At 36.0% G+C, this 72,089-nt stretch overlaps 2 protein-coding genes across 3 annotated transcripts; both read left to right on the forward strand.

Moving 5' to 3' along the window:
• The first annotated feature begins 1,205 nt into the window (after positions 1-1,205).
• rab10 (RAB10, member RAS oncogene family) lies at positions 1,206-17,598 on the forward strand. The gene is made up of 6 exons (XM_067384410.1): positions 1,206-1,823; positions 12,326-12,386; positions 13,109-13,247; positions 14,349-14,438; positions 14,726-14,827; positions 16,939-17,598. Exons 1-6 carry the CDS (start codon positions 1,697-1,699, stop codon positions 17,023-17,025), a joined length of 606 nt encoding a protein of 201 aa, XP_067240511.1. The 5' UTR covers positions 1,206-1,696; the 3' UTR covers positions 17,026-17,598.
• An 11,386-nt stretch (positions 17,599-28,984) lies between these two features.
• On the forward strand, positions 28,985-49,108 carry lin28b (lin-28 homolog B (C. elegans)). 2 transcript variants are annotated; one of them, XM_067383286.1, is made up of 4 exons: positions 28,985-29,718; positions 29,808-29,977; positions 41,276-41,463; positions 47,334-49,108. In XM_067383286.1, the coding sequence occupies exons 2-4, from the start codon at positions 29,900-29,902 to the stop codon at positions 47,623-47,625; spliced, it is 558 nt and encodes a 185-aa protein (XP_067239387.1). In that variant the 5' UTR covers positions 28,985-29,718; positions 29,808-29,899; the 3' UTR covers positions 47,626-49,108. The 2 variants fall into 2 exon arrangements, with proteins under 2 accessions (XP_067239387.1, XP_067239386.1); XM_067383285.1 differs by having other exon boundaries at positions 28,985-29,186.
• The last annotated feature ends 22,981 nt before the right edge of the window (positions 49,109-72,089 follow it).

A 72,089-nucleotide genomic window follows, 5' to 3' on the forward strand; every position in this document is an offset into this window, starting at 1 on the left:
CAATGTATTATAGAGTCGCGAGCTTGGGGGCGGGGAGCACAAGCATTTAAAGGGAAAGCATGCTGAATCGGCGCATATTTAATGATGCCCCAAAATAGGCAGTTAAAAAATTGAACAATAAAAAATCTATGGGATATTTTGAGCTGAAACTTCATCGACACATTCAGGGGACACCTTAGACTTATATTACATCTTGTGAAAAAGCGTTCTAGGGCACCTTTAAATGAAATTGTCACAACTATTTATAAGTGGGGTTTCTTTGTGCCATGTGAGCACATGATGACAAAAATGTTTAGATGTTTTATCACACTGGCAGTCAACCCTGGAAATGTTTGTTATATACAAATTTTATTAATTAATTTATTTAATAATTTATTTAACAGGGACAAAATTTTATCTGCAGTCCCTGGCATAAGACATTAAACGATAAAAGACCTTAAACATACTTTACATTTAATAACAATCACACAAACTTACAATTTGCTTAAATATGCTATATAAGAAATTAAAACATGAAACTTTTGTTCAGAGAGATAAACTTAATTGTTTTGAGAAAAGAAAAAAAAAATCAGTTCAAGAATTGAGGCAAAGCGAACTGTAGAACTGTTCAAGGTTCTTATCCCGAAATGGTTCTTCTATTGCATCACTAAGCTACATACACTAAATAAATAAATAAATAAATAAATAATGGAACCTTTATTTTAAGAGTGTATACCATAGTACTGAAATGTGTACCATAGTATTTACAAGAAAACCGTGTTAAATGTACCCAGAACATATAACATCGTTCTGTTTTTATAAGTGCATGATAATTCCATGGTTTTTACATGCACCATCATGGTCTTGCTATGTTTCGACATTGTCAGCGGATAACTTTCGCCCTGTCATATGGAAATGTTCTAAAAGGGACACGCCCGGACTGACGTCACCGGGTTTGACTAAACATCTGGATTCGTGAGGGTGACCCAATCACACCCCTTTGCGATGGTCCGGGCTGACGGAAACTAACTGTCGGGCCACGAAGTGTCGTTTACGGGCCAGGTTCTGGGCTGCGCCAGCTGCATTCGCCCTCCCCGAAAAGCTACGTCAATGTCTCCGGACGGTTGGTGCTCCGTCCAATCAGCGTCCGAGATTGATTTGAAAAACGGCGCGTTCGGCCAATCACAAACCCAGGCCCTGGCGTAGGGGCGGGAAGAGAGGCGTGGCTCTGAAATCTAGGGTGTCGCCGTGGTGGCTCCATTCGAAGGCGACGGCGGTTGGTCGGTCGTCGGTGTGTTTGTCCTCTTCTAAACTCCACAAACGGACCCGGTAAGGACTGTCTTTTCGGAACCAGCTGTCAAACAAGATCTACGCGGTTCTGCATCGCTGGGATGAAGCGGAATAGCTTTCATTTGAATCAGATCGCTGGTGTAGTTTGAAGAAAGAGAGTCGGGCGGAGGAGCCATTTTGTCCCGACAGTGTGTGAGAGAAAGAAAGACAGCGACATTAAAAACACCAAACGAACACTTTGAGAGGAAACACGCATCTTAAATATCTCCTTAGGAATTTAAAAAGACTCTACAGTGGAAATCAACGCAATTCAGCTGCGAAGAGACTGTCCGGTGTGTGTTTTCTGACAACACACACACACACTTTCCCTTTAACACACAGTTAGTCTCTATCCGCTTCTCATCAGTGTGTGTTTATAAGAGCTCAGATGGCGAAGAAGACATATGATCTGCTCTTTAAACTGCTTTTGATTGGTGATTCAGGGGTGGGAAAGACCTGCGTGCTGTTCCGATTCTCTGATGACGCCTTCAACACCACCTTTATCTCCACCATAGGTGAGTATCACACCCGAATCTACCCGGTCTGAGGGGTTTATTCATTGTTTTAGGTGAGAAATGCTGTTAAATGTGTGTGTATATGGTGACTAGGCCTTGATTCTGGGCTTTAGCATGCTAACCGGCTAACTGATTCATATCAGCTGAGTGAATCACCCTCAGTTGATTCAGAATCATCTTGTAGAGTTGTGAAGCTTGTCTATTAGACGCCTTTCTGTCTATTTGGATTATTGTTATTGTTGAGATTATTTAGCTAAAGTTCGTGCCAACATGCGAGTTGTCTGACAAGTTGTTGCCAGAGGAGTCAAATTAATGGTTTGCAGATGTTTAATATGTAGCTATTGTTTTGTCCAGATGAGATCGATACATCGTGAATGGTTCAGGTTAAAGGTTTAATCGTCCAGTAACCACAAAAATCCACCACTCGAAGGGTTAAACCTGTTAACAGTCTAGCAAAAACATATTTACTGTCACTAGTGCGTTCAACTTGCGAGTTTGTTGAAATAATCGATAATAAGTTGTGTTTTAAAAGCATAAACAATTCATGGTTGTGGCGTCATCTGCTGCGCTACTGCGCATGCGCAAATCTGCTCACGCCAATGCTTGCCTAACTGTGTTCTCTGTGCTAAACCTGTCATTTCAGTTCCTCGCGGTGTTTTCTGTATGATATCATGGGAAAGGCACATCTGAGGTGGGGTTTTGCTGGTCTGTGTGTATGTTTTTGGGTGATGGCCAGGTGTGAGAGTTGCAATCTCTCAACCCTCTCATAAAAAGTACTTCGGAAGTTGTACCACAATATAATTGTGCCAGGGGTTTTCCAAGGTACCTTTTGAGTGGACAGTGTCTAGAATCCCTTGTCATAACATAGTACATTTTGTAAGCATCCTAAAAGGGCCACATTAAATTTGATTTGTTGATTTTGAGTTTAAAGTCCATTGTTTTTGTTTTTTTGGTTACCTGTTTATTTGACTTTTTTTAGCCGTCAAATCCATCATGTCACCTGACAGTCATCTTTTAACATGTAAATGCAAAATAGACAGCTTGTCTTAATTGATGCAGATATTTATCTATCCTCACTCTTCATCTGTGTTCAGATGTCAGGAAGGTGAATGCAGGCCATACCTGTTAGATCACAGGAACTACATGAGAACTTCATTCAGCAGATGCTCTTGAACTCAGTTTTCGAACGGCAGGGTCATTTCTCTGGGGGTAACAGGAGATCTCACTGCCACACCAGTTCACGGGGCAAATTTAGACACAGCCGGCCCTGTCCGTTTCTCTGAACTGATCCTAGATGCTCTCTCGCTGACATTTTGTTTGATTTTTAAGAAAAAAAAACCCACATTAGTTTTGGCTGAAGGAAAGCTTAGATCCTGTAACTGTTAGATGTTACTTTTGTCAACATGAAATCAAAATTGAATTCAAGTATTATTATCATAATATTATTAAATATTTTATGTTGTTATTATTACTTTTATTTAGTATTATAATGAAATTACACTTGGGTCACTTTATTTTCTTTATATATTATTTTTGGAGATTATTTGTTATATATGTTTGCTTGGTTGTTGATCATGTCTGTTAACTTTAGTTAATGTGTAATGTTGCTGTTTGAGCATAAACAACATCTGCAAAGTTACGATGCTCAAAGTTCAGTGCAAAGGGAGATATTTTCTTTTACAAAAATGTCCAGTTTCATTCTAAAAGTTGTAACTTCTTCCTGAGTCTCTCCATCAGTGTCAACTCCGGTTTGAACAGTGTAAGGCTGAACACCGTTACTGACAATCCTCATTTTGGCTGGGTGAGATTCTCCAGCTTTGTTGTTGTTGAGCAACCAAAGTGCGAGCTGTTAAAGCTCCGCCCTCTTCTGGAAAGTGGCAGGAAGCAGCAGCTCATTTGCATTTAGAGGGACACACACACAAAAAAGTGTGTTTTTGCTCACACCCAAATAAGGGTGAATTTCACAAGCTATAATAAGTCATCTGTGGGGTATTTTGAGCTGCAACTTCAGACACATTCTGGGAAAACCAGAAACTTACAGATTACATCTTGTGAAAAGAGCATAATAGGTCCCCTTTAAGAGTTCTTGTATGTTGGCCTGTAACGAATTAGAACCAATTTTTGTGATGAATGTTCAAGCTTGTTCATATAAAAAAATGAATCAAAAATTAAGTTGAAAAAGAAATCTAAATTGACTCATGATACACGTTTGGTTTTTGATTAATCAGCACTTGTTTTACTACTTATTCCAAAGAAAAAGTTTTTCGCTTGAAATGTAGCTCAGCTTGTGCCACCTCTTTACGTTTTGGTTGTGATCACATGGGTCATTCACTATTGGTTAATGTAAAATATTTTAATCTGCTTGTTTTTAGTGACGCATGCTTTTTATATAGAAGTTGAATGCAGTCATTGATTGTTTTGGACTGATAAAATCCCCTCTAAAACATGTACATGATCATGATTAAGAATGAAAACAAATATTGACCTGGTTTCAGGATGGGCAAGGGTGTGTTTATGACCTTTACAATGGTGTTTTTTTTAATCTCTGTGCTGTGAGTCACATGACTGCTCACGGTTCGTCAGGTGACCACATCCCACCTGTGGCTTCCTGTTGCCATCAGCAAGAGTGTGATCAGGTGGCAGTTGTAAACTATGTCAGCACAAGGTTGATGTTCTGAACTCTCAGGAAACTGTGGCTTAAGTGATCAGATCAGTGAGAATTCGGTTTCACACTCATATTTCTCTTCTAATCCAGTTTGTTCTTTTCTCAGTCTTCATGTTTCTTTTTGGTTGCTTTTTTTAAATCCCTATTTACATTTTCTTAAATGCATATTTCTTGTATTATTCTCCATGTTATTTCAAATAAATAGGCCTGTATCGTTCTTGCAATTTATTTTAACAAAGTAACAACTTGCTCCGCCTTTATTTTATAGCTAATGTCACCAAGGCCGCTTATGTTTTGACCAATGACAGATCTGTTTCAAAAAGTTAGTCCTTCACATTTGACTACAAACTTAAATTCCTGATGGATAAACTAAAGTCCGGCCTTGCATTTTTTTCTGTCTCTTAATAATAATATGGGTTATGAATGTCATTTCATGTTGACATTAAGTCCATCTCTCTCTCTCCTTCTTTCTGTAGTTCAGGGCCTTAAAATACTCACCGGAAACTCCCTGCAGTCCCACTGAAAGATCACCTTACATGCTCACACACAAACGCACATCTTAACTGTGTTTGCTCTATTAAACTCATGATTTATTGTCTTTATAAACTTCGAAATGCATAAAAAGGGACTAATGGAGCTTTTTCTCGCTTTCTCCCTGGCAGTAGTGCATTCTCTTTCTTTGATTGACAGGATCTTGGCTCAGTTGGGCGGAGCTTCAGTCTTCACCCTTGAGGGGCCCCACAGCTGCAGAGGCTCATTGGAAGGGGTCTGATTGGCTGCCTGTCAGGAACCCTTCCACGTCCTTTGTGTTCAGAACTCGTATAACCCAAGTTTTAAAACAGCCTTACATTTGGTGCTATGACAGCCAGTATAAACCAGACTTCTCAAACAGATTACTCACCCTGATGTCACGTTAAACCTGTGTATTATTTTCATTTGTTGATGTAGGGCAGAATATCCTGGATACTTTTTTTTTTTCTCAAATACTTTTACAGTACATTGTATGCAATAGAATACAATCTCTGAAATTCCACAGAAGAAAAACATGCAGATTTTTAAAGACATGAATTTGAAGTAAATGATGGTAGAATTGTCACATTTTGTGAATGCTTCCTTAAGGCCATGTGTCCACCAAAGCATTTTTAGCCAGCGCTCTGCTGAAAACACCTAGCTGTGAGCCTCAAGGCCGTTTGTAGCATTAGCGTGGCTCAAAATTTCTGCTCTTAAAGGGTTGGTTCACACAAAAAATAAATTCTGTGATCATTTACTCACCCTTATGTCGTTCCAAACCAGTAACGGTGCGTTCACACCAGACGCGAATGTTAAGCGCGAGTGATTTACATGTTAAGTCAATGCAACAACGCGAATAGACATCCTGTGGCGCGAATGACGTGGCGCAGATTGAGCGTTTCGGCCGCATCTCGCGCAAGTTGAAAAATCTGAACTTTGGCGAAAATTCACACCGCGTTAACCAATCAGGAGCTTGCTCTAGTAGTGATGGAGGCAGAAATCCGAAACAACAATGGAGGACAGAATCATCGTCGCTGTAAGATACATCTTCATACTTTTATATAAACAGGAATAAAAATGATCTTCCTTGGAAGAAAGTGAGTGAGGAGGTCGGACAGTCTGTTAAGTTGTAAAAACGGTATTTACTTATATATTGAGACTAGCTAGCTAGGACTGGGCGATATATCGCATGCAGTTCTCACATGCATTTCGTCAGTAAAGCCGGTTCCCTGATTACCGCTAAATCGCCATCACCTGCTTTCAAATGGAACAGCATTTAATAGACAGAACCGTAGATCACTGACAAGCTACGCAATATCGTGTTCAGATGAATCGCCTTAGATAATGAATGCGATATTGCGTAGCTTGTCGTGAACTACGGCTCTGTCTATTAAATGCCGCTCCATTTGAAAGCAGGTGATGGCCATTTAGCGGTAATCAGGGAACCGGCTTTACTGACGAAATGCGCGTGACAATCGCATGCAATATATCGCCCAGCCCTATAGCTAGCTAAAGCCAGCAAATTGAGTTTATTTGCCGTATTTTACAACTACTTTCCCGCTGACGAGTTGTGTATTTATTCAGAGGAAATGTGTGGAAGAGTCTGGGACACATATTTAAAGAAGGGGGAGAGCCCCTCTCATGACGCGAATTTGCATCTGTTGTGAAGTAAATTTCACGCGCGAATGAAGCGAGTAAACTCAAAATGTGTAAGCATCCAACTACGCGCGAATAGCGCGATTTATTCACGCAAGTCGCGTCGGGTGTGAACACCCCATAAGACTTTTGTTCATCTTTAGAACACAAATAAAGATATTTGAATGAAATCTGAGAGATTTCTGTCCCTCCATTGACAGCTACGCAACTACCACTTTGACGCTTCAAAAAGTTCATAAAGAGATCGTTAAACGAACTCATATGAATTGAGCAGTTTAGTCTTTTTTTAGAGACACAATTGCTTAATATGGTGAAAAGATTTAATTTGGGCTTTTATCCACATAAACATTCATCAACTCACACATCAGTGCTTGCTTGACGTGCGAGAACCAGTGAGGTTAATTTTCATGTTATGCAGCACGTTTGAGCTTCCGCAAGAACCAATGAGGTTCATTCTCATGTTACGCAGCACATTTGAGCTTCCGCATTAACCAATGAGGTTTGTTCTCACGCATCAAGCAAGTACGGTTTAGCTTCTGTTCACTGACCAATGTTTATGTAAAAAAAAAAGCATAAATTCAATCTGTTCATCATGTAAAGCGATCATGTCTCTTTAGAAAATTTAAACTAATCCGCTTAACTGAGTGTGTCCTGTTTTTATATTCTCATGTTCATCTGCAGAGTTTTCACTTTTTATTTTCTTTCTGTCTCTTTCTAGCTCTGTCTGTGGTGGTTTGTGTGTATTGTTTGAGAGTGACTCAGTCTTTGGCTGCTCATTTGTGTATCATTTTATAAAGCAGCTCCCACCCATAGTGCAGCTGTGTGTGTGTGTGTGTGGCTGGAGTTCTGTTAAGCATTACTGTTAAGTATGTTGGTCAGTCTTGCATTTTAGAACTTGGGGTGTAACGGTCATATTCGTCCTGAACATTTTTGTTACGGGTCTTTCGGTTCGGTACTGAATGAATGCAGTTATTTTAACGAATATGCATGGAACTTCTGCATAGATACTTTGTTGCGAACATATTTGAAAATGAACAGGGGACACAAAGTGAGCAGCTGTGGGAAAAGTAGATGATCCAAGTTGTTCCAAACATGAGACATGCTTTATATTAAGCTGCACTTCAAAGTTACTCATAAGCATACAGTTTAAACCGGCTTGCCCTCCTATCAGATACGAATGCTGCTTGATGCATTTAAGACATGTTTTCCTCAATGCATAACTTGCATTTTACGGTTTCATGCTTGTGTAGCCTAAATGTTAGAAAGATTTTTTTATTTACAAATGGCGCCATAATTGGACCGAGTTGTCATTTTTACGTACTTTTACACTCCTAGTTAGAACATAGTAACCCAATCCAAATCCTCTTACAAAATGGTTTGTGCCTTTTACTATGCAGTTGCTGAGGTGTTTTGAGTATTTCAGGTTGAAATGATTTAGGTCGTTACTGTTTGGTTGCTATGGTGTTTAAGTGATTTAGGTTGTTGTTACTATGCCATTGCTCAGGTATTTTGTGTGATTTTGGTTAGAGCTATCCTAGTCAACTGGTCATAAATCGGAACCCGTAGGAGTGGGAATCTTAGGCACCTCACAATCCAATCAGATTCCATTTCTGGGAGTCACAATCAGATTTCAAAACGATTCTTGATCTAAATAATAAAGAGGAACAGAGAAACATATTACAAGCAGTAAACAAAGAACGCTTTCAGTATTTAAGAATATCTGAATGTTTTTTTCATTCAAGAACTGTGTGTTTTTTCTCTTTCTCAGCTTTACTGTTGTTTGATTATTGTTACTGATGACTAGGGGTGTAACGGTACACAAAAATGATGGTACGTACCTCGGTATTGAAGTCACAGTTTGGTACGAATTTGGTACAGCAGGTGGGAGAAAACTAAAAATAAAAATGCTTTTTTTCTTTTTTTAAACAGTCTCCGTCTTTAAATAAATTTCATTATAATTACATTTTTTCTTAAGGATCTCTGCTTGTGCTGTAAACTATATACAGGAAGCACGTTCTTGCACAATACTATATATTCAATGTTAAAATATATTAATTTACACAGTGGCCGTCATAACTTGTTTTCATGACAGATTTATTTAAACTTAAATTAAACATATACATGAAATAATCAAGAGAGTTAAGTAAAATATAATGAATATAGCTAGAAAGAGTGAATTTCACAAGCTGTGGACACTGAATGGCATTGCTGAGGTAAATGCTACTGTACGTGACATTGTTTACAAGCTGTTTCATTGATGCATTTCCGTTTCAGTAAGTTGTACTGTATCTTTCAACATACCTTCAGGTTATTCAGTTCATTTAAGTTTATTCTGTAAGCGGAAGAGATAATTGTGTTCACTTGATAAAGGTCTTTTGAAGTGAAGCAATGCCTTCATGTAAAGAAAATTAACCATATTTAACAAGTTATAAAGTAAAATATCTTGCTTCCGCCAGACCACCTTCCATATTCAAACTACGAAGATAGTGTAATGCCTCTCGCAGTTCAAAATGCTTACGCTATGTCCTACGCCTTCCGTATTTCTGAGTAAATCTTGGGTGAATTTTCATTTTAAAGTGAACTAATCCGTTAAGATATTTTTGATGAAATCTGTGATTTTTTTTTTTTTTTGGCCTCCAATAGACTGCAATTTTCAAGGCCCAGAAAATTATCTAATTTAAACCAAAAACAACTGTTCATGTTACAATTTGCATAGCATCTTTGTTTGGATCGTGATTAAAATGCAGCGATTGCCTCTCATTTCATATGGCTTTTTTAAGGCCAGTATTGCCTGTAATAGAGCAAATTAACAACAAATAAATTTGCTCAAAGAAGAAAAAAAAAACTGTATCGGAATCAGCCATGAAAAATCATGATCGATCGTGTATCCCTAATTTATGTTGTTACTATGTGGCTGTTATGGTGTTTTGATTAGATTAATTCATTAGTATGCCATTTAAGTATGACATTTAAGGTGTTTTGAGTGGATAAAGTTGTTACTATGTGGTCGCTAAGGTGTTTTGAGAGATTTAGGTTGTTTGTATGGCATTTCTTAGGTGTTTTGAGTGGATTAGGTTGTTGCTATGCCATTGCTAATGTGTTTTAGATGTTCACTCCTATGTGGTTGCTAAGGTTTATCCTTTGCACATCGCTTATGTTTACAGAGGTATTGTGGGAGTTGCTTACCAGTCCAAGTTTCTCTGCAAACATCAGTGTTTTTTGGTGTGTGGCATGGACAAAAACAGTAGCTACCAGCAATCTGTTCAAGACATTTTCCAGATTAAATTTTTGTCTGAATGCTTTTACTGTGTGATTGGGCCATTAAACTCTCTCAGCAGTTTCACAGATGAACCTTTCCATTCTGTCTGCCTGTCCGTGTTGGTCCGTGCTAGTCTCAACAACACACGCTGCTAGTGTTCCCTCTGGAACGGTAGAGATCTCTCTACCCTTCATCATCGACATGAACAAACACTGTGATGCTACTTTCAGCCGCTCAAGTCTCTGAAAAACCTCATGGTTTATATCTTTGCTTTTAAAATAAGGAACATGTTATAAATGCCCAGTCGATATTGCTATAGATTCCTGATGCTTTTCTGTCACATTTGTCTCATTTGGAAAAGCTTCTCCCACGCTAAATGCCTTAGAGAAAAAATTTCACAAGTCCTGATTTTTGGGGAGATTACAACAAATTAATGTATGCCATTGCCTACACATCCCACACTTTTACACTGAATGATGAAAATTCAGTAATGGAGCCATTTAGTGCAAAAAAATAGTTTTGTATGTTTTGTCGCATAACACTTTGAGTAAACAGTCAACATGAAATGAAAATGACCCTCTTGATACATGTTCTTGGTCTTATTGTGTATGATTTATCAGTGCATGATTTAACCTGTTCCACCTCTGAAACCACTATTCTTTTTAGATTGCTTATTAATGTAGTCATTGTTGTTTCTAAAATGTTACCAGGAGTTAACACCATCATTAGGGGCTTTTGCACAAAAGGGAACCTTTTCATAGTTCCTGTAAGTAATGGCGGAAGTACCCGCTTTTTGGTGTGTTCCCACCGCAGGAACTGGAATGATTTTTGTTCTAGGAATGGCTTTTTGGGGGAACTAAATTAGCTCCTACTTTAAAGTAGGGTCTAACCCAGCACAGTAGGAACTACCAGTGACATAAATGTACATCGATTGGCTGAACACATGGGAAACACTGGCATCCGTCATTTTTAAAAAGCTGTGTAAACACACCCAGGCCTTGACATTAACTTTTTTGCTCACCAAAACCTGTGGCAAGTGGTTTTTCCAGAGTTACTAGCCACAATTTTGCTGTAGGGAAATTACATTTTATATGATTAAAGTTGACTTTGGCATGCTAAAATTACTTGATTTTGAGTCATTTTACTTGATTAGCTAGATTTAAAACCCTTTCAAACTTTCAAATGCACACTGACCACCCAAATCAAGACTAGGCCTATATCAGCTGGTACGTACAGGTGGGCAAGGGGTGGGTAATATGACCATAATATGGTACATTTTTTAAGTTATTTTTGTTAGGCTATATAAAAAGAACAAAGAAGCAAATTAGCAAATTATAAATACAATAGTAAATTAAATAGCCTAAATACAGTAGGTTTATTTAACATGTATTTATTTAACATCTTTTGTTGTTTAATGACAGTCAGGTATTTAATTGGGCTGCTGAATGCATGGATGTAATATACTGACACATATCCAGTTTTTACCCACCTGTTTATGTCCACTTAAGCCATAACCGGCCGTATTCACACAAGATACTCCACATGATGGACATTTTGACATCTGTGTGTGTGTGTGAATTTGACTATTCAGGCGCAAGGAGATCTGAGAGAGAGAGAGAGAGAGAGTGCGCTTCTGTTGTGTGTCATTCAGCGCGATTCCGCCTATCCTGCCTTCACTAATTGCAAGTTAATCAATAACGAATTGCGATTGGATTGTAATTTTGTGCTACTATGAGCTTGGCTACCTTTGATTAGGCTGTAGGCTGAAATTATATTCAACCCACCAAAGTGGCTAGTGGGAGTGGCTGTCTTACCCGCCACAGCTGAAATCTACCTGCATTTGGCGGGTTGGCGGGTGTTAACGTCAAGCCCTGAACACATCGTTTATAGCCTATATATTTACTTAGAGTTGTCAAAAGTACCGACTTCGGTACCAGGTTAGTACTGAAATTTAAAAAATGTGACGCTTTGAGTGCTGTTGAGCGGATTCATAAACACCTCTGATTGGATGTCTGTGATTGGCTTCAATGATCAACTCTTCAAAAACATTGTAAATAGTCATCAATGACGCTCTTCACCGAGCGCTTACACAGATACACAGACTTATCTGATGAGCGCGTGAACACAACGGCCAATCAGAGGTGTATACCAATCCGCTCAATAGCGCTCAATGCATCATTTTTGAAACTTTCAGTACAGAAGTTAGTACTTTTAACAACACTGACTCCATTCTAATATGGAAAGCCTTGGTGGATCCTGTCAATTTCCAATGAATAAAATTCAGACCTGTCCTACTACTTTTTCTCCTTGAATATTCTGTTTTAATGAAGATTACAGAAATAAAATGGGTTGTGAATGCAGTGTCTTTTAACGGTCTTTCTTGAATTCATGTCTTTCTGTTCTTTCTTTTAGGCATCGATTTTAAGATCAAAACAGTTGAATTGCAAGGAAAGAAGATAAAGCTACAGATATGGTAAGTAATTAGTGTGTGTTTAGTGTGGTTACTTTATATGCCGGACACAAAATGAACACCTTATTCATGCTAGCATGCAATTCAGAAACTGATCTACTGGAAAAAATGTTGTTCTTCATAGATTTGTTTTTTTCATGGTGGCTTGCGGTCTGGAATGTGTTACCATTCTGCTATGACGACAGTAAAAGAAAAAAAAAGGCTCTAAAAGTAACAGGTAGAACAGCAATGTAGGTGTCACAGTGACATGATCGTTTTAAAGACCGTTTACTGTAGATATAAAAGGTAAAAGCACCTAAATAATTCCATTGTCATTGGGGCAAAAATGTGACGTTTGGCTCCCTTTTCTTTTTTTAAAATCTGAATGCATCCAAGTGAATGACGTTTTACAAGTTTGGTGAATTTTCATTGAATTATGATTCAAATTTCTGTCTGTTTCTTATGCTTATTGTCCAAGCACTGTGTTTTCCATTTTGAATAAATTCTGTGAAACTGCCTTGTAGCATATTGACTCACAAGGACATTAGACAATCGTTTGACAAACAGTATAGCGGACGGCAACAGTTGCCGAGGTAGAATTGGTTGGTAACAATTGGTTCTGCTTAACAACTGGTCAGCTATGGTCACCAGATATTGCCAACCAAAGTTAAATTTGGATCCTGTGTGTGTGTTCTATGATCCGTTCGGTGACGGCTGGACTGAAGTGTTTGATTGTGTTTGTGCAGGGATACAGCGGGGCAGGAACGGTTTCACACCATCACTACCTCTTACTACAGAGGAGCCATGGGAATCATGCTCGTATATGACATCACCAACGCCAAGAGCTTCGAAAACATCAGCAAATGGCTCAGAAACATCGACGAGGTCAGTCTCCACACAATCTTACTGACAACATATTAGACACAGTCATCCAGGAAGTGTGGTTTTATAGGATTGCGTGTGTTTTGAATGGAAAATGTTGCAATGTAGTGTTGAAGTTTTGCCTTGAGACCCAGATTTTACATTTGACACAACAGTCAACTTAATAAGTGTGCTTATTAGAAAAATAAGAAATGCAAAGGCTCAATGCTGTTATTTTAGTATCATTGAGATATATATATATATATATATATATATATATATATATATGTTTTGTTAATATTTTGAGATTTGAGTTTATTTTAATTTTAGTTAAAGTTTCAGTCATTTTGTTTACTTAAAACAATTTAAACTAAATGAAAACGAGAAATGTTCCCTTGAGATATATATATTAGTTGCATATCATTGTGCCAGGTTTAGTTTTGTTAAGTTATTAACATGACATGGGCTGAATAGGAAAGTTTTGGCCAATAATTGACTGCTCAAAACACATTCTGGTCAAGTGAAATCATACTGAATGCAGTTTTCTTTTACCTTGCATAATTTTGTTTTTGTTTTTTGAGACATGAATTTGTGCCCAAATTTGTTGGAAGCACATCTTTTGACTTCAAGTGCATTCTCTTTGCTTTTAAAAGTTAATTTGCCTATTTATTTTGCTAGTCTATGCATAATCATATGGTCATTTGCTCTTTATTATTTTATTTTTATAAATAGAACAGACCTGCGACCCAGTTTTGAGTTGAGAACAGCTGGTGTAGGACTTTTGAAGTTCCAGTTTTATAAAAAAAAAAAAAAAACATAAAGATGTGTAGCTGTGTGGAACTGCTGACTGTTTGAATTTCAGTGTGATGATTCATGCAGAATTTCCCAATAATCAGCAATTTCAAGAGAATTCATATAACGAGACTCCATGAGGGATGTGGTTGTGTGTTTGGTCGCGTGTTGTTCATACCGACAAGTCACTCGCACCACTGATCCAAACTAAGTACTTCAGTACTGTTTCTTCAAAGACTTCTGAAGTCACTTTAATTTGGACTGTGAGTCTGAACGGTACTATTTGTAAGGATAGTATAAGAATGCATAATCTCATATGTGTGTTTGTTGCAGCATGCTAATGAGGATGTGGAGAGGATGCTGCTAGGCAACAAGTGTGACATGGAGGACAAACGTATCGTACCAAAAGCCAAGGGGGAACAGGTGAGAGGCTATGGATTGGTCAGGATGGTCAATTTGTCCACTAGTTTTTGATGGACAGGGTTAAAGATAGTAAAAACACATGCATAAAAATTGCTGAAATTAAATTTATATTTATTTTACATATTTACTAAATTAGAAAATGGAAAAATGATTTGAACTTCTCCATGCTTTTTCAAAATAAAAGTCCAATACATTGGCCAAACAGAAGTTTATTAGCCGATACCAATAACTAATATCAGCTCGTATATCCATCGACCACTATTAACTGTTCTTGTGCTGATCCTTAGATCGCCAGAGAACACGGGATTCGCTTCTTTGAGACAAGTGCAAAAGCCAACATCAACATCGAGAAGGCGTTCCTCACGTTAGCAGAAGACATTCTCAGAAAGGTGAGTTCTGGAATCACTGACTGATATCACCATTGGTATGTTTTTGCTTAAATGCTCAATCATTGCAGTGCAAAAGAGCATTGATTTTGTTTCATTTGACTCATAAATACAGTTACAGCAGCTGATTTTTTGTGAATTCAGCTGGTGTTTACTCTACTAGATACTGCTGTTCTAGAGCAGAAATGAGTTTGTGGCCCTGTTTCCACCTGTTATTAAGATCCATTTTGGTTGATCGGATCACAGGTAGACGAGGCAGACACATACCTGTTTGCACCTGGTGTTTTAATCCGTCTCTTTTGTCCACTTTAAACCACTTCTATCCTGATTTCTTTGAGGGAAGGGTCTATGGGTGGGTAAATGTATGGGTTTTTCAGATCTTTCAATCTATTGGACAACATAAGCTCACGCAATTTCCATATGAACACGACTGGAGATGACGGAAAAACATTGATAGCCACAAGATCACGCTGAACGCTGTGAGTTTATGTTAGAAATCAGGAATGATGAGCGAACATTGTGTTTGGTACATTTTTCATCTTTAGCCGACAAAGTTTACATCCTGTCTGGCTAGTGCACTTCCCATAATGTTTACGTGTTTGGTCAGTAGATGGTCTTTTGTGGCTGTTAAACACATTCGACCACATGAGCATTTCCACTATGAAAGCAATCCGATCGAATGCGTTTTCAACTACCCACGAAAGTGGACAGGCTCAAAACATTTTAGCCCATTTACACCTGTATTTAGCGTCGTCCACTTGTGATCCGATCAACCAAAACGCATCTTAATACCAGGTGTAACAGAGCCTGTATGTTCAGAATCATGCAACAAGATGAGCCACCATCATCTCACTGAATAACTTTGAAATTGCATTGTGATGAATCCAAATTGAATCGCTGAAGATTCCCACCCCAGTTCTGTTTCTGTTTATATGAGATGCTGTTGAATTTTTTCAATATCTCTTTGACAGGTTAGTGGTTTGATTTGGATTGTGCATGTCGCTTACATCAACAATTAGGGGTTGAAATTGTTTGTAATGATTCGATTTGATTCTTAGGGTCATGATTTCAATTTGATGTAGTAAATCTTTTTCATATAAAATGCATCTCATTTTGTTAAATTTTCACATTTAATCAAATTCAATTAGAAAAATAAGATGCCATAATGCTTTTACCAATCATCTTAAATCAGTATCAACAAAATTCATCTTTGCATTGCAGGAGTGGCACAGAAGCTGCATCTGAAATGGCATTTAGCTCAATTACAATTGCATAAATATTGCTATGAGATCAAAGTTTTAAATATAACATTTTGAATATAAAAATATGAAATGATGGGAAAATATGTGGGAAATTTGTAGTTTAAGTCACTTAATATTAACTTAATTGACTCTTGCTTGTGTGATATTGCTTAACTATATTATATTACAAAAATATATATATAAAAAAGAGCTTTTTTGCCCCATATCTTTAATTTTGGAAGCATTTTTATTAATTTTAGTGCCTTTTTTATCCTAAGCCCATGCTAATTTCCAACCCTGACTGTCTTGCTTCCATTTATGTGGGCAGTCGTGGCCTAATGGTGACTGGTCTCAAGTATCGACAGGAAATGACTGAGATTTGCAGCGTGTGTGTGTTCACTACTCACTACTCCTAATGTGTGTGCACTAACTGGATGGGTTAACTGCAGAGGAAAAATTCCATATTTACCATACTTGGCCGTCACATGTCAATTTCACTTTCAATTTCAAGCTTAGTCGCCATGAAATCAAAACGGACAATTCTTGTTTAATGGAATATTGCAGTATTTATTATAAATAAATAGATTGAGATGAACCAATAGCAAACCACCACCATCCAATCAGTTGAATGTGTAGAGACAACTAGAAGTAAACTATTCCTAGTTTGTTTCCAGTGAAAAGTATAAACATTGTGGCGCCATCAAAACATCGCTCTGCTTGTTTGAACATCAGCAACAGTGACTCAACCAGTGCTGTGAGTTTGGTGCTGGAAACCAACCAAACGAAACAGAAGTGATCAAAACAAACTTGAGTTGGAGCCAAAGCTCAGAATCTCTTCTTAATATCTACTTTGTGTGTTTGTTTTTTTTGCAGACACCCGTAAAAGAGCCCAACAGTGAAAACGTGGACATCAGCACTGGAGGCGGAGTCACAGGATGGAAGACCAAGTGCTGCAGTTGAACAGACACACACAGTTGCTCACACACTTTACACAAACACACACATGATCTGTTCTTCTATATCCCTCTTTTTCTCTTTCATTCACTCATCCCTCGTTTCTGTCTAACACTCTTCCGTTCTGTCCTTCTCATGGGATTCTCTGTAAAACACATCTCTAACTTTTCTCACACTCACGACTGCTTGCTGACATTTTTATTTCTGAAAAAAAAAAAAAAAAGAAATGTAAAGAGAAAGTCATTTCATGTTTCTTCGTACTTATTTTAAAGTTGAAAGAAAGAAAGAATGAAATGAATTTAAATGAAAATCAAACATGCATTCACCACTACATAAAGAGCGTCGGTGGACCTGGAGACGCTGTCCGTCGGCACAGAGGAGCGGCGTAGCGTTCAGTATGACATCCTAGATGAAGACTTTTGTCCAGTGTTTTGGGGTTAGTGTTGTGTGTTAGTGTGAGAGATCTTCTCTAGCTGTTTTATTAAATTTTTTTTTTTTTTTTTTGTTTGATTTGATTTCTTTCGTCCGGTGCCTTAATGTAGAGCCTTAGAGCTCATTCCCCCCCCAAACACATTTAAACATCACTTTTCTGTAACAGTTACACACACACACACACACTGGTCCTCTCCTCTCTGCTTGACCTGCTAACTCAACCCCACACACGCCCAAGTGGAACCATCTGGATTCAACAGTTTTGCTCAGAAGAGAATGGCATTATATATATTTTGTTTTGTTTTTAAATTTAGTTTGTTCTTTATTTTTCAGAATGACTTGTTTTATGAATCTCCTCAGTGTATTTTTGTTTTGTTTTGTTTTCCCCCTCACTCAGTTACTCATTCTCTCCTGCATGCTGGTTTCTTTGGGTTTTTGGGGTCTTTTGTAAGTTTTGCCATGTTTGTAATTCACAGGAAGTATCTCTTCTAGTCCAGATACGTGTCAGGGAGGGGAGCGTTCTCTTTGGAAATTCAAACGATTTTGCAGATCCATTAAAAATAAGCTTGTTTAAGTTACATGTTTGTCCCGTTTATTTGAGTGTGTGTTTTACAGTTACTGTGAGAACCTGAAAGACCACTGATCAATACGTTAAAACGGATTTCAAAACTTTGGTTCTTGAAGCATTTATTCCTTCTAGACTGATTAAATTCTGAAGCAGTTAAAAACCTGAAAAAAAAGAGAACCTGGTGAAATGTCAATCATGACATCGCACTGCCAATTTTTAAAGCATGAAATAATTAAAAACCAAACGCTTGAACTTACATCAGCGTGATTAAAAACTACATAAAATGACAAACCATCTTTGGGGAAAAAAAATTTGAAGTGTAATTTAATTGTTTAATTTGTCTCATGTCCCATTACATTACATGGAGAGGGTGGGGTTTATGACCTATACTGGAACCAACCACCTGGGGGTGCTGGAGACGCTTTGGCTTCACTTTTCAGGACTTGTGCGGCACGCTTGGGTGAAACATTTACTGCTGTTCAACTTATAAACCGAAGATTTACACATTAACACGACATTACTTTAACTAAAAATGTTCATTTAAATGACCATGACATTTTGGGGGCCTGAAAAGGCGAGCTTCTGAAACCGCACTTCAAAGTGCATGTTTTTGAAAATACTGTTATCGTCTCCATGTAAACTACAAAAGAAAATCTGCGAAAACGTTCATGTCAAGCGCATGTGTATTACATGTTCAGTCTATAGGTGCATAGTGTTTCTTTATAAATTGACATTGCCAGCTATTGGCCTGGCATGCAAAATACAGCGTTTTTAATCGTTTTTGCGGATCTGTGTGAACGGGGATTGTTTTGACAACGTTGTTGTCTGTATATGAGTAAAGCAAAGGAAAAACTTCTCAGTTTTTAGTACATCGTTGTCATGTAAATGTAGACTACACTTTACCAGATTACTTTTTTTACGTTTACACGACAATGATGTACTAAAAACTTAAAAGCTTTTCCATTTTTTGCAGACAGACGACCACGTTGATCGTCAAAACGATCCACGTTCACACGGATCCACGAAAACTAATAAAACCACTGTATTATTCATTCCAGGCCAGTAGTTGGCGATGTCACTTTGTAAGGAAACATGCTCCTATAGACTGAACACATAATATGCATGCCGTCACCGTTTTCACAAATTCGCGTTTTCGTAGTTCTGCTTGAAAACAGGGTTTGGGGGGAGGATTAGGTTACAACGTTTTTTAGTCTGTAGTCTGAAGACTGTAAATATATTTCTTAAAGCTACTTCTATAATGACGTTTATAATTCATTTTGCACGTCACCAGATGTTTTAAAAGTGTTTTATAGTAAAAACAAGCTCTATGGTCCGTTCATAAAGTGCCAGACAAAGTCAGATCTTTCTAAATTAATAATTTGCTCGCGCATATAGGCTAGTTAATAGGCTGTTTAGGGCCTATCATAAAAGTAAGCAATGCAAGTTATTAATTAAGATGACTGACAGGTAGTCTAATAGAAGTTTTTCTTCAGTTATGCTCTGTTCTATAATATTTTTATTTTCTCTGAAATTATCTTCTCTCAGTAAGTTCTTAAGCCTAAAATAAATCGTTACAAACGAGAGGACAAGTTTTGAAAGCTAATCTATATATTCTATAATCATATATATATATAAATTACAAACAGAACGTTTAACATATAAACTTTTTTATATATTTTTTACTGTGTATAGCACATTCAGCGGTATCTGTCGTTCATTACTGTTGTTGCGTTGCAAATTTTAAATAGTTCTTTTAACTCGCATGAATGAATCTCATTGTGACATAAAATCATGTTTATACATTATATATTGTTGTTAGGTATGATAATGCATATAAAAGCATTTTCGGGATTTTGATCATTTTAGACCACACGATGGCAGCACAGAAATGAAAAATGTTTTTCCAGATTTTCACACGTGAAGAGGAGGAATATACTGCGGATCTGAACTGAAGCATAAAGTGAATACAGCTGACAGCATCCTTCAGCAAGCATCAACTATACATTAATTGAATAACAGCACTGGATCTATGACAGGTGAAATAGATGATGCTGAGTCGACCTCCATAAAATAATTTCATAAAAGAGGAAGAGGCAGGACGGAAGAATGAAACATTTAATGAAATCAATTCCCTTTATTGTTTGTAATAGAAATAACAGGGTGAATTAAGGGTGATTGGGACATAAGGTCAAATGGGACAGTATAACTAGAATTTATTTTCTCACCTGATGAGTGAAAATAAAAACTTTTTGCTTCTAGCTGTGAGACTACATAATTAAATTGTGATGCCTTCATTGGTCTAACATCATGTAGGTGGGCGGGGCATGCAGTAAATATGCTTACACTACCATAAATCAATGGAAAGATGTGCTGTCCCAGTCACCCAAACGTTACCAAAAAAATGTTTTTGCTTAGTTTACAGAAAAGTGTCACACATCCTTTCATCATAATATACAATTGTTTCCATCTCATATGGATAGTTAACGTCTTAAGTATTACAGAAATGTATCATGTGTTGAGCTGATGTTTTTCATTTATGACAAGAAATCTTGCACAAGGCGAAATTCAAAAACTGTCACCAATCACCCTTAATTCACCATATAAGGCATAAGAGATTTCTTGTGTTATCGTCCAAAGATAAACTACATTACAGAATGATGATACGGGGGGAAAGTGATTTCACAAAGTACAATATTCCTGGATCAACATCTTTGTTCATCCTGGAACAACATTCCAATCAACCAATCAGATTTGACGGACAAATGTACAGTTTATGTCAAGTTCCTTAAGTTTATGTCGGTTTTATTCACCCATTATTTCTCTGATTTTAGAGAAAAATTATGGGTAGGGGATATATAGTTCGCACTAAATTCTCGGACAGGAATGTTGTTCCAGGAACATGTCTTGTGCTTGGCAAACTCACGGTGACATATGATGCCAACAGGCTTTAAAAGAACAGGCTATTCGATGGGGCACAAATCAAAATTTCAGTACAAATGCAATAAAGCTTAAACAATCGCACTTTCTAATTCAATTTGTGACTTAATTAGAAAGTCTTCTAATTATTACAAAACAATTAAAGCATTAGAAAAAAAAGTCAGTCACAATTAAGTAATTAAATATTCGTTTAACACGTTCTGTTGTAGCAAATGCCTCAGTACGTCATAATTAGAACTTCTGCAGCAAATTTCAAACAGTAAAGCTTATTATGACGGACAAAGTCATTCAAACTACACAAAGGTAAAAGGTAACATACAAAAAAAAAAATGGTTTGGCCAGCGGATAATGTATATATATATATATATAAAATTAATCTAATTATGAAATTACAACCTGCCCGATATAGGCTAAACATTGACATTTATGAAAATAGGCTACTCTTGTCCTGAGATCACAGTTCAGCCTTTCAGTTAAAACCTAACTTCATTTAATAGTTATTGCATGTCAGTGTAGTTTTATTGCGTTCACCTGTTCACCCAACTGTCTATCGATACGATTGTATTGGAATTTTAGTCTGGAGGACAGAATTCACAATAATTAGCCAATATTCTATTGTAAGAGTGTCAGTATGCAGACCTACAAGACTTTATGGAAATGGACTTAAAACCTTGATGTTATACCCCTAAAATCTGTAAAAACACTTTATTTGGCATTTAGCTAAATATTTTAATCATTGTTTATATTGAAACCATGATGGTCTCTGAGAAATAATATTTAATAATATAGGCTATTGTATGCAATAACAATAATAATACATTTATTATATGTACTATATAATAAATACTTATACTTAATCAATAAAACTACTGAATTAATAAAATAACATTTCATTGTATAGCCTCAAGAATTAAGTGATATATAAAACATGCATGCCTGTTTCTAAACGTACAGACTATAATAACTTAATAAAAAAAATAATAATAATAATTATATATATATATATATATATATATATATATATATATATATATATATATATATATATATAAACGAAAATGCAAAAATATTAACCACTATAGGCTAAACTTTGATTTCCAAGAGAGCATTATTGATGATCAAGGGCTTTCTGTAGATCTCTGCCGTTCAAAGTTTTTTTTTTTTTTCCATATCTTCTTCTTCTTTTTTTTTTTTTTAAGTACACACAGACTTCATATTGGCCGGTTGGCTTTAAAAATGGTTTTATAAAAATCTTGTGTCGATTATGTGAACAAATAAGTTTTGACACAAACCAAGTAGCCTAGCTAACTGATTTTTTGTCTATTTGTGAACTTTAAACGACTCTAACATGGCTGTTCAAATTGCTGCACTACCTCATCATAACCAGGAGATGGAGCAATACATTTTCCTCCTCCCCCCCAATAATGACTGTTGAAAATATTCATATTGATTATCTTGAGCTTTAAAGAAACAGCATTCAGTTTTTATTTTCCTTGAAACACATCACATAAAAAAAGTAAAAATCACAATCATCTGTGCTAAATATCACAAGCCTATTACATAGCCTACATAAAATAAACTAGCATATGTCGCTCTAGAGAACACTAGTGAATCTAGCAATAAAACCCATTGGTTTTGTTTTTGAAACAACCGTAAAGTTTCATGTGGAATCTGCGCATGGCAACTAGCGACACTCGCGCGGTCTCTATGGAGGATGCGGCGAGCTGAGATGCTGAACGGAACCGGGAAAGCTCCGCCGTCACCCGCCGCCGCTGCACAATTCAGCCTGCAGACATCAACACAGCTGCGGAATAAACACTTACACACCCGTATTCCTGACGCCCCGGTAATGGCGGATGAAAGGTAAGATTGCGCATGTCGGCACATGATGAAACTGCATGCCTGTAAAATCAATAGGTGAATGATCATGATGTCTTTGCGTTCAAAACCCAAACATTTAGGCTTAAGAATCTCAATCTTATTATCTGAATCTTGGATTTACAGTAAGAGTTTGTTTGGGTGTAACTGAAACACTTAATCGGATCAGACCAGAAGAGAATATGGAAGGCCGTAATGGTCCGTTTCAACAGAAAAAAAATAAAATAAAACAAAATAATAAAAACCCAAGATATTGTGGCAAGATTTTAGTCATTTCCTTCAATGTCAGCTCCACATTTATACAAACTTTTATTTTGAAATGCCCACTTAACCATGTCTTTAACAAACTTTACAGTTTGCAAACTTATATAGGCCTATTTTTGATTTTGATCTCAATTCTGCGCCAGCATCACCTGTAGCTGAACCTCATCCATCCTATCCCAAAACTGCAGTACTGTCTCTCACACTGACGTCATTACGCTGATTGACCGGCAGGTGGCGCTGCTGGAAGTACATTCTTCCTACTGTAACCTCGAAGCAAATTTAATTGCCAGTTTGATGTTTTATTTGGCCCCATAAGAAGATGTGAGCTAGTAGCCTAATTTTTATTATTTTTTTTTCCGCTTAAAAGATAAGCTCAATTTTACTTAGTTTGTAATAGTTTCCTGATTTTGTCTTGAATTTAAAAGTATGTCCACACAAAATGGCTGCCAATCAGAGCGCGTCATTCAATCATGTGCGTTAGAATCATCTGTATATCCTCACTGTAAAGGCATAAGGGAAGAATCATTTGGGGTTTGTGGTTTCAGTTTTAATTCAATCAGAATACAGGTCGGTTAGTTGACTCCGTTTAAACAAATCTAATCATTCAATGCTGCTTAGCTATAAAACAACAAAAGAATTACAGTCTTAATGCCATAATTTCATTCAAGAATTTTTTTTAAAAACAACACTGAATGTTCTGTGATAATATAGTCTACGTTTACAGAAAAGTAGGATTTAAAAAAAAATCCTCAAGCCTATCAAAAGAGCAAGAATGACTTTGTTTTTTTCAACAGGTGTTTGTCGGATTTGACAGGACATTTTGACACTAATGAACTTTCCAAAGATTGTCGGGAGCTTTCTGGGAAGTTTCGTTTCATTATTCACACCATTCTGGATCTGAAATATCTCTGCACATCATATAGCCTACAGGTATGGCGGAATATAATTTAATCTCTTTATGTAAGCTGCTGACTTTAACTTAAAAGCATCACAGTAAAACACGCGCGTAATTAATAGCCTAATTATATTTAAAAAGGCATATTGTCGTTAAACGTGTTTGTGTCTGAAATTAAAGCGCGAGTTCCCGCACTCATTATTCGCGGTTTGGATTAAAGGAGCGATTTAAACTCCTCTTACATTTCACAGGTCCTATGAAATATTCATGCTGGAAAATTCCTCCATTCCGCATAAATGAACACGCCACCAGCAGCCTAAACAAAACTAAGAAACGAACCTCGGTCGGTGCATTAGCCTAAAACATGCAACAGAAGAATTATAGATATTAATCAAAAATAATCATTGCACTATTTTGACTCATCCACAGGGTCAGACACGGAGTATACATACAGCATGGCCGTGCACTCCATTTCAGGTGAGTAAGATAGCGCATTTATAGAGTGTGTAGACTAGAAATAAATACAGCTAACAATAATATCCTTTGTGAGCGCGTGAACATTGTAGAAGCAGATCAACAGTTTGGTCTGAGAGCTCATGGACCTTTATTACAATGATTGTTACAATCATATAGCCTAAATATGATCATAACATGGAATTAAACTAGTTAAACAAGAGAAATAAACACGTCGTTCGCGCAGTTTAGGTGGGTGGGTGACTCAAAGACTGACGGAGAAGAAAAGAATCCTCCCGAATGCTCTGTTCATACTTCCGTTCGACGTCATGATTTAATTGTGACGTAATGAAGGAGCGTTCAGACTGAATCAGCCGCCAACATAAATAACCCACGTTAGATGTTACTATTTTACAGCGAATGCTGATGCGAGTTGCTAAAATGCTTTGAATGCATAGAAAATATTTGAAATGTAAGCTACGTGTCATATGTTGAGTATTAGCTATTTTGAAGCAAAGATAACTCATGCAGCCAGTTCATTTGCATTTTTTTGCAAAGATTAACCATGATAAAATAATATTAAATTAACATAAATTAATAAACAAAAGATGTCAGATTTGTTTAACGAGTTATTTTCATGTATTTAAATCAATCAGGCACATTTTAAACACGTGATTTTTTTTTTTAGTTAAGAAATTTGTTTGTTTTTTTTTTAAAAAAAGCATATAAACAGTGTTTTTAACAGAAATTTGGCAGGTAACAAATCTGAAATCCAATAACGTTTTAAAAACGTTTTTGCAATTTAAGGGAAACGAAAAATAGGCCTATAAGACAACATCTGAAATGTAAAAAATTGGCTGTTTCATCTCCATGTTTCAAGTCTTTCTGTGTGACAAAATGCCCCAAAATCACGATAAAGACGAATATTTTTCAACTGAGATTCAACTGTGACAATTAGCCTACAGAAAACTGTATGTTGTAGAAAATCTTTAATTTAAGATCTCTTATTTGAACCCCCTTATCAGCATGAAACTCGTTTGTGTCTGGTTTTAAAATGTAGCCTATGTTTGTTTTAAGAAGTAATTATAATTATAATATGGTGTATGTTTGAAGAAGGCCTTACCTTATAATGAAAGTATTGTTCTTTGCAAGAACAAATGATGTAGCAGCAGCCTTCCTATGTGAAACTGAGAATGAAGCATTTCAAATGTCTTCCCCATATATACTCGATATTTACATCTGATTAGTCTTGAATCGGTTTCAAGACTTCGGTCGGTTTGTGTTGGCTTCGGTGGCTAATTTAGGAGAGATGGAGGAATTGAACGAATGCAGCACTGAACCAAAAGAAAAGAAAAGAGAAGAGCTGAATAAACTCTGAACTCTATTGACAACTATGCGTTTCCTCAGGGGTTCGGCTGGGTGGGGGTGGGTGAGGTGAAGGTATGGCGGATCCGAACTGCTCAATACATCCGAAGAAACGCTCCAACCACTTTGTTTTGTATATAAGCACGAAGCATCTCTGTAAAGCTTCTGTTGTAAACTCAGATTATTGATAGGCTAAACTGGGATTTTGTCTGCTGGCAATGTTAAGACATTTCTTTCAATTCAATTAGTTTAATTAAAGATTAAACTAATATTTTCATTCAGTTGGGAAGTCCAAGTAAACGACCAATTTCAAGACCCAAGGAGTGCTTATGTGTGTTTTATATATAACGTTATTTTAAATGTAATGCATTTGAATGAAAATGTCAAATGGTAAACCATTTTGCATTTCAGTAGCACATATTTGCATAGTCCTGGTTTAAAAGATATAATTCATTTCACTTGTCACTGATTTAATTTCTGTGGTGTTTGATTATGAGTTTGGATTTGAATAATCAGAAAAGTTGGTTTGTTCTAAAAAGAAATCAAGAGATTCTTCAAATGTTCAACTCTTGTTAATCATAGTGGTTTATGAACTATTCAGGATTGAAACAATCTACACTCTTAAAAATAAAGGTTCCAAAAGAAGGTTTTGATGCCATAGAAGAACCATTTTGGGTTCCACAAAGAACCTTTCAGTTGAACAGTTCTTAAAAGAACTATTTTTTCTTATAGTGTGAAGAACATTTAAATAATCTAAAGAAAGTTTTTCCACTATAAAGAACCTTTTGTGGAACGTAAAGGTTGTTAAAGGTTCTTCATGGAACCATCAATGCCAATAAAGAACCTTTATTTTAAAAAGTGATAACTTGAAAATTCAGCAATACTTTTCTTTACGTATTACTGTTTTATCTCACGTTTAAATATAATTTGAATGACACAAGTCTTGTGTTACTGATTTAATGAGAGCTTAAAATTAAACTAACGCATTCATAACTGTTATATAAAACCGATAAGTCCCCAGATTTTAGGGAAGAAAGATTTATGTTAGTTAAGCATTAAACTCAACAGGTCAATAATCTGCTAGCGTACATGAAATATTCATCGGAACTAAAATGTTGAATAACCTTCTGCTGCTGATTTACGCCTAGCTGGTGCTTCTGTTTTATTTAAACTCTGAAATCGAATGCGTATATTATGTATTTTTACCTCAGATCAATATCTGATCAGTGCTGCTGTTTTATATTATTCTTGCTTTCCGGTCGCGTTTCCAATAAACGATGAGCAGCTAACATCTTTATTTTTCTTTCTGTGCTGGAGAACTTTTTCGATGCTTTAACGGGATCAAACGGGGACATGTAGGGTGTGTCCGTGACCTCGTGGGACGTGTTTCCCGGCACTCACGGGGCTGTTTTATGAATGGTGGATGGGAGATCCTCATGCAGGAAATGAGAAACTCCATAACATCTGACACCGGTGACCAGTTCCGTGACCTGAGCCGTAATGGCACGACCACCACCATCCCCTCCACACACCAGCAAACACACACACAGCATCTCCTACACCAGAGCTGCTGCAGGGGGTGGGGGGATTGGGGGCAGGGGTGAATTCCGGAGGGTGGTCGGCATAGATGGGTGGGGGGTGGGTGAAAATGGGCGGGACACAGAAGCGGTGGGGGTAGATGTTGATTCACTCCTCCAACGTGTTTTTCCTCTGACTCAAAAGACAGAAAAACATCCTCAGCCAAGGTATTAGGTTCGATCATGAGCTTGTCAGAAACATTTAATAAACGAATATCTTGTAGAAACGAAAACGTTCAGTTTTTATAACAGGAGAAAATTACTTAAGTTGTCAGTTTGAGCTTATTTTCCATTAATTCTTGCATTTCAACTTCTTGGTTTAGTGCATTTTTTTTTAATGTGTGAACCGACCACTCAGATACAGTTCAAAAGAACACAATAATCACAGCAACAGAAAGAATCTGATTGCATTTTATCCGTTCCTTATTATCATTTTAAAACGGGTTTCATTTTGGGCTAATACCAATATGTTTGTTTTACCATGCAGAACACTTAATAAACTGCAATGAATACAGTGATGCTCGTTGTTTTGGATCAATGCTGCCTTTTCATGATTTACAGATAATGCAGCTTGTTGGCTAAATGCAATAGCTCTTCTACATTCTACATGTACATACGTTTTTTCATGTCTTTATGTTGTTTCTGTCTAGACGTTTATTGTTCTAATTTATCCTCGTGTACATATTTGTAAGTGCTCAAAGCTCATTTAAACCAGAAACAAATCCCTATGTGTGTGTGTGTGTGTGTGTGAGTGTGTGTTTGTGTGTGAGCACTTGGTCAATAAAGCTCTTCTTCTTGTGATTCAGTCTCTTCGACGTTTGTACTGCAGCAAACAACCAATGCAAACTGCAATATGCTTCCACAAACGATAATGAGCGATTAGCGATATCTAATTTCTCCCAAACTATAATACGGAATGTTTTGGAAACGTTTAAACAATTGCATTAAGACATCAGCAGCAAAAGAAAAAAAAGAGCTACATTTTCTTTTAGCCGAATTTTAAAAGGACACTAATTACCTGCATAAAGTTTTGAATTTAATTACAACAGCTTTATATAGGTTAATACGACAATCATTAGTCTACTGTTTAATGTAATAGTACACCTCTTGAAAAATCCATTACACCCCTTTATAAAAAGATAAAATCTGGAAAACTGTTTCCATTTCGCTACACCAAGCGAGAACATTAAAAATGAAGTGTTATACCAGTATTGACTTTCATAAGACTATAAAGTGTAACGACTGTGGTTACCAGCGGTTGGAATTTGGTTACATAACGCATCATTAAAATTGTTACATATAAATGAAAAACAAAAGACCAAAAAATGCTGGACTTTTTATGGCCCCTCCAATGACTTCCAGAACATGCAAAAATAAAAGATTTTAGGCGTCTTAAGACGCGTTAAAAAACTGAACCTGTTCAAACGGAGATGCGTTTACGTGACGCAGCAGTAGGGCTGAAGTCCAGCCCGGTTCCGAGTCCGCTCCCTCTCCCGGGCTCACGGAGGAGTCACGTGTGCAGCGCTGCGAGCGAGCGAATGAGAAACGGAGAGCGGGAGAGACAGAGAGAGAGCGAATGTGCGAGGGAGGGAAAGAGAGAGAGAGAGGATAGGAGATGTTAAAAGAGACATGACAAAATATCCAAAAAGGAGACGCACGCCGTATCATGCGCGCTAAATTTGTACCCGCTGGAAATCGGGATGTCGGATCGACGGTGACGCGCATCACCCCATTTCACGGAGGAAACGATTTCGCTGGAACTTTGGAACGGAGGGTCCGCGGGGAAACATGGCCGAAGGTTACGATGCTTTTTTTTTAAAACCTCTTTTCACGTTCAGATGGGAACTCGTATTGTTGCACGCGCACTGCAGCGCTTTGTTTACGTTGTTTGTACGCGTGATGAAGAGCCATTTGAGCCAGTGGTAGTGGGGGGGGCGGGTAACGTGTGCACACCTGCCCCACGCCAGGCGGTTCACATGTACGACTACAAGAAGTTACATAGCAGCTATAGCTCTTAACTAGGCATGCTGAGCATTCGCAATGCACTACGCCATCCCAAGTAGAGTAGCTCTACTTTTCATTGACTTTCTCCAGTTTTCCAGAGGGTGGGTTTGGGTTGTAGACTAGGATGCAACGAAATATACAAGGTTAGGGGGGACAAAATGTAAAATTTTAAGAGTCTTGTCATTGAAAACCCAACATATTGATTGATCATAGTGTTTACAGTGGTTACGGCCCTGGTTGTTATAGACAAATCGGTGCGTTGAACGCGTGTTGTTGTATAGTAGTTGGTGGATTTCCCTAAGAAACGCTGCCCACGCAGACCCACGGTCAGTGAGAACAAAGTATAGGCTTGATCTCATAACCTACACAACCACGAGCATACATCACCATGGGCTTTTCTCCCTTGACCGCACAGGAGGGCCGCGCAGAGGTGGCGGGTCGGACACCGCCAGGACTCCGCCGCAGATTCTGGCTGGCTCGGGTTACTGCAAGTGGTTTAATGTCCGCATGGGGTTTGGATTTATATCGATGACCAGCAGCGAGGGGAAGACAGTGGACCCTCCACTAGACGTGTTCGTTCACCAAGTAAGTCCATTCAGCCCGTTTAAAATACTACATCTTGCTTTCACTCGTTCTCCTGACTCTTATTCACGTTATCTGTCGCATCTCATTGACATCACCAGATGTGTTCGAGGAAAGCAGAAGTAAACATGCGCTTGTGTTTTCATCTCCTGTCACTTTAAGAGCTGCACTACTCATGCCACAAACACATCTTTACTCTGGATCACCTCCATTGATATAATCACACAAACGCCGTATTAGTAGTAAACACGGAGGCATTTACGATGCAGTTCTTAAAGGATCCTTGAGACTTGATTAGGAAGAGCCCGTACACGCACAACAACCGCCTTATGCTCACAGGAACATGTCTGATAAACCTGCCAACATGTCGGAAAATCTGTCACACGTAGCACACGATGCTTTCACAATCAGACTTTTGAAGAATGGCAAGCGATTTCGGTGTGGACTGTTGTACTGAACATCATGTGCTCTCGTGTTTACATGGGTGTAGTTCAGCCCCCTTTACACAATATTTCGTCCTCTTCTCATGGACATTCACAGCTAAATCAATACGGACATATGTACTAACCGGAACTTATCCCCTTTCACCATTTTCCAAGCTTTCTATGGCACCTTAAAATAGCATATGCAGATTAAAAGAACAAAAGCATAGAGAACAAGAGGATTCATCCATTGTATTTCACACTCAAGCTCACTGCACTGTTGTTCTGCTGTCAGTTTTGCTGATTTATGCTGCTTTCTGTTACATTGTGTTCTTATTATCTGTTGGTGGTAATATGAATACTGCTGGATGTTAATGAGATGTTAAAATGGTTCCTGTGACTTAACATTTGCATTGTTACAAAACATGTCTGGATAATCCTTTAAAATCTGAAATTCAATAACAACAGCTAGTTTTCACAGGATATCTATCTATCTATCTATCTATCTATCTATCTATCTATCTATCTATCTATCTATCTATCTATCTATCTATCTATCTATCTATCTATCTATCTATCTATCTATCTATCTATCTATCTATCTATCTATCTATCTATCTATCTTTTATTATGGGTTAAACTGTATTACAATTGCTGAGCCATTTTGAAGTAAAATATATTTAGCTTTCTGGATTCATATTGTGATTCCAAACACATCATTGTCTAAAATTTTGTTGAATTATATTGTTGCATGTTGATTTGGATAAATTTGTGAATTAGTGGAATTCGATAACAGGCGAGAAAGATGCATTCATTCTAAATATACTAAATTATTTTAAATGGAGTTTTGCTGCATTATTTGCAAGATTTTTTTTTTTAGGTGAATTTCATTGATTTTTCATTTAAATTTAAATTTAATCTGAAATCTTGTGAGGACTTTATTTTTTTGTTCATGAGCTAAAACATGAACCTCTTGTGTTAGTAGCCCCCAAACCTGAGTGCATTCTGGGAAATGCAGTTCTCAAAAAAGACAAACAATACCCAGAGACACAGACAGAATGTAATGTGTGCTGTTGAGCTTAATGACATATTGATAGCTACTGCAATATAAATATATCTAATGATTATAGGGCAAATAAATAGTTAGAAAAAAGCTTATTGAAATAAAAGTTACAAATTCAACAGATTTTTCACTGAAGTGTCAGCTGACATGCACAATAAATGCACTAGTTACTATAAACTGTCGTTGTGTTAAATCTTTATGTGAAATCTGTGCTGTAACACTAACTTATAATCATGTAACATTTCCTGCATTGTATGCATTTGAGTAGTTATTGTAGGAACATCTTGTACTACTGATAAAACGGTTCTTCTGATAAGCATGAAGTAAACAATTGTATTGAATGCGTTTGGAAAATGAAGGCTGCTTTCTACTCCTGGTTTAAGCGTGTGAAAGCGCATTGATTACAGTTGTGTCTGTCATCTGGTTTTATTTTCGTTTTGTGATATTCTTGAAACATTGTACATTCGTGTGTAGTCAATCCGGTTTCTTTTTAATGTGTATGGAAATCCTGGTCTAGAGATTAGGTTGTATAATATAACGGCGATGTCCAGGTACAGATAAATCAATTTGATGATATAGCAAATGAGTTTGCACTCATGTCTCTGTGTTAGACAGACTAATAGCACAAGCAGCTGTAATCTATAACGTTTCTGATAAAGATTTGCATTTCTCTGCTGTGTAGAGGTTTGTTTGTGTTCTTTGTGTCTGCACGTACATGTGCGTTCATGCTACATTGAAACTGAAAAAGCTTTTATGCTGTGCAGGGTGTGTTGTATAGGATGTGCAGCCGTTGTGCATTGTGTTTGTGATGATAAGAGTGTACAGCTGATTATTCCCTCTGTATGTGTCTGTCGAACTCTGATATTCTGTACAGAAACAGAATGTGCTGCTACTTGAAGAGACCAGGGCGATTTGTTACAAACAAGCCAGAATTATGTGACTTACTTAACACATTATATTTCAGTAATCAGTTCATACAACCCTGCATGGGAATCGAACCCATGACCTACAGCACATGCTCAGAAACTGTGGTGCTTTCTTCTCCCTTTTAAGAGAAACTGTTTTTGAGATATAAATTGTTTTCTTTTTATTACTTTGAATTTAAACTTTATCTTTTATATTTATGTCTTGTTGATTTAAACTGAGTGACAGTGTAATTTTTTATTATAGCTCCGAAGTTGTAATTGTAAAAATAGCTATGAAAATGAATGGACAGGTTGATCTTTATTTTATTTATTTATTTTTTAAATATGTAAAGAGCATAATTGTATTAGTATTCAGCTCTTGTTGACTTAACAGCTGATTTAAATATTTTATTATATCAAATTTTTCTTATTTAAAAATAATTATAGTTTCCCTATAGACTTTTGCCATTTCTTTTTCTTCATATGAAGGAAGTAATATTAATTATTTGAGAAATAAAAGAAAGATTACAAAGAAAATACTATTTCAGTATTTCTACTTCAAAATTTCATGTTTAATTTAGTGTGTTACTTGCCAATACTTTGTAACTATTAGTGAAATTTACTAGCAATTTGAGTGAAAATTGTTTATACATTTCAGTGTAGTGTGTTAATATAATTATTTCTATAACACTTAGACTTCTTGTATTAAATTTGATAAGGCAGTTTTAAGGCAGTGCGTGTATTAATTGTACTTTTACTTGTGGTGCATGGCATGTAGATTAGTAGTTGTGTAAGTTATGAAGGAGAATGTTATAATAGCACTATTAATTCAACTATTACATCAATACAGTATCCTGTAGTCATTGACACACACAGACACACATTTCAAATCTTCTACAAATCCATGAGCTTTTTGTGTCAATCCAGGATAGAAGTGAGAGTGTGAATCGGAGGAAAAGAGAACGCATGTCTGTGTGTGATTTTGTTTGTATGTGTAAAGAGGATTTCAGTGTGCGTATATGTGTGTGTGTGTGTGTGTGTGTGTGTGGTGGGGGTTGGGGTCCTCTAACATTCTTTAAAAGAGGAATTTCGTTAAAGACAAAAAAGGGAAAGGAGGCGTGGCTTCGTCCGGCCCTCACACTCCGAATCAACGCACTGCACTGTGTGTGTGTTTCATTAGGAGCTTTGTGTTTGATTTTTCCGAACGCTGCACCTCCTGCAGGGTTTGTGCGTGTGCATTGTGTGCTTGTGAGAGTCTTCCTGCACGGATGCATATTGCTGTTTGCGCGGTGTATGATTGATCATTTTATTTATAGCTTTTGTTTGTGCAATAATGGATGTTTATGTTGTCCATTTACATTTGTTGCTCATGTGGGTGGGTTCACTTTGCACTCCTAAAAATAAAGATTCTTTATTGGCTCTGATGGCTCCATGAAGAACCTTTAACAGCCACGGAACTTTTCCAGTGCACAAAAGATTCTTTACATTTTTCAAAAAGGTTCTTTTTAACTGAAAGGTTCTTTAATGACATCACTTTTGGAACCTTTATTTTTAAGTGTTGTTTGGCATATTTATCTCTAAAAGTGAGGTAAAACTGCCTTTTAGAGATGTCTTTAACTGGAAAAATGATTTATGTAAAATTAAAATATATTTCATAATTCTTAAAATTCTAAATGTTTTCATTTAAGGTTAGAGTCTTTGGTATGTCCTTATTTACATAGCTAGTTAAGTGTGTGTGTGTGTGTGTGTGTGTGTGAGTGTGTGTTGTGAGGTCACTCTGGGCCCCTAGTGAGATTAACCTCTCATCCAGACTCCACCTCTCACTGCTGCAGATATCTGGCTCCTCCTTTAACATACATGCTCTTCTCTTCATTCTGTGTTCCACACATTTGAGTTTCTTAATTGCTGACAAAATTGCTAAAATTAACACTTATTTTTCACAACTGTTGGTAAATGTTGAAATACAAGGGGAAACTAATAATCAACACTTTATATAATTTGCCTATTTTCATTCATGCCTTTTTATATATATATTTTTTTGTGCATATGATGAGTCAAAACATTATGACCACCTGCCTAATAGGCTGTTGGTCCTCCGCGTGCTGGCAAAACAGCATCTTCCCGCCAATGAACTCTACAAGAGCCCTGAAGGTGTGCTGTGGTCTCTGGCACCAAGACATTAGCAGCAGATCCTTCAAGTCCTGTAGGTTCCGAGGTGGAGCCGGCATGGATTGAACTCGTTGGTCCAGCACATCCTACAAGATGGGGGAATTTGGAGGCCAGAGGAACACCTTGATCTCTTCATCATGTTCCTCAAACATGATGTGCAGTGTGGCAGGGTGTATTATCCTGCTGAAAGAGTCCACTGCCATCAGGAACACCATTATCATGAAGGGATGAACCTGGTCTGTAACAATGTTTTTCCCAGCCGAACATCAGAGCTTCACTCTCCCTCCACCAGCTTATCATCCCACAGTGATCCTGGTGTATCACTTCCCCAGATGGATACACGGCCATCCACGTGATGTAAAAGAAACGGCACTCATCAGACAGATGACCTTCTTTCACTGATCCAAGATCCAGTTCTAATGCTCGTGTGTCTATTGTAGATGCTTTCGATGGTAGACGGGGGTCATCATAGGCACTCTGATTGGTCTGCGGCTCCACAGCCCCATAAGCAGCATATTACTCCCATCATTCAAATTTTTGTGTGACTTGTGCCACAGTAGACCTTCTGTTGTCTCTGTCCAGACGGGATAGTCTTCTACTGCCCTTGTGCATCGATGAGTCTTGGTCGCCCAACACCGTGTCGCCGGTTTGTGGTTTGTCCCTCTTCGGACACTGTTGGTAAATTCTCACCACTGCTGACCGGGAGAAACACACAAGCCTTGCCGTTTCAGAGATACTCTGACTCCATCACTTTGCTGTAACAATTTGGCCCTTGTTAAAGTCATTTAGATCTTTATTCCTGCTCATTTCTCCTGCATCCAATATGTTGATTACGAGATTGTTTACCATCTAATCTACCCAGACCTTAATATGTGGCCTTGTTAGGAGATGATCAGTGATATTCATTGCACATTGATTGGTCATAATGTTGTGGCTCATCAGTGTATGCATGTTATATATATAAGAAGGGTTTAACAGTCAGAAAGCACTTTACGCTATTAATTATAACTTGATTTACACACAAGCAAGAAAATGGACAGGATGTAAATATAGTACATTAATAGTAAGTTAGCCATTGCTCATGATGATGTAACAGTTTGTGTACATGTGTGTGTCAACTTGATGTTCATTTTTGAACATTGTTTTTAATATTGGTTTTAACACTTTACAAAAAGGTTCATTAGTTAACTACATTGGTTAACATGAACTAATAATGAACTGCACTTCTGCAGCAATTATTTATCTTTGTTAATGTTAATTTCAATGTTAACATTAGTTAATGCACTGTGAACTAACATGAACATACAATGAACAACTGTATGTTCATTAACTAACATTAACAAAGATTAGTAAATACAGCAACACATGTATTGCTCATGGTTAGTTCATGTCAGTTAATACATTAACTAATGAACCTTATTGTAAAGTGTTACCTAATATTCTTTTGAAATTTTTAAAGAATCATACTGTAATTTCATTAAACCAACTAAACCCAATCAAATCCTTGCTAATACTCACAGATGGTTTGTGCTGCTGTTTTTTCTCTCAAAATGCCTGGTTTTGTAATTTTTATTTTTTTTTGTAAGGATTTTTACAAAAGATTACTAGGATGGAAAGTGAAACTGAGAACTCTAATTGAATTACTAATCAAAACAATATTTTCAAGGAAACATGTTTTGTTTGAAACATTTTGATTAGATAAAGTAAAAATGTTGGAACAGCAGGGGGGGGGTTCATTTTTTTTTAATTAGTTTTAATGTTTTATAACACACTGCAAAAAATCTGCTTAAACTAAGGTTTATTTACAATTCAGTATACTCCCCATTTAATATTAATATCATATTTTTATGTATAGTAATAAATGTAAATGTATTTTTATTTTCTATAATAGTAGTTGTGACAGAAAATAAACTTAGTATAAATGTATTATCTTTTTAAAAGATAAAAATCATATTAGTAAGGTCTATCTCGTATGTTAAAACATGAAAATTTGCTGCATAACAGGAATGACCCAGAACATGTTCATTATCAGTTATCATTTCTTTCTCATTTGCTGCTGATGTCATTTTATCCTGATTTTATTTCATTAGGTTTTACATTTTTTCAGATTCTGTTTTCATCTAAAATTTAGCAGACTCTGCTTCTACTTGAGCATTGTTTTTTTCTCCTTAATTTTATTCTCACATTCACTTTTTCTTTTCTTTACCTCTTTCCTTTTCTTAGATCTCAGTTTCTTCTCCATTTGTTCAGTTCTTCATTTCTCCATCTCAACAGAAGCAGCAGGTCACATGACTTCCTCCTTCAGCTCTGCCCATATTAGGCGTGAGTGTGTGGGTGGAGCCAGCTGCCGATCTGACACAAACAATTGCTCACTTTTTGAGAGTTTAGTCATAGCTTTGTAGTACTGAAATCTAATTATCATTTCATTATTTTTTTGCTACTTTAAATGTATTATTTTGTAATATTTTTATTGAATATGTATTTTTATTTATTGAATAAATATTCTATATTATATCAATATATATATATTTTATTAATGCCTGGCTCTCATTGGTTGAATTGTGAAAAGTGTCTTGCTAGTTGCTTTTAAAAGAAAATGTGCCGAGAGTACAAATGTTAAATGTAAATATGAAGTGTGTTCAGTTTAGAATTGTTTAAAATCTTGAGTCAAATGGTTTGGATCAATAAGAAAAAGGCAACGTAAACCAGAGCACCAAATCTATGATTTATTTTTCTTTTTTAAAGAGTGGTTTATGTTTGTTTTTCAAAAAATAAGCAAACTTTCAGTAAGAGACAATAAGTTAAAATGACTGTTTAAGGTTTGATTTGTTAACATTAGTTAACTACATTAACTACATAGAACAAACAATACTTCTACGGCATTTATTAATCTTAGTTAATGCTAATCTCAACATTTACTAATACATTTTTAAGATGCAGTTAATGCACTTTGAACTAACATGCACATTTATATTAACTAACATTTAACAAAAGGTTAATAAATGCTGTAAATATATATTTTTCAATGTTAGTTCATGTTAGTTCTGTATAAACTAATGTTAACAAATCAGACCTTATTGTTTAGTGTAACCTAAATGTTTTTCAGTATGTTTTATTATAATAAACACAAAGTAGCAAATGCTGACAAACAGCAATGGTTCATGTTTTTTTTCCTAAACTGTAGTTTTGATTTAGTTTTTAATTTTCTGTGTATATCCATTTTAAGTCTCCATTTAAATTATGAATTAACAAACATAAAATCAATGTCAGTATTTAAATCATCTCTTTGAATGAATTGCTTCTGTTCTTTTTAAATGTTTTGTTCTTATAGAATTTAATTCTGTAAACTCACACGTTTAAAAACAGCATAATCATCCTCAAACTCAAAGGCATTTCTAGAATGTAAAATTCATTGTATTTCTTTTAGAAGTAACTTGACCGTGTGCACTTTACACACAACGTTAAGAGCTCCTCACACACACACACACACACACACACACACACACACACACACACACACACACACACACACACACACACACACACACACACACACTGAGCTCATATCCGGCTGCTATCAGGTGTGTGTGTAGAGTGATGTAGTGTGTGTCAGCAGATCAAATACTGCGTGTGCGTCTTGTAGTCGGTGCAGAAGTGTGTTGTTAATTTAACGCAGGGAAACGGGATGCTGGTGTGTGTGTGTGCATGTTTGAAGGGGGTTGGGCAGGGGTCAGAGGTCACTGTGAAGGATGAAAACATGTGGAGGAGGGGTGATGTGGAATACGTCCAGCCCTTTGGTGGCGCTCTCTGTATTTCTCTCTCTTGCTTTCCGTCTTCCGTCTCTTGTGCATTTTCCTGCAATATGACACACATCTTCTCCTGTACTCACAGATTATGTTCCACAATTCTGCTTTTTTTTTGGATGAATTATCAGTAACATGAAGGGCCTCTTCCTGATCGCAGCGCTTCTCTCTGAACTTTCACCTGGAAATAAGAGCATAAATATAAAATATTCGTTAATCAACCTGGTCTGCACTTATCAATTTAGACTTAATCACATTTTAGAACAGAGCACTAGTTAGTTCACATTATAGAATCATTTTAATAAAACAAAAATTCACATATTTGTATATAAAAAGCATTTACAGTTTATTCTCACAGTACACATCCAATTATATATCACTCTATAAAATAGCCGTAAAAAAAGAAACAAATCTACACAGCAAAATACCGTTTTCCACAGTTTTGAAACGGTAATATACCGTAAATACAATGCATTCTGAGTAATTGTCATTTTTGAGAAAGTGGCAAAAACAACACATTCTGGGTAATACTTGTCATTTTCGAGAAAGTAGCCTATAGGTTACTAATTAAATTACCCAGAATGCATTGTTTTCACGGTATATTACTATTTCAATGGAAAACGGTATTTTACTGTGTAACTTTTTTCTTTTCACTCCTTTTTTTTAGAGTGTAGATGTTTGTTTTTGTGTGTATTGTGTCTTTTTACCAAGGTCTTATTAAGAATCTTATTAACTGTAACTATTTGTGCTGTTTAGATTTTAATATTTCCACAGAAATTCTCATTCATGTTATGGGTTTTTAATTTCTCCCCATCATAAGAGTTAAATCACAATGTTTTTGTGCCCATTATGTCAATTATGAGAAACTAAATGCATTATTTTTCCCAAAAGGCTGTATTTAATGTGAACACAAAAGTGTTTCTGCTCCATACACACTTAAAAATAACATTTCCAAAAGGGAAGAACCATTTTTGGTTCCTCAAAGAACCTTTCAGTCAACAGTTCTTAAAAGAACCATTTTTGTTCTTAGTGTGAAGCACATTTTAAAAATCTAAAGAACCTTTTTTACTCTAAAGAACCTTTTGTGGAATGGAAAGATTCCATGGATGTTAAAGATGTTAAATAACCTTCATAAGTAAGAGCTGATGCTACAAAAACAAATGAGCTGAAGACAGTGTGTATTTACTGGAAATATCATTCAACAATGCTGATATGTAGACATTTATCTAGTGATTTTAATCAGATATGTCGATTAATACATTTTCCATCATTTGTTACGGTGGTGTTGATCTATTGACTAAACGTGATGCTTATAGAGGAATGTAAATGCTCACACCAGAGAGATGAGAATACTCATTACTGCGCTTTTTCTCTTGCGTTTGATTCATGCATTGTGTTACTGCTGTTTCAATTGAATGAATAATTGAAATGTAAATCATATGATCATGTACCGTATGCGACAAAGCCTTGTAGAGATAGTTTTCTGTTGCAGCAGTATCCAAAATAATCAGCTGTGTTCATGTATTTGGAATCACAATTATTGTTTTAAATTACTAAAATTAATATTACTTGAAGCGTGTGTCAAAGTTGCAAACATATAGATATATCTTCAGTATTTATTGTATAATTTTGATGTGTGTTTTGTAGTATTAATTGTATTGTATTTGAACAGTAAATCAACTCTAATATATAACGATGACACATTTACTGTGCAACACAACAGCTAAATTGTTAGAATCGATCTTAAATTGCAGATGTGCAGATTTTGTGATGATTTTATTTGTAAGAAATTACATTTCAGTTTCAAATGAACAGGCTTGCATTGCTGATCATGTTTTTCTCAGGGTCTTCAGTTTGCATTTATAATGTTAAAAAACGTTTTAGTTTATTCAAATCATTAAATTAATAAAGACATGCTGATGGTAAATATTGTTCAAGCATAAACTGCTTTTGATGTTCCTCTTTTGGATAAAAGCATCTGACGGATGGATGGTTTGGATTTCTAATACGTTTTCACCCATTGTATCACGTTCATCGAAATTGTATTTTACTGTAAAACACTAAGTCATACATATTTTTTATGTAACGAGTATTTGCAACCATATTTGCATGTTTGTATGACAGTTCAGATATTAAACATGTAGAAGCTGAAAAGAATATCACAGGGATCATATATGATGCTTTTTATTGTCCTTTTTTAAAGAATCTATTTTTGTGGTATGAACTTGTACATTTCATAAATTCTAATTAAAAAGTTAGTTAATGTTTAAGCAGTTAGTTTAAAGACAGTTAAAACAAAGTTGAAGTTACACTAATATTTGGTGTAATTAAACTAAAACGAATGTTATTTGCTCTTCCTTAATATTTGTAATATTCTGACATTAGCAAATGGTATAGTCACTCAACTTTACATTAAGTATAATCAAATTGGCTGTAAAAGTCATTTTAACTGAAATTATATTGAACTGACTCAAAAAATAAGTTGAATCTAGTATAACTAATAAAAAGAGTTGTAATTGCGAAACCATTTTGAAGAGTTATGTAATGTAAAAACATGTTGTTTTGACTTAATGATCATAAGATTTTTTTTTTTTTTTTTTACAGTATACATATATTTAAATAAGCAAAAATCTGTTTTTGATGTTAGCAATAAGGTGCTAAAATTATGCATTTTACACTACAAAAGTGATCAAATGTGTTTTTAAACATTGCTTTTGTAATGCAGGTTAGGAGAATATTGACAGATCTGAAGCTGTTGTTTTTTCTAGTACTTAGAAAATCTCTCTTTTCTTTTCTTCTCTTTTCCCCGATAGATGATTATTATATGACATTAAATGTTTATGGATATCTCTATAGATATGACTGACCTGTTTGATATTTATAGACTAAATAAGTACGTTTCAATGTGTATTAAATGAAACGTGTGTGTGTGTGTTTAGAGTAAGCTGGTGATGGAGGGTTTCAGGAGTCTTCGGGAGGGCGAGCAGGTTGAATTCACCTTCAAGAGGTCGAGTAAGGGTCTGGAGTCGCTCAGGGTCACGGGGCCCGGCGGGGGCCCATGCTCGGGCAGTGACCGACGCCCCAAAGGGAAGGCCCCGCCCCTCAAACGCAAACCAAAGGGAGACCGGTGAGTGCGCTGAGCATGATGGGATATGTAGTTTTACGTTATTTTCAGTTATTCACATGGTGGTTCAGATATTCACAATTCACAGTATTTGATCTGCATAAATTAAATATGGAAATACACAAATGGTTCTATGTGTGTAATACTGTAAGTTCTACACTAAATGCTATCTTGCTGGACACATGTAATTTTAGTTTTATTCGTTATAGCTCATCTTTAGCAGATGCCACTAATAACAGTAGTGCTATGTTAGTAGCATATATTAGATAATTGTAACTAAGTTTTTAAATCTTAGCTGATTTAAAATTGTAAAACACCTTTTACACATGTGGGTCAAAGACATTTAGATGTCCGCATCAATAGAAATTTACTAAAGTATATATACATAGAAAGCACATTAAATGCAAAACATGTACTTTCAAATAAGGTTTCAAATAAGTTTTGTGAGAATAAAATGTCAACATGTCGGTGAAATAATGTTCCATTGTCATTCGGTGTAACACTAATATTTATGTTCATAATTATTTTGACCTGTACTTATTGAAATATATAAAAGAATAAGTGAACATACTAAATTTTATTGCATTTTAAATGAGTAAACAATTATTGCTGACAAATGGGCAAAACCTAGGATAGTGGCAAAGTGCATTTAAAAATGCAAAATTACAAGGAATTAGCATTTGGGCTAGAAGTAATTAGTCTTTAATATGGCATAAATTGATTTTTTTTTTTTTTGTTGTAAATATCCCTGACAAGAGTGTTACACTGAATGACATTTAGTGGGTGTCTTCTGTAAATCATGGTATAATAAGATATTTAATTTTTGCTCAGAAAAACAAACAAATTAACTAGACCCTTTCTGATGTATTGAAAAACAATACAAACTTATTGTTTTGATGCTTGAAACACCTTTTTTCGTCTCTGACCCATGTAAAAAAATCTTATGTTTTCACATTTTAATTTTATCTCTTAATGTTTACTTTCTGTAAACTCGTGTTACTGTTCATCACTGAATGCTAATCTCGTTTAATTTACTTTTGTTAAGGTTTGTATTTGCAAAAGTATATTTATAATGCTACAAAAGTAAAATAAATTGTTTAGCCACAAAAGGAACTGATCTACAGTCTAGCAAACACTTTAAACAAATTACTTGATGTTTTAATTAAATTTTTTTATTTTAAATGTTTTAAAATTCTATAAAAATCACATGGTAATAAAATCATTATGCAGTGAATGCAGAAAATAGAGCAGGGGAATTATATAATTACATACTGCACTTACGATTAAATGTCTTTATAAAAATAAGTTTATTGTATGCTTCTTGTACACAGGATTATTTATTCAAAATCTTTTATTTTTTATCAAACTTGCTGCTTTTTGATTTTTTTGATTTTTTTTTTTTTTTAAATATTCACATTAATTAAATGGCATGGTTCTCCTTTCTCTGTGTAAGAGAATCAATTACAGTATTGATGATGTTTTGTGAAGCCACATGAACATTACATTACAGCAAGTATTTTGAATGTAGATGGGTCATAGTTTGGTTTCGCCAAATGCTTTTCTGTTCATGACTTGCATTGATTGCGAGTCTGTCTTCTACTTCCTGTTTCCATGGTGATCAGAGCAAAAAAAATACAAACTGAATAAGTCTTTTCAGTCTGTTGTGTTTAAGCTATTTATAAGTATGTACGTGCATGTGTGTGGGTGAGCGCTTTATCATATAGTCTGGCCCTATGGATGTGGTAAGAAAAAGGTGGTCATGAGATGATGGATGGTAATTAAAGATGAGCTCAAGCTTGAATTGGTGCTTTAACATATGAACATATTCTTAAATTCTTTAATCTAAAAAGTTCTTTATCTGTTTGAAAGAAAACAAGTACATTAGGACAAAACTGGCTCATAATGTTGAGAGCGATGCATCCTTTTTTTCATTAAAGTCATTGAAGAACTGATTTAAAATGGGAACTTATCAATGAAAGTGTAAATTTAACTTATGTCAGTTTATCAGTTTAAATACAATAATCTTGCCTGTATTTTCATTGAATATTGAGATGATCTGTACCTGAAAATTCAAGATGATTAATGATAAAATTATGAGGTTAATGAAAATTTTTAGCTTAGATTAATAGTCTTTTATATCAAGTAATTGTTGCTTTTAATAGTTCTTCGTATCTGAGTCTGGATGTTATAAGGAAAATTATACTGTTGAGATTTACAGATTTTTATGCAAAGTGTTACCTTTTATTTTTAAAGGGTTAGTTCACCCAAAAATGAAAATTCTGTCATTTACTCACCCTCATGTCATTCCAAACCCATAAGACTTTTGATATTTTTAATAAAATCTGAGAGATTTCTGACCCTCCGTTGACAATCTCACAACTAGCACTTTGACGCTTCAAAAAGTTCATAAAGACATCGTAAAAAATGACCCATATGAATTGAGCAGTTTAGTCCAAATTTTCTGAAGAGACTTGATCGCTTGATATGATGAAAAGATTGAATTTAGGCTTTTATTCACATATAAACATTAATCAGCGAACATAAAAGTTGCAAGTTGTGTAGACTGTCAATGAAGGGACATAAATCTCTCAGATTTCATTAAAAGTACCTTTTTTTCTGTTCTGAAGATGAACGAAGGTCTTACGGGAGTGGAATGACATGAGGGTGAGTAATTAATTGCAGAGGTTTATTTTTGGGTGAACTAACCCCAGCATCCACGTTTTCCTCAAGTACTTATTGTTTTTAAATGTGTATGAGGTGCTCAAGTTAGTGTAGAGACAACATGGAACTGCTTTCAATAAAATCAAAATGGTGATAAAATAATTCGCATTTACACGCGTTTAGATTTGTGCAGCACTGATTTGAGCTCAGTTTCGTCAAGTTCGTGTTTGTCTAATAGAGCAAGCAGACATGATTATCTGCTGCTGAACCACGCCGCCACCTAGAGGCTGAAAACACTCAGTGCAGATACACGAGCGACTGACGCGGAAATGTAGGGGAGACTTTTTTTATTTTATTTTTATTTCGCATAGATATCTATAAAGACAAAAGGCCAATTTAATCAAATGCTTGTTTATTTATTTATGTTGGTTTCAAACATTTACTTCGAAACCCTATTAAATTAGAAGGCAACCCTTTATTTTAAGATGACATAGTTGCATGTACTCACTACAATTATAACGGTAAATTATGCATAATAATTACAAACAACTAACCCTAACCTTAACCTATAGTAAATACTATGTTGCTATATTAATATTATTCAATACTTATTTGTTTAACTGTGTAAAAGTGTAACCCTCCCTTTTGTGGGAGACGAGTTGTTTCATTTTAATGCATTTTAACAACTATGATTTCTTTTGGCCAAAACAATAGATGGTATGTAATGTATCCATTTCCATTTTTCAGTTTTATGATTTTTAAAATTATTACTTTACCTATAATTAATTGAAGATTTTAATTTAAATAGTCTAGTAATACTGACATAACTTATTTTCTCGAGATGCATATTGAATATTAGTAGAGCACAATGTGAGAGACATTTAAAAGTTTTGTAAGAAATAATTTGCCTGTTACACCAGTAATATGTAGCTTAATATATCAAAGCCGCTACTCTTTCTGTCACAAACACACACCATGGGTTTTCGTGTTTAATGGAGATTCTCCATAGATGTAGCGATTTTTATACTGTACAAACGTTATTCTAACCCTAACCCTACCCATCACAGAAAACTTTATGCATTTTTACATTTTCAAAAACATCACTTTATGATTTATAAGCTGTTTCCTTATGGGGACCAAAAAATGTTCCCACAAGGATTTTGGATATTGCCATCTTTGTGAGGAATTACTTGTGCCAGTAACGGAGGGCTTACTAGGAACACACACACACACACACACACACACACACACACACACACACACACACACACACACACACACACACACACACACACACACACACACACATATACACATATACACACACATATACACACACACATACACACACATATACACACACACACACACACACACACACACACACATGCACATTAGTGGTACAGAGAGATCTGATTTGCTATATTTAGAGCTTTAATGTCATTTCCTACTCTCTTGTTTCTATGCACCGGAATTTCCTTGGCAACGGCTCTATTCTATGGTAACATATAATGTTTCTTATAACTACTAGACAATTCCTCATGCTCACAGTAACTCAGTTTCCTCATATCTAAGAAAAGTAGCATGGAAAACAATATTCTTGCATCTTATTTGTAATTTTTTTGTGGCTGTAAATCATACAATGTGTAATTTCTTTTACATTTTAATAGCTATATGAATTATTGGGCCGAGCCTATTTATTACTTCTATGATAAACTGTGGTTATTAAATACTGCAGTGCTTATTTTCTATGACAACAAATGAACTGCCACTTTTTGAGTATTTCTCTGAAGGAGCTTTGTTATTGGAGTAAGTCTTGTCCTGTACTGCCACCTAGTGACCAACACTGGTTTTGAGTTCATCTCAGGAAAAACCTCCATGTCACATTTCAAATTCTAAGAAATAATGTAAAGAAGCTTGTTCTTAGGACCATAACGACCATTTTGCGCATTATTTTCTGAACAATTAAACAAATTTTCGTCCATAATTTTCTTTGGCATAATACATCTGTATGTTTTTTTTATGGGAATTCCCTTTATTACAAGAAGTACAAACATGATGCATTATATTTTGTTTGCTTTCTGCATCTGGTTAATTGTCATGAAGTAATGTTATAATGCACATTTTGTTTAATTTTCTCCTTGCAAAATATAATTTCTGGTCTCGATCAGCAATAACATCAAACTCAATGCATGGTAATATAAAAAGTAAAAATGAATTTTTAATTATCAGAGCTAATGCATGTCAACTAATGTATTTGTATTTACAAATGCTTGTAATAATTAAGATTTTTTTTTGTTTTTCAAAGTCTCTTCTGCTCACCAAGCCTGCATTTATTTGCAGTAAAACAGTAATATTGTGAAATATTATTTCAGTTTCAAATAAACGTTTTCTATCTGAGTATATGTTAAGATGTAATTTATTCCTGTGATCAAAGCTGTATTTTCAGCATCATTACTCCAGTCTTCAGTGTCACATGATCCTTCAGAAATCATTCTAATATGCTGATTTGCGGCTCAAGAAATATTTCTGATTATTATCAATGTTGAAAACGGTTACTGCTTCATATTATTATGGTTAAAAACGTGATATGCTACATTCAAGAGTTGGAGCTAAGTAAAAAGAAATGTAGAAAAGAAATTCACTAAATTGATTGAAAGCGACCGTAAAGATATTCATAATGTTAAAAACAAAAAATCTATTTCAGTTGAATTCTTTTCTTTTGAACTTTCGATTCATCAAAGAGTCCTGAAAAAAAAATGCATCAGGGTTTCCACAAAAAATGTTAAGCAGCAAAAACGTTTGAACATTGATGATAATAAGAACCATTATTAGGCATATTACATTGATTTCTGAAGGATCATGTGACACTGAAGACTGGAGTAATGATGCTGAAAATTCAGCTTTAATCACAGTAAATAAATTACATTTTAACATATTTTCAAATAAAAAAAGTTTTCACAATATTACTGTATTCTTGACAAATAAATGCAGCCTTGGTGAGCATAATACACTAAAAATTATTTTAAAAAATTATATTTATTCCAAACACTAGTGTAAGTGCTAATCAGCCTCTCTGATTTTTCTGCTGCACCTAATAATATCTAAATGTAATAAAGCAAGATAAATCCAATTTTATTTGATCGCACATTTTAGGAGTATCATTTCTATAATGCTTTAATGTAAATAAGCAATTTTTCCTCATTCTGCAGGTGTTATAACTGTGGAGGTCTGGACCACCACGCTAAAGAGTGTGGCCTTCCGCCCCAGCCAAAGAAGTGTCACTACTGTCAGAGTGTCACACACATGGTGGCCCAGTGTCCCCACAAGAGGGCGCTGTCCCCCTCCACGTCTCAGGACCCCCAACGGCCCTCCACCTCAGCTCAGTCCCAGGAAGAGGAGAGCCGGTCAGGCTCGTCCCCCCGCGAGGGCCCGTCGTCCTCCCCGGAGGAAGCATCTCAACGGGGGAGTCACTCCCAGCGCTGGAGGAAAAGCTGGGACTGAAATCCACCTCCCTCGCAAGACCCGAAATCATCTACCTCACATGGCCGGGTCAGAGAGGAGACCCTCCCTTCCCGTGCAGCTATGGTATCAGCCAATGGGGTGTGTGTACATGTGTGGGTTCTCACTGAGCAATCACAACAAACTCTGCGACTGACGTGCGTTTTGGAGCGAGTGTGTTTGAAGTAAAACTTACAAGGCAAAATAGATTAAGAAAAACAGGAACCATGAAGTCAACAAAATTTGCAGTTTGGAAGCCATTTTTCCTCCATAATGCGAGTGAAACCGAAGTAGAACTGTAAGGAGGGATTTTTTTTTTTATCCGTTAGGAATTGATTTGCTTTCTTAATTTATGTTCCTCATCCTAAAGTGAACATTTTATGTGTGCATGTAATCACAAAGATAACTTTCCTCTGAGACCTTTGAATGGTAGCGTGTCACGGTTTCCATAAAAAATAAAGCAGCACAACAGTTTTCAACACTGATAATAATCAGAAATGTTTCTTAAGCAGCAAATTCCATTCAAAAAATAAATTACATTTTTAAAATAGAAAACAGTTCTTTTAAATGTTATTAATATTTCACAATATTACTGTCTGAAATACCTTCAGAGGAAATGTAAATGTTATATTACCTTTGTAATAACACCCACAGATAAAACATTCACTTTAAGATCAAGAACATGCATTAAGGAAGGAAAAATGATCAAGTTTGATTTCATGTTGACTTTAAACCAGATTCAGACATAATGACAAAGAAAACTGAGTTCTCTAGCATTTTCAATTGCTCACAGTCAGGCTCACGTCAAAATTTAAAGGATTTGTTATGGCTGGGGTGGATATAGCCACACTCAGTATATCTTATCAATGATATTATTATGAGGGTATAGAGGAAAGTTTTTTTCATGTGTGGGTGAATGGTTTTTATATGTGGCTCTCAGATCAGGTGCTGTTCACCATCTGATCTTAAATTTACTAAGAGTTTGTAACAATTCAAGACTAAGAGCTAAATTAACTTCAGCCAGAGAGGACTAACTAACTGATTTAAACATATTGGCATTGTTTAGCTGCAGTGTAAATCTGTCTTTTGCTTTATCACAGGCTGTTCCACAGCTCACGGTGATAATTTAAGGCATTAATATATGTTGAAATACTATAAATGTTGAAGTGTAATTTATATAGAGCGCGTAGGTAGATGAAGTAAATTCTTTATGATGGCATTTTGATTTGATCCCTCTCCTCCTCCATGCATCTCAGCCTCACTGAAAGTGATCATCTTATGGAAGATGTGATGCTACTTTCAGCACCAGAATTACCGTAATGATGAGATTCTGTCCGGAGAGAAATTGTTCAAGTGTGTCTTACCCTGAATTGCAAATTGGAAAATCATACAAGCTTAATTTTCTCTCATTGTGATGTCATGTAAAAAGTAGGGCTGCACGATATATCGCATGAGATTGTCACGCGCATTTCGTCAGTAAAGCCGGTTCCCTGATTACCGTTAAATCTCCATCACCTGCTTTTAAATGGAGCGGCATTTAATAGACAGAGCCGTAGATCACTGAAAAGCCACGTAATATCGCGTTCATTATCGAAGGCGATTCATCTGCGATATGAACGCGATATTGCGTGGCTTTTCATTGAACTACGGCTCTGTCTATTAAATGCCGCTGCATTTGAAAGCAGGTGATGGAGATTTAGCGGTAATCAGGGAACCGGCTTTATTGATGAATTGCGCGTGACAATCTCATGCGATATATCGTGCAGCCCTAGTAAAAAGAACCAAAAATTATAGCGGCCTTAATTTTTTTTGTTTTTGTTCTCGGATGTGAATAATGGTGAATTATTGTAGTAGGTCATTGAAGCATTTTGCGATCATCAATAACAGCTGCGCATAATCCATTGTAGGCTATACTTGATATAAGTAGGCTGCACTTAAGTTTTGATGCTATTGATCCTCAAAATGGGCATATATTGTTGCATTAGTAGTTTGTTGTTATGTTTCTTCTGGAACAACTAATTACTAAACAACTGTTATAAAAATTGGGCTGCACACATCAGTACAAAAAATTTGGTGTAGGATTTACTTTAAAGGTGCTGTATGTAATTTTTTTTGACTGTACTAAAGCATAAAAATACCATATATGTTAGCAGATATTTAGGAAGCATGCCAAGTTCACATGGGCCTACTTGTTTTACTTTGAAATGTGCGTTCCATGTCGGAATGTTTCTTTTTGTTTTGGTCCGTGTGACCCCGCCCACTGCCAATTTACCCAATAGTATTTCGACAGTATTGGTGAAAAAAATCGTATTGCAGACAATGGAAGCCAGCAAACAAACTGGGTCAGGGATCGCAGATTCTACCCGACCTAAAAGCCCTGGCATCCATCTAAAAAGCTCTATAAACGGGAGCATATTAAAATGCAGATAAATCAATTCATCAACTTACAGGGCCCTATCATACACCCGGCGCAATGCGGCATGACACAAGTGTTTTTTGCTAGTTTCAACCTGACGTTTTCATGTCCTGCACCACGTTGTTTAAATAGCAAATGCATTTGCGCCCATGCACGTGCTGGTCTGAAATCGAGGTGTGTTCAGGTGCATTGTTGGGGTGTTGCTATTTTGAGACAACTGAAAACGAATGCACCATTGACCAACTGAAACCTGCTCAATGGCACGATATTTTTTTTTTTTATTTAAAGAGTGCGTTACTAATATGCGCCTACAGGCGGGTGCACAACGCACGTACACTCTGCTTATTACATTTCAGCAACACACAAACCTGCCAAATATTAAAAATAAAAGGGTTACAATGTAAAAGATTATTATTATTATTGTGTACATAAAGGTAAAAATGCTATGGTGGAATCCGGCTTTTCCCGTAGATGGTCTGCTCGTGTGCTTTAACATCGCGCAGATCCATTTCCTTGGTAGAGAAGTGTTCAGTTTTGCCGCTTGCAAATTCCACCATATATATAGCGAATCCGCCCTGGCGCGAGCGCAACTGGCTTTTAAAGGGAATGGGATATGAGACTCTGATTGGTTTATTGCATGTTACACCCAAAACACACCTATTACTCATTAAAGGTGCTACAGAGGATGTTTTCGACGACTGAGAAACCAAAGACCAAAGCGCATGCGTAAGAACAGCCCCCCTCCTTCACAGCCCATTTCAAGGGAGCGCCTCCCAAAACTCGTGCACAAGTATTGGAACACGAGTGTTTACCACCGGCATTCGCTGTGTCATGTTAGTGGATTCATTATGTCGGACTCACCGCAGGTAACTCATAATCTGCAGTTGTAACTCCTGACAATAACATTGCATGCGGCGCCTGTGGAGTGTGGAAAGTTACTGGAGCGCGCAGCTGCGCTCGTCTCTCACAAGGAACGTCACGGCAGTGATTGACAAGCCGGAGGGCCAATCGTTTACGCGATGATCGCGTAAATGATTGGCTGATGTTTTTAAGGCCCTATGTAGTCCACAGATGATGTATATTAATATTATTCCTTTCAGTGCACCTAATAACAGTTTCAAGTAATATTGCAAAAATGTATAAAACAAAATATCCTCTGTAGCACCTTTTAAGAGAATAGGGGCAACCCTTTTAGACCATGTGCCAGGTGCGCTGACCATTTTTCCCTTCGCTAAACTAGCAAAAGTGGATTCGGACACACCCCAAGTGCACTTGCGCCATGTGCTTTAGACCATGCACTTAGATTGTTAAAATAGAGCCCATAGTGTGCAAGTCTCCCCACCTTCGCTCCTGTTGCATGTCCTCAATCTGACAAGCCTGCCTGAGTGTCCAGTCTGAGGAGGAGGGGGCGGAAAAAACAACCGTCTCCAGTATATTTTGAATTTGGACTGCAGTAACCATTTTAACCACTAGTGGTCAATGTTATATACTGCACCTTTAAAGCAATTTTCAATCCAAAATTGCTAGTAAATTTCACAAATAATTACAAAGAAATGGCAAGTAACAACCAATCAGATTTGAGGGACAAGTTTACAGTTTATGTTAAGTTTAGGCTTACAACCAGGATTAGGTACTACATCTGTGTTATTCACCTATTATTTCTCTCTGAATTCAGGGATAAGTTATGGGTAGGGTTAGGACTAAATTTTCAGATAGGAATGTTGTTCCAGGATCAACAAAATATGTTGATCCAGGAACGGTGACCCTGTATGCATACATACCCTGACATACACATAGCTATAAAACAAAGTATGCCTACTTTAGAAAACGAATGAAATCGTTAAGTATACTTCATTTTTATTCATACAGTTTTTTCCCCCCCCCATTTAGCTAATGAATGTAGATGAACTGAAGCCTTAGACAGATCTCATTTAAAGCTGCTGGCGGAGATCTGAATGATCTGAAAGTTAAGTGCAAATCTGCTACAATCATCCATTGAACAATGAAAAACTGAACAAAAGTGCACTTGAACAAAGTAAGCATTGTTTACCCAGAATGCCATGCTGTGGAAGTTTGCTGTTTAATGTCTTAACGTCAATGAACGATCCAGTGACTGTCAGCAATAATTTCAGACCCTTTTCATTCTGTGGACCTTAAATACTGATGAGCTTTAGAAATCCAACAAAAGATTTCCAGCAACACAAAAGGGTTCACAGAACGTCACGGCAGCGTTTGGCATCTGATGTGCTGATAATGAGGAAAAGTTTCGCCTTGACGTTTCTCATTTTGTCCTGATCTGGAGGGAATGGCAGGGTGAATCTCATGAAACTGTTTAAGAACATGTCAGAGCCATATTTTACCTCAAAATCAAAAGAAATATTGAAATATATGATATTTTTTCACTTTTTAAACATATTAATCTAATAGGTTTTAATGATCTTTAAGAATCTTATGTTAGAATCGAGACATTATTTTCTTTATAATAGAGCACTTCTCACTGTAATGCCCAAAAAATAAGATATAATAGTTGATTTCTAACTTTCTAACAAATTTTGCAGTAAAAAAAAAAGACTTTCAATGAATTACAGTATTAATGCAGTAAGAATCATCATTAAGAATGACAATTAAAATAAAAAAGGCAATTACAGAAGTGACAATTTAGGGTGAAAATGTTCTGAATGTTCATGCAATAATGTCACCATGCATAAAATATAAATTTTTCTTTTGACTTTAGGTTAAAATATGACTTTTATCTGTTTTTGTGAGATTCAGCATGAAACAAATCAAACATTTTTTTATAGATTTGAAGCTTTGAACAGTCTTAAGTTTCTTTATCTTCATAACGAGCAGTGAAACGCATGTGTGTGTGTGTGTGTGCGAGCGAATGCTCAGGCAGAGATTTCTGAACCGAGATCCGAGTGCTGCCTCACATTATGACTTGAACCGTCGCTCATCCTTCACTTGAGGTCTATAAAGACAAGACAACACCTCTCTGACGATACTGAATGTGTAAAAGATTCAAAGCAAACTTACATGACTGTTCCCAGCCGTCGGCTCAGACGATCGCTCAGTGTGTGTTGACAAATCAAACGGCGTGTCGCGCACGTGCCCTGCTGTTATTGGAGGGCCTAAACTAACAGTGTGTTTTTGGTATAGATGTTTATACCAAAGACCGGCTGTGTTTGAAGGCATTAGAAGTGTGACGGTGTGAAGTTCGACGCTCATGCTGTGAAACAGCCCGATGAATGTGTGTGTGTGTGTGTATGTGCATCGTACTTAATCAAGTGCACAGACGAAGAAAAACAATCTGAGAGAAAGAAACTGACCAAATGACAGACATAGCACAGACTCAGCTCCCAAACCTCATACAGTGACTACAGATTTATACAGTGTATTTTTGTACATTTCTACCCACAATTCTTCTCAGGATGAACTTCTCTCAGGGAACGAACCAAATAAGTGTATTTGATGTTATTCTGTAGGGAAGCATTGACCATTAACTGAATCTATTGACTGTTGCTTATCAAACTCACCGACTCTTGTTCTCGTACGTTAGAACTACCTCCTTCAGTTACACATAGTCGTACTTTTCCGTTCAATTCTGTTGTTTTTTTTTTGTTTTTGTTTTTTTTCCTGTGTTAGGTCCTTGTAGTATGTTTTATTAGTCTTCAGTAATAATTTGCTTTGTGTTTACACAGAAGTCTACCTCATTTTCTCTCTTTTCATCTCCTGTTAAACTCCAGCTGCTGGTCTAGGCAGTTTTTATCTGAACTTAGGACTCCTCATATTGATTTTGTTGTTGTATTTCTCTCTGTTTTAGAGTAACTCTAGAGCAAACTAGTTTCTGAATGTGTAACGGTTCAGCATGATCTAACACAGACCCGCCGCTCCTGCTGAAGGACTCTTTATGTTCTCATGACAGCTCAGTGCAAAGATTGTTTAGCGTTTTGTGCCTTTATTTTTATTGCTTTATGGCTAGACTTTTAATCGGGAGGCAGACAGTATCTTATTATGTCGGGGCATTAGTTGCTATAAGTATCATTCCAGTTGTGTTTATTTGGAACATCAGAACTAGAGAAGGACTTCAATACATCGGCAGCAGTATTAAATATATATATATATATATATATATATATATATATATATATATATATATATATTTATACGCAATGTAAAATGGAATACGATGTTGTAACTACTGATTTAATGCTGTTTGATTGAGAGATTTGCATCAAGACCGAATACATTTCTGCCAGAATGTTTGACATCAGCAAATAGAAGTGATTTCTGAGCAGATCTTTTATTGTTTGTTCTCTGTTATCATTGTGCGGTTTTATTATGCCTCACTTTTAGCACTGAATGTATGAAACTGACCAAAGCCCAGGACTAATGAAAATAACATCTGTTGGAAAGTCTTGATTGTTATTGTAATGCCTAATTAATCACTGCAGTCTTAATCAAATCATGTTCATACACTTCTGTTTTATTTTGACACATACCTCTGTTGCCATGCGGCTGCTGAACTTTGAATAACTTTGTCTCTCAGAGATTTTATATCTGTGGGTTTGTTTTATGCCCTGTGTATTTAAACTTTGACGTGCTGTAAATCAGAGTACGGCTCATTTTTAACAATGTCATACTTTAAGTTCCAGTGCATTTCTCAGTTCTGCTGTCGAAGTGTATTCAGAGCGGCGGTCATTTCTGTTTTTAACCTCATCGAAGCACTGATTGCCTCTTATGATATTATTTGAAGAACATATCACTCATTGTAACCACGTTTATATGCATTTTGCCTTCTTGTCTGTGAATTTAGGACTTTTGAGTATGTTTAACTGTTCTACTTGATTGATATTAAACCTATTATGAAAACATTAAATATGTTGCATAAAAGATCTCAACTGAAGTCGTTATTTTAGGATAAAGATGTGGGGAAATGATGGAGCTAACTGGAAGAGAATGAAAAATGTTTTCAACAAATGATCAGTGAAAATAGTTCAGAAAATGTTTATAAGGGTCGAATTATATTGAATATGATCTAAGTAGTTTAAACGTCTGAATTGTGTGATTTTAGAGCTGTTCTGGAAAAAAACATTGAATAAAGGATGTAAGAATGGGTAACAGGACTGCATATTTAGCTGACATTAAGCTGTCACTTAGTGGGAATTAGTTTGTTTGTTATGGGTGAAGCCTATATGATTGAATAATTTCAGTTTTAATAAAATTGTGCTTTATTGCCATGACAAACTGCAAATGCTAAAGCATTTACAGCTTATGAAATTGCATGTGCAAAATGAGTAGAATACAGTCAATAACAATAGTGCAAATAAAGAAGTAATATACACTAGTGTACAAAAGTTTGGGGTCTTTAAGATGTTTTTTAAAAGAAATGTCTCGTGTTGCAAAAATACAGTAAAAACAATAATATTGTGAAATATTATTACAATTTAAAAGATTCTATTTGAATACATTTTAAAATGTAATTTATTTCTATGAATCAAAGCTGAATTTTCAGCATCATTTCTCCAGTCAGTGTCACATGATCCTTCAGAAATAATTCTAATATGCCGATTTAGAAACAATTTATGATTATTATTCTTATCAAATTTTTTCAAACAGAAATCTTTTGTAACAATATAAATGTCTTTACTGTCACTGATCAGTTAAATGCATCCTTGCTGAATAAAAGTATCAATTTCTTTAAATAAATTCTTACTGATTCCTAACCTTTGTATATTTATATTTTTTTTATTAATTTGATATAAAACATTGAAATATTTTGTAAGAATAATATCACTTAAACTCGCATCACATGCTTATTTTCATACCAAAATATTCAGAAGGGGTTATCAAATTATTAATAGAGTTTTTTATGTAGTGATTATTTTATCCAATCGACTGTACTTACTTTAATCTGTCAGCAGAGGTCGCTATACAATCAGCCCATCTGCGCGCTCACGGTGAATTATGTCAGAATTTGTGTTGGTTTTTACTGGACTAGAGAAAAAAAGGGATTTATAATATTATGATCTTCAACTACTGAAAAACTACTGAAGAAAAAAAAAACATGGATCGTTACATACACAAGCAACATATCAGACATACGAGACATAAATCCAAAATGAATATCAGTCATATTCGCTGCTTTCTCCATCTCTCTCTCACACAAACAAACAAACACAAACACAACTTCCCATTTCACTATAACTGCACACGCGCACACCAAATTAATGATAGGACTGCACAAGTTAAAAACGACCCCAAGTAAACAAACAACTGCAGCAGAAGAAAGAGAATTATCCGGAGAAAGACAGAACGAGCGAGAGAGAGATGGATGGCTAACTGAAGTGGCCAGCAGCAAACGCGCAAAAATGATTAATACGGGTAGAAATAATTGCATTTCATTAAGATTGATGAGACACCATTTAACCTCTTCTCTCTCTCCCTCTCCCTCCAGCGTTCATCCTCCACCACTCTGAGCTCCTCACTATAGCAACGACAGACAGTGATGGAGTGTCTGTTATCCTAACAGCCAATCAAAAGCTCTGTTACAGACACACACGCTAACAGACTACTGGGGTTATTTCTCTTGGCCAATGAGATGTCAGAATTCAATCACCACGAATGACAGAGAGCGAGACGATTACAATAATCCATTTGTATTAACAGTCATTCAGTATCATGTTATCACTTTTCATAATGTTATGATTACTTGGAGGTGAATCAGGGATATGACTAAAGGGATTTGAATAGTTATTGAAAATGTATTGGCTGAAGATAGATAGAGTTTTTTATTTTACACGTGAAAAATTAAATGGCAATGGCAACAGTAAAGACATTTATAATGATACAAAATATTTATATTTCAAATAAATTCAGTTCTTTTGAACTTTCTATTCATCTAAGAATCCTGAAAAAAAGTATCACGTTTTCCACAAAAATATAAACCAGAAACAAAAATTTTCAGCATTGCTAATAATAATAAATGTTTCTTGAGCAGCAAATCATCATATCAGAATGATTTCTGAAGGATCATGTGACACTGAAGATTGGAGTAATGATGCTGAAAATTCCAATTTGATCACAGGAATAAATTAGAAAAAGTAGAAAACAGCCATTTTAAATTAGCCTTTCGCCGAGCCCCGCCCCCCTAAGTTACTGTTGCTTCGTCCGACAAGCCGTGGCGCTGTCACTCCACACGCAGTGAAAAATACATCGCGGAACAAAGAGGACACTGACCACACATCGACAGACAAGACAGAGCAGGTTACTTATGATATTAAACAAAGTCCCAGCTTTCAAACCGTGTAGTTATTAAAGAAATTCAAACAATAAAAACCGTTTTGTTGCTCTTTAATGTGTCGTGACCATGGTCGTGACAGATTGCTGTAGATCCTCAGCTCAACCGCTCGTAAAAACCGATCATCTCTTCCTATTAGTCCATGAACATGAGAATGAATGTTGTTTCAAACGCGGAAAGACGTCAATACACACCATTTTTCAAGTTTAACTCCACCGAGGTTAATCTTTTAACTACTGGCTGCTTTGTCGGACAAAATGGCGGATGCGGCGTTCTGATTGGTTAGATCGCTTGTCAATCAAACTCCCGGCGAAAGGTCAATTGTAATATTACTGTATTTTTGATCATATAAATGCAGCCTTGCAGATAGCTCAAAACTGCATGTGTTTTATATACACACATATACAAACTCGTTAGATGCGATTAATCGATTTGACAGCTCTATATATGCATGTCTGTGTAGACATACAAACAAACTTGTTATGCATATGAGTCAAGTGAAGTATACTTTGCAAGGCTGTGTGTTCGACTGTGAGCATACATTAGTGTAAGTAAAACTTAAAACTAAGTATACCCAGGGCGTTTTTCATTTCACTTTTGGTGTGAAAGGGACTTTAAATTTGCCAAAAATAAAAACAAACAGCGCGTTCTCAGTTGTCTTGTGGTGCTTGTATGATTTAAGGTGCAATATGTGAGAGTTTTGCAGTAAAATATCCAAAAACCACTAGGCCAGTGTTACATATTTTGTTCACTTGAGTACTTACAATATCCCAAATGTTTCCAACTATTGGTAAATCGTGAGAAAATTGCAATTTTAACCAAGGCTCCGGGACGTGTGAGGAGTCGTCTGTCAATTGCGTCATACCTGCGTTACCCTCGGTTTCCGGAAAAACCAAAGACGCTTTAATATATTACGTTTTAATAGAGGGAACAACTGTTTGGTTACGTTTATATACAGAAAACGAATTATTGTTATATAGCTCAACACGTTTAGTCTTATTGTTTAAATCTAATTTTCTTGAGTACCATGCTTTACCATGCCTCAGAGAAAAACTATTTTGTGAAGTAGCTAACATAGCATAATCAGACACAGCTTTATTTTTAGTAACAGTAATACAGCATTTTCTCCATCATACAATACGTTTTCAAATTAATTTCATGCCATTTATCAACACAAGCCATCCAGCATTTAATATCATATTGTAAAACCGATCTTACTGCAGTGTGTAACAGTGTCTCACAGCAGCCGCCGAGCGAACGCACAGAGTAACGTTATAACATCATTTCAACACTCTCAAATGTATCTAATATGATAAACAGAGCTGCGTTACCTCATACTCATGACCGGAAAAGCGGAAGTGGCGCCGGCGACTGTGTCATAATAAAAGTCCCGCTGCTCGTGAGGCGTGTGTTGATCAATCTCTCCAGCGGCCTCGTTCAGCTCCACAACACTCGCTCCTGCTCTGCTCCATACTACAGTAACGTTAATAATCACATCCATGAACATGATTTCTTCCCGAGTCCTATCGCTATTGTTTCCACCGGCTGTGATGTGAAGACCACATGTCCCAAGATTCCGCGCTCAAACTTGCCGTCATCAAGCTACGCCTTTGTTTTGAATAGGCCTCCAGCGGACAGAGATCTTACATATTGCACTTTTAAAAGCATTTTTTGTGAAAAAGAGCGTGATCATAATGTAAGGCTAGACAAATTATGACGGGAAAAAACGTATGCTGAGTTAATTGCGTTAAATATTTTTAACACAATTAAATTGGCAAAAATTTATCACATGCGTTAATGTGCTAATTTTGACAACACTAATATATATATATGTACATGGGTGAGAGAGAGAGATAGAGGGTTTGGGTTAATCTGATAATTATAATTAGTTTATGTAAAAACAGCAGTGTGTGTATGTGTTTTACAAATAACCAGAGACAGAAATCAGAGATATCTGAGTAAATTCGTTCACCTTCACTACTCCTGTGCAAATCAAACACACACACAGAGACTTTATAGCAGATTAGAAAGGAAGAGCAATGTGGAAACGCAACGTGGCCAAGGTTATTAAAAAAAGGATGTAGCAAAGCAAGATGGCGAGTGCATGGCCCGGGGCATTATGGGAGATAAATGGTTGACCCGGGCGGTGTCAGGCCTGGATTGATGCTACTATCAGCAGTGTGTTCTCCCAACGATTTCACTCTCGCTGATAGAGTGTGTTATCTAGTTACTAGCATGAGGGCTTCGGCCCGCGGGCAAACGCAAGGTCAATCTCCGAGGACAATCTTTGTTGGACTAAATGAGAAAAAGAGCAGAGCCCAAAAAAAGAGAAAAGAGGAGAAGGAGGGAGAGGAATCAAAAGGCAGCTGTGAGGTCTACGTGATAAGATAAGCCAAATTACTCTCTTTAGCAGGATAAGCCGCGGGCGGCGGAGGGAACACAACTGCAGGGAAAGTTAAGCAGAGCACATCTCACCTGAGAAACACTCTTTACCTGGAAAACACACACACACACACACACACATGGACTGATGTTTATTCACGCAGACGCTGAATATATTTGCTCCTGAAATGCACATGAACGATGTCTGTCTCCTGACTCTCTCTGCATGGTGGAAAATCATTCACACTGATAAAGTCGTCTTATACAACACTGGGGAAATTGTCAGGGGGAAAAAAACGTTTAAAAAAAAAAAAACTTTTTTTCAATATGAAAGCATAACAGCTAAACAGTTTCCCCAAAAATTAACATTCTGTTAACATTTATTATGACTATATATTGAAGCCCAGATCATAATTCACTTGTATTATATGGAGGAGAGCAGCTTGGACATTCTACTAAACATCTCCTTTTGTGTTCCTCAGAAGAAAGTCATACAGGTGTGGAACAACATAGTGGAATAAATGATGATAGATTGTTTACATATATATATATATGTGCTGTCAAATCGACTAATCGTGATCTAATAAAAGTCTGTAAATACATATGTGTAATACATATATATATATATAACAAACTTGTTAGATGCAATTAATCATGATTAATCAATTTGACAGCACTAACACATATACACAAACAAACTTGTTAGATGTGATCAATCACAATGCATTGATTTAACAAACTGGCTAGACGAGATTAATTGCGATTAATCGATTTGATAGCACTAACATATACACACAAACTTTTTAGATGCGATTAATCGTGATTAATCGATTTGACAGATCTAACACACACACACACACACACACATATACACAAACAAACTTAGATGTGATTAATTGCGATTAATCGATTTGACAGCACTATATATACATACACACACACACACACATACTTGTTAGATGCGATTTATTGATTTGACAACGCTATATATACACATGCACACAGACATATATACACACAAACAAACTTGTTAGATGCAATAAATCATGATTAATCAATTTGACCACTAAATATATATATATACACACACACACACAGACATATACACAAACTTGTTACATGCGATTAATCACGATTAATTTTGATAGCACTAAATATATATACATAAGCACACATATATACACAAACTTATTAGATGTGATTAATTGCAATCAATCAATCTGACAGAACACACACACACATATATATATATCTTATAAGCAGTGTTATTTTAGTATAGTTTTTATTTATCTTTTTAATATATTATATTTATATATTCTGTTTTTAATTAAAGTTTTAGAAATTTTGTGCATGTAATTTTTTATTATTTTTTTTATATTTCCATATAGTTTTTATTTATTTGTTCTAGTTTATTTAGTTGTAATTATTTTAGTAGTTTAAGTCAAACTAAACGAAAAAGCAGCATGCATGATAATCTGCTGGAAAGTGTGAGTTATATAATTAGGGCATCTTTGGCATACTTTTTCTAGTGCTCTGATTTGTGATGCACTAATCCTAATTTAATTTAAGAAAAAGTAATTTTATTTATCATTTAAAACCAATTGTGTGAATTGGTTTTAAATGATAAATAAGCAACTACTGAAATTGAAATACTTTTTAAATATTTAATTTAATTTTATTTCAAGGTTTTTTCCTTGATATTATTACAATTTACAAATTATTATGCTTATAATCAGTGATAATTACCCTGATTATAAGCATAATAATTTGAGCAAACATTTTTATGAAAAAATGAACGTGTCTCTCATTGTAATAATGCAGCAACACTGAAGTTGACAGGAACAAAACCTGATGATCATGTTCTCCAGCATGATTTTGTTCCAAAGAGCATCTTGAGCTTCAGTATCCATCTGTACAAAGAGTCACATGATCAATGGCATGCATTTATTTATATTTCATCACTCACCTAGAATTGAAATGTGCAGAATTGAAACAATTTCTTCATAATGTTGCATTTTATCTTCCACAATATTAAAACATTCTGTTTATTACCAGGTTTAAATTACATTTCGAGTTCCTGATTTGGTCTCAGACTTTTGGACCGAACTTTTTGTATGTATATCCTCGAGCTGCTCTCCTCCACCACTAGATGGCAGTGCTGACTATGGCCCAAACCAAGAAATGCCCAACCTCTGAACTCTGAGTCTGGAGTCAGTTCAGAATATGGCTGCATCCCAGTTCACACAATTGGTTTTAAATGATAAATAAAATTACTTTTTCTTAAATTAAATTAGGATTAGTGCATCACAAATCAGAGCACTAGAAAAAGTATGCCAAAGATGCCCTAATTATATAACTCACACTTTCCAGCAGATTATCATGCATGCTGCTTTTTGGACTAATATTGCCCACAATCCCTTGTGCTAGTGAACTGTAAGGTGCTTTTGATAGAAGTGTCTGTCAAATGCATGAATGTAAACGAGCTTAGCAAGATTATCAATGTTTACAAGTAAAAGCGATATCAAGATAAACTATTAAGATGTCATATTATGTCCCAATTACACCATATTGACTTAAGTATGTACTTTTTAAATCATATTTAGTATTTCTTTTCACCCCCATCAGCAGCATATTAGATAAATGTGAAATGGGATGCAGCTGTTTCATACAAACTCTTGCCATCTGCACCGTCCTGTTTGTCTTTCCTGTATAATATTACAGTTCATTTGACTTTCTGTGATCCCATGATCCATCGTGATCATCTGAATAAAGTTTATTAGTTCCTCATAAGACAGGCAGCCGTTCCACTTTAAAAGCTCAACAAGGCCTCGCTGAGAAAAAAGTGACACAATTTCCTGTGCTTTTGCTTTTAGAGATTTATGGCTTTTTTTTTTTTTTACTAGCATAACATTTTTTTATAGTTTGGAATTGACTGTGTTATTATTACACCGTTAGACAAGCTTGGTTATTAAAGCTCCGTACAGAAATATTTTGAATGATACAACTTTTACAAATTTGTCTTTGACACTGACTTAAGATTTCATAAATCAGGGATCTTTTTCCTCTTCCTGTCAGCGCTTGTAAATATTAGCCAGAGGAGATCCAGAGAGATTGTGCGCTTTTCAATTTCAGCTCCTGCACGACTGGATTATTCACTGACTACTGATGGATTATTAATGTTAGAGTCATGTTATGATGAGATATTAATTCTTGTTGTCAGTTATTGTTAGAATAAATGATGTCAGAGAGGCGGCTCTGAGCATTAGCTAGTGTGTTTGTGTGTACTTAGCAGTCCTTTGGAAATGAGCTATATGTGATAAAATCTTCCTTTGGGGACATTTTCAAAGGATGAACTGATGAATATGTAAACTAATATATAAACACACTACACTGTTCAAAAATGTGGGGTCGGTAAGATTTTTAAAAATGTTTTAGTAAGTCTCTTCTGCTCACCAAGGCTGTATTTATTAGATCAAAATCAATATATAAACTCCACAGAACATTTATTTGACACTACATCAGAAAATGGAGAGCACAGCATCCAGAGTATAGTTACAGGCAAAAAAAGTATATTGTATACAGTAAACAAATTTTGCGATTACATAAAAAAGTGTAGTAATTTAATATCTAGAATAGTAATCACAACTTAGTAAGGTGAAAATATTGTATACTGTATGTACTGTAAGTATAGTATTGTATTGAATATTGTTTAGTATTGAATATTTCATCACATGCATACTGTAAAAATTAGTGGTTTAACAGAAAACTCATGGTTCGGATCATATTACCATTTTTGATTCAGGGATCAGATCATTTTTAGGATCAGCAAGAAAAAAACAAACATGTTCGTAACATTTCTTACAGATTTCTGCAGAAGAGGATTAGGGCCAAGCAATAATAAAAAAATAAAACCATCTCGAAATTAAAGTTGTTAAATTTCGAGAAAAAAGTCGAGATAAAATGTTGAGAATAAACTCGGTAAATTACGAGAAAAAACTTGTTAAATTTCGAGAAAAAAGTTGAGATAAAATGTTGAGAATAAACTCGGTAAATTACGAGAAAAAACTCGTTAAATTTCGAGAAAAAAGTCAAGATAAAATGTTGAGAATAAACTTGTTAAATTACTAGAAAAAACTGGTTAAATTTCGAGATTTGTTCTCATAATTTAACAACTTTTTTCTCGAAATTTAACGAGTTTTTTCTCAAAATGTAACAACTTTAATCTCGAGATGGTTTTATTGGTTTTATAAGATCTGCTTGGTTACAAACATTCTTCCAAATATCTTTCTTTGTGTACACTATACAGAAGAACAAAGAAATGTATACAGATTTGGAACAACGTGAGGGTGAGTAAATGATGACAGAATTTTCATTTTTAGGTGAACTATCCCTTTAATGTCAGCTTGCTTATTTTGCTCAAGATAACGATTTATTAAGTCCACATAAAAAACTATGCATCTGACCAAAGCTTGAGAGCTGTTGTTCCAACCACACAAATTTGTGATGCAGTTTACAAATGAAGAGTTTGGTTCCAAAACGCGATAAACGCCATTTTCAAAAAAATTGAGTTTCCGCCAAAATCAGTATTGTATCTGGTCGGTATTGAAAAGTCATTTATCAATTTTGCGCAAAATGTGATATCCGTCATGTTATTCTGTCATGTTTTCTCCCTTTCTTTCCAAAAAGCGACAAACGCCAGTCTCCTTTTTCTGCAGAACGTGATATATCCGCTCAACCAATCACAGCGCACCATTCCACCCACTGTAAACATTGAAGGCTTTTTTAAAAAGCCGTTTTAATACCAATGTACTCGGCAAATGTGTTTATTTAACCGTGCGGTGGCGCCAGATACTCGTTAATCGGTGATGACAAATAATTTATAACATTAACAAGATCCATTGAATTCATTTTGGGAGCAACGGCTGAATGTATTTTTAGTAAAATGCCTGTATATGAAATAAATATTGGCAAAGTTTAGACTCAGTCATATATGTGAATTAACTTGCTTTGTTGTGTATTTTCAATTTGAAAAATAACTTTTATGTTGATGGATTAATTGTATTTTGGAAAAAAAAGGTCATGGATTTATTGCATTTTGGGGAAAAAATTATAAGTTTTTATAATAAACTTTTTAAAATCAAAATGTAGATTTGAATTTTTAGTGTTTTTATAACCAAAAGATGCTATGTGAAAGTTTGAAACAGAAATTAGTGGTTTTCATCTTGCCACTTTCTTGGTAAAGAAAACACCTTTTTACTCAAATTAATCAAAATGGAGTTATTGCGTTTTGGAACCAAACTCTTCAAATGTTCATTTGAACTATGGTTTCAGGAAACATCAAAAACATGTTCATGTTATAGTTCACTTAAAAAAAAAAAAAACGCAAAACTGCCAAATTAAGGTCAATGAGAGTTTCATTCTGCCTCAGCATCAAGGAACATCAACATTTACTAATTTTATCAATGATGAAAACAGTTGTGCTACTTCATGTTTTTATGGAAACCGTGCATTTTTCAGGATTCTTTGATGAATGGAAAGTTCAAAAGAACAGCATTTATTTGAAATAGAATTCTTGTGTAACATAGTATCTATAAATATCTTTACTATAAATATAATTACTGTCACTTTTGATCAATTTAATGCATCCAAAAAAAAAAAAACTTTTTATTTTTATGTCACACTGGACATATAAAAGCTGACCTCTGACCTTTTTGACTTTGTGAGTTGAGTGGCTGCTGGGGTTACAGTGCAGTTTAAACTGACAACAGCTCAAAGCACATGCACACACACACACAAACACACACACACACACACACACACACACACACACACACACACACACACACACACACACACACACACACACACACACACACACACACACACACAGTCCGTCCTGTCAAAACTTCTGTAAAGTCTTGCTTTCTAATAAAGTCTCATTCCAGCATCCATCCATCTGACGCATGAGGGGTCAGACAGTGTGAACTCTACGTGTGTGTGTGTCATGGTCTGGACATTGATAAATTCCCACTGCCGAACGATCGATAAACGTCTGTTATAGGCCTGTGATAGCCTGCAGCCAGCCTCATAATTATACTGTCACACAGCACTGACACGCACACACACTCTCGCTCACTCGCGCGCTGACGTCTGATTGGCAGGTGGACAGCTGTAACCGAGGGCAACGAGCCCAGAACCGGCTCCCGTGCCGACCCGCGCGGTTATGCCATCCCGTGACCGCCACAAACAAAATAAACACCAGCAAAAACAATCAGCGTAATTATTAACCCAACACATTTCTGAAGTTTCCACCTCTCGGTTCTCACGCACATTAAATGTGATGTTTGTGCAGCGATGCTCAGTGCTGATAACAGCGGGACGTCTTTGAGATGAATAATTCTGAATCATAAACTTTGTGTCTGGGTGGTTGATTGCTGAAGCTCTTATCTGACATCTCTCTGCACAAACACCAGCTGATTGCATGAGTGACACTGGGAATCGTTCCCACTTGTAGTTGCCAGAGATATTTTCTGCTTCAGTGAGTGAATTTGACATGGATTTATTTATATTTAAAGATGAAGTCTGTTGTTTTTTTCGATGTTAAAATACTTTCTCATGTTCCATCTTACAACTTAAAACATTGCCTCAGTTGTTTGAGCATCTCAACCAACCTGACACACCAAGATTGGCTCAATGGTTTGAGTTTGGGGCGGGACTTGCAGACAAGGAGGAGTGTTTGCTTTTCTGATTTTAAAGGGGTCCTTGATTATGATTTCACATTTTTAACTTTAGTTAGTGTGTAATGTTGCTGTTTGAGCATAAGCAACATCTACAAAGTTATGGCGCTCAAAGTTCAATGCAAAGGGAGATATTTTTTTTTACAGAAATCGCTTTTCAAGGACTACAACAAAAGGCTGGTAGGGACTACAATGAGCTTCTTCCTGGGTTGGTGACATCACTAACCCTAAAATTTACATAAACCCCGCCCCTGAGAACATGGAACAAAGGGGGTGTGGCCATGTTGGGCTGCTTTAGAGAAGAGGAAGAGTTGTTGTAGTAGAGTGTTGTTATCATGCCATCATTTTATGCCGGACTGATTCACAAACGAGGATCAATTCAATGCTGGATTTGCACAAAAGATTAACATGACGGCACATGCTAGTCGATGAGTTGAATCAACTCCACAGCAACTACATAAATTTATCCACTAACCGTTCAGAAACGTCCAGTTTCATTCGAAAAGTTGTAACTTCTTCCTGAGTCTCTCCATCAGTTTCGACTTATATTACATCTTGTGAAAAGGGGCATTATAGGTCCTCTTTAAGAAAAATGCACACTGCTTGAGTGTTAAAAAATTTGGGGGGGGCGTTAAGATTTTTTTTATGTTTTTGAAAGAAGTCTCTTATGCTCACCAAGGCTCAATTTATTTGATCAAAAAAATCTTACTGATCTCAAGCTTTTGAATAGTAGTATATGTTGTTTCTAAGCTATTCCGAGGGCTTGTTTGCTTGTTTCTATATAGGAGGTTCCTGGTCCAAATGAAAAGACTCCACCCTCAAGTGATATTCTGGTCTCTAGATATGCCACATTTGGCCTCTCTGGCGTGTTACAAAACACTTTGTCTAAGGTCACAGCTGCCCGCAAACACCTGCATTTGACCTGCTGACCACTACCTATAGATGATCTTTGCCCCAACCTGAACTTTGACCTTCAGGGCTCACACTGACCAGAGGGGAAGTGATGTGTGTGTGCAGTGGTTTTCAGCACAGATTTTGTTGCATTTTGTAGTATTAACAAATAAAAGTGTGATGCTTTAGGACAGTGTTCTTCAACTTTTTTATAGTCTTATTTTCCCCCACAGTATCTCTTCATCAACACCAGCCAGACTTGTTCCTTATAAAAATGTATATAATTTAGCATCATCATGTAATATTAATAATAAGCCAAACCAATCAATATTGTGAGAGAAAATTTATCAAAGAGCTTTATGTCAAATTGGAACAGGTTAAGAAATATTCATTTTTATTTTAACTTCATTTGTTTTGATATTGGTTTGGTTGGTTGAGACATGTGATGAGGAAATTAGGAAAATTGTAGCAAAATATATATGACTTTATCCACAAAAGTAAAAAGGAAAGTTTCAGCCAACGTGTGAATGATGATATTTCAGTTTAGAGTGGATACATAATTATATTTTTTACTTTAGAAAACCTACAGAGACTTTATATTTTAGTGCACAAAACTCAAAAGGATAAAAATGATTTGTCTCTTTCACACAAATTAGAAAAACATACACAGTAACACATTATTTAGTTTTCTTTCCTGAACTGAAAGTGTTATGCTGTTAAATTATATGATATTAATATATTTATATTATATGAAATATATTTAACATTATAGTATTAGGGTTGTAAAAACAAATTTTGGCATACCTAATATTTTTATTTTATTTTATTTAGTTTACAGGTACCCCTGGTTGTAATTAATCATATTAATTTGATATTCATATTATATGAAATATATTTAACTTTATATTTTTAGGGCTGTAAAAACTTATTTAATAATATTTTTATTTTATTTTATTTTATTAAGTATACATGTACCCCTGGTTAGAATTAATCATATTAATATGATATTTATTTATTTATTTATTTATTTTATATGAAATATATTTGTTTTTATATTATCAGGGATGTAAAAACTTATGACAGACCTAATATTTTATTTTATTTTATTTTATTTTATTTTATTTTATTTTATACACTTCAGTATACAGTACATGTACCCTTGGTTGGAATTTATCATATTAATATAATCAATATGTGGAATATATTTAACTTTACATTCTCAGGGCTCTAAAAAGAATCTTTTGACAGACCTAATATTTTATTTTTTATTATTTTATTTTTATTTCATTTTATTTATACACTTTGGTATGCAAGTACTTCTGGTTGGAAATCACTGCTTAAGGACATGACGGTCATTCATTTCTCACTCTGAGAAAGAGTGCAGCATTTATTTCTGATTATTGATTATTGATTAGCTTTAACTTGATTTCAGTTTTAGGCCCTGCAGCCAGACACATATAAATACACAGAGACAGACACACACACACACACACACACAAAGACTCACGGGCAGCTGGTTGGACACCCTGCAGGGTCTTTGCGGAGTGTGAGTCTGTGTGTGTTAGCGAGCGAGCAGAGACACGGGCAGCTGCTGCCACTCAGGTCTTTTGTCATGAAGACCACTTCCCAGCATGCACCACACAGCCGCCCCATTGTATTCTGGGAGGAGAAGATTTCACGCTTCGGCCCGTTAGAGTCCAGCTGCATCAGAACAGACGAATGTGAGTCTATGTGTGAGTGTGTGCATATGTACATGAGAATTTGTGTGTATTGTCATTATTAGCGTGTTGTGTTGGCGCCCGGCAGGCAAAGAGCCATGCATGGACAAACATTAGTGTAATGCCTCACGCTAACACACAGAGATAATAACGCTCTTATCCGTAATTGAATAATGTCTTCAGACTCAAGCCTGCTGGGACACGAGCGCTTAAGAAAATGATCAGCGTCATCTGTCATTGACTGCCAACTCACTCAGACAGACCTAAAGATCTGATCCACTGTCCTGCTGCGCGTGTGTGGGGTTATTCAGTTGTACAATGTGGATAAAATGTCCCCAGAAGTGGGTTAAATGTGACAGAACATCCTCAAAGGTACTAAAGTACATCAATAAGAAAATACTTTTTCTGTAACATCTCTCTTGAATACTTGATTCTGATCAGCTGTGGCATTCTGCAGTCCATTCCTGAATAATCACAGACGTCCAGATAATAATCTTGAGCGTTATTCCAGGAAACTGATCTCGTACATACCGCTGCTACTTTCATGTCTCTCATACCATTTGTTCTGTTTCTATTGTTTCATGCAAATGAAAGTTAGGATCATAATCAGCACCATCTTGTATCTCAAACTTGGATCGCAGATAACTTATAATATACCAAAGAATATTGTAATATTGATGCAGTGCTAGGTTGTTTTTTGCATTGAAATGGAAAGTGAATTATTTTTTAATTAAGTATTTTATACCGTTACTGTTAAAGCGTAAACATCTTTTAAATTTACATATCTTAAAGCTTTCAGGAAAAAGTCCATTAAAAAAGAAAAATAAATAAAAAGAAAAAGATTTACATTTTTCATGGAAGCTTTAAGATATTCTACATAGAAAATAAATAAATAATTTAATTTACAAGGGACATATCATGAAAATCTGACTTTTGGTAAGTCTTTCTCTACAAGCATGTGAAAAAACGCTCCCCTAGTGACATAGGAAGGGGATCTTATTATAACATTACCGCCCTTTAATCTGCGCGTTTAATCAGCCATGGTGCCTCCATTTTGTATTTGCAAGCAAGGCAAAGCTGCAGATGAAGAAAATGAAAGTAATGCAATGTGTTTCTTTGGTTCAGGCAGCTCCACTTTCCGTGCGCTTTCCCTTAGCCTCCATACGCTATATTACTTTATGCTAGCACAAACACAGAAGTTGTGTTTGACACAAATGTATCGGTGTTACTTATGACTCACATACAAAACAGACTACTAGATTCTAAAAGTTGTAACTTCTTCCTGAGTCTCTCCATCAGTGTCGTTACTGACAATCCTCATTTTGGCTGCGTGAGATTCTCCAGCTTTGTTGTTGTTGAGCTGTTAAAGCTCCGCCCTCTTCTGGAAAGGGGGCCGGGAGCAGCAGCTCATTTGCATTTAAAGGGACACACACAAAAACGGCAGTTTTTTGCTCACACCCAAATAGGGGCAAATTTGACAAGCTATAATAAATGATCTGTGGGGGATTTTGAGCTGAAACTTCACAGACACATTCTGGGCACACCAGAGACTTATATTACATCTTGTAAAAATGGGCATAATAGGTCTTTAATATTTTAGATAGATAGATAGATAGATAGATAGATAGATAGATAGATAGATAGATAGATAGATAGATAGATAGATAGATAGATAGATAGATAGATAGATAGATAGATAGATAGATAGATAGATAGATAGATAGATAGATAGATAGATAGATAGATAGATTATAAGAATTCAGTTTGGCTGTATAAGTGGGATAAGTTCTTAAAAGTTTTCTTTTAATGCGTTGCTTTACATGGTCATTGGTCAGTATAATTAACTTTATATAAAACAGTAGATGTCTATGGTGTGTCTTCATTTAGATCGCTACGTAAATGTGTGTTTGTGAAGGCGGAATGTCTTGACCTTCAGTGGGAGAGAAGAACAAATCATCATCACAGAGAGACTGTGTCGGGTTTCTGTGGACTGCTGACCAATACTTGTTAGCTCACTAGTTTTATACACACACACCCCCCACACACGCACACACACACCACACACACACGCACACGCACACACACACACACACACACACACACACACACACACACACACACACACACACACACACACACACACACACACACACACACAGGCCTGGAGGTCATTAGCTCATTAGTGGTGGAGAAAAAGGAACAAACTGTTTCAACTTCACAGCCTTTAAACATCTGAATAATTCAAACACATGCATGCACACACACACACACACACACACACACACACACACACACACACACACACACACACACACACACACACACAATTCTAAATTATTCACCAAAAGAAGAACAGAATTATTACAGGAAGAAATACAGAACTACTGTGCCATCAACATTAACAGCCAAGTTTGTGTGTGTCTGAGTGTGTGTGAGCAGACGGACGGTATAGTTGCTGTCGTGTTCTGCAACTCACTTAAGCACTAGTACGGTCTTCAGCTATTCACAGAAGAGTATCACAGTTCTGTGATGTTTAGAATAATGACGCTTTAAATAACTTTAACCTCTCTCTCACACACACACACACACTCCGAACAGCCCTCGGCGGTCGCCCTGAGGCAGTGTGCGCTCGTTTGCCAGGGGCGATGGCTCTGATACTCTAACTGCACTCTGTCAGGAAACATTAGAGTCCGTATGAGGTACTTAAGAGTCCGATTACACTCATATCACACACATGCATACACACTGAGAAAAGCTACAGGAAAGAGGGACACTTGCATGACTGAAGAGATGAGATGTGTGTGTGGGTTGGGGAGGGCCAATGCAGCATGAGGTTGAAATAAATATTCCTGTCCAACTTAATCCATACACAAGGCCAAAAACACAACACAAAGAGATTTAGGAGAGTTCCCAGACCACAGAATTCCATATTTCTACATGATTAATGAGCATCATCAAAGGTTTAGAATGTGCCAAAGACTCAGTTATGAATTTACCTGAGAGTGATCAGATGAGAACTGCACTTA

Source organism: Chanodichthys erythropterus, chromosome 4 (genome assembly GCF_024489055.1).
Source record: "Chanodichthys erythropterus isolate Z2021 chromosome 4, ASM2448905v1, whole genome shotgun sequence".
NCBI classification, from domain to species: domain Eukaryota; kingdom Metazoa; phylum Chordata; class Actinopteri; order Cypriniformes; family Xenocyprididae; genus Chanodichthys; species Chanodichthys erythropterus.

What these genes read in the sequence shown, in the direction of transcription:
- rab10 (XM_067384410.1), top strand. Translation starts at nt 1,697, where the DNA reads ATGGCGAAGAAGACATATGATCTGCTCTTTAAACTGCTTTTGATTGGT. An exon ending in CACCTTTATCTCCACCATAG is followed by an intron (nt 1,824 to 12,325) that starts GTGAGTATCACA and finishes TCTTTCTTTTAG; the next exon opens with GCATCGATTTTAAGATCAAA. An exon ending in GGCTCAGAAACATCGACGAG is followed by an intron (nt 13,248 to 14,348) that starts GTCAGTCTCCAC and finishes TGTTTGTTGCAG; the next exon opens with CATGCTAATGAGGATGTGGA.
- lin28b (XM_067383285.1), top strand. An exon ending in TAGACGTGTTCGTTCACCAA is followed by an intron (nt 29,978 to 41,275) that starts GTAAGTCCATTC and finishes GTGTGTGTTTAG; the next exon opens with AGTAAGCTGGTGATGGAGGG. An exon ending in CGCAAACCAAAGGGAGACCG is followed by an intron (nt 41,464 to 47,333) that starts GTGAGTGCGCTG and finishes CTCATTCTGCAG; the next exon opens with GTGTTATAACTGTGGAGGTC.